The sequence below is a fragment of the Lampris incognitus genome, chromosome 1 (assembly GCF_029633865.1).
Source record: "Lampris incognitus isolate fLamInc1 chromosome 1, fLamInc1.hap2, whole genome shotgun sequence".
Classification (NCBI taxonomy): Eukaryota; Metazoa; Chordata; class Actinopteri; order Lampriformes; family Lampridae; genus Lampris; species Lampris incognitus.
Window position 1 is genome coordinate 131,478,549 of NC_079211.1, and position 61,314 is coordinate 131,539,862.

Consider the following 61,314-nt stretch of genomic DNA (forward strand, 5'->3'; position numbering starts at 1 on the left):
CATATTTGGGCATTAAAGCTAACTCTGATTTTCTGAATATAAATGACGAACATGTTGCATTAGCTGCACTTTCTTGGACTTGTGCAAACAAGGGACGATAGTAAAAAGAAAACCAGTCGCTGAGCGCAGACAGGGCCAATGCTGTGGTTGCTCCTCGTCGGGTAGAGGTGATGCTGCTGAGCTGCAGTGACGTGACCGGCCACAGGAGGGAGAATATCTCGCTGTATGGCCGCTGCCCACCCAGGCTGACTTAAACACCCGAAGATAACTAGTCAACGCTGTCAATGAAGTGGTGGGATTAGCTACCGTTTTGGGGAGCTGTTTGACGACCGCAGAGCAAATTTCGTCCTATCTGTATTAACCTACCAAACTGGAAAAATAACTAAGGTAAGGCAGTTTTACTCACTAGAATGCATCTTTCTCTGAGTATACATATATTTTTTGCCGGCTAGGCTAACGCAGCGGTGTTAGCGCTAGCAAATTCATGATGGCTTTACGCTTGCTATCTTTAACTATAACCGTTTTATTGACAACCAAATACACTGGCGGAAAAGGAACTCAAAGCTAACATATTGGTCAGATATTCATACAATAAACAGTTGCGTGTGTACTTTAAACTGCCTTTCGCCAGTTGTTTTTTTTCTTTTTACCTTCAAAACCAGCGTTTGGTACAGTTGTCAAACTCGCAGCAGAATTGTTTAGGGTGCTGCTGCGGCTTCTTTTTTTCTTCCAAAATAAAAGTCCTCGGAGTACGGGTCGCAAACGAGGAAGTAAACATTGCTTATAACAAAACCCCATCTAATTGTCAAGTCAAGTTGCATTTTATGTAGCGCTTTTCTAGCTGCAACAGCCACTCAAAGCGCATTACAAGAGCTAGACGATTACATATGAATGAAGGAACACTAAAAGATAGCACGACTCTTAGACTAGGAGTGTTTGTGCTGGTTCATCAACTCTAGTTGAAATGGTATTTGATAAGATATAAGTTGAACAGTTACAAACCTCACGAAATTATTCGAACGCCACATCACAGTTCTAATCCCCAAACATTTGATAGTTGCTGTTGCGCTGTCCACTTCATGATCGTTTTAATGTATTGTAGCGAATTCGGGGGACAACGTGTCTTCTTATCCATGCACGTTACAGTATGATGACGAAAATAGTCCAAAGTGCAGCGAAAAGAGGTTCTCTTGTAAGACTGCTGTAAGATTGTTAACCCATATGAGTGGTGGGAAACATAAATATTGCTCTAGAGAGAAATATGCAGAAATTACTGTGTATCGCCAGTAAAAAGAGCCATATAAAAGTTAAGTTAAATAGTTAAAAGTTAAAATCCTACATGCAATCACACAATATTTCAATTATCTTCACCATTTTCTTTTTGAGCTTCAATTTCCATATATGAATTTCAGTATTAAACCTGCATTTGGGCCTTTAGCCGCGGCTGAGGTTCTACTACGCTGTCCATTTCGGTGCATTCATTTTGAAGGAGAAATTGCCCAGCCGGAAGTACAATTCATGCAACGTCCTGTTCGCTTCATGGAACCGTGTGAGATGACTAGCTAAACTAGCTGTTAGCTGGGTTATTCAGCCGTTGGCTATCCACAATAACTGTCTGAGAATGTGAAATAGACGTTTATTAACGAAAGTAGATAGCATCTTTTTTGGATTAATAAGTATATATGTTGAGAATGTTTCAATTAGATGTTTTTGGTAGTGTTAACGTTAACAGTGATGCTGCTGGCGAGCTTTGTTGCCAAGAATGTCAGTTTTTGCAGTACATTTTTAAAGGAAAGTCAGCATTTGGTAAATATAAAGACATGCCACTTATTCGACTCATGAGATTTGTTGGGTTTCAATAGGGACAAAATGCTTTCTTTGTTGTTTTTCCATTTCTCTATCTGTTTGACTTTCCCTCTGACACACCCACAGTCACCAAATTTTTATCCTTTTTTTATGAGACCATATATTTCCTCATTTTACCAGGAACATCTTTAAAAAGCACCACTTTACTGATGTTAAACTTGATTACCTGGAAATATGACTTATGCAATAGTTCCCTTTGTCTCAGACTATTTTTATATTGCCTTTGGAAAAATGTCCAAGGATGAAAAAATATCCTGTTCTTGGAAACTTTGTTTTATTGTGATAAAGGAACAACCGGGAGGAAAGTAATTCCAAGATAACCCCATGATGCAACATTTTGAACAGGGTGTGTTTTGATGAGGCTTGACATAAAACACACTTTATCAAATCAGGAAAATTCAACTAGAACCTTGGCAGCATTTATTGCGCAGTGTGTTTAGATTTCATTTAGTTTTTTTTTCTTTTTCAAAACAGCACATGATGCACTCATTCCTTTTTAAATGTTTAGCGGATAGTACAAACCAATGAGCTTCTTTGGAAAGTGCTATAGCCCACCACATACAAAGCTGATAGAATGAAAGCTTCTACCGCTTTTCTGAAGGTTCACTGTCAGGTTGGTTGAACAGCTTGTTAACAAAAAGTTGATGTTTCTCTTTAAAGTGCGGCAAACAGCCCATCTATTGCTGTTTTGATTGCTACAAACCACCGGTCGCTCAAATGTTGGACATTACAGATCCGTCAGGGCTTATGATATATTGATTTTTAAGTTTTATTGGTGCCGGAAACACCAAAATTGGTTGGTGTAAATACTAACATACCGTTGAGTAAGATATACCATCAGCAGATATCTTAGGCTTCGTTTCTTGAAAATTATACATGGCCATAGTTGTTTACATGGAGGTTTCACTGAAGGTTATTTTATAAAAGATGGATCGAATGGTTTCTTTGTTAGCTGGTGTTTTGGTATGCGGGAATATTTCACAAAATTGAAATTTTAAGGTTAACGGTATGTTCTGTGTCAAATGCACTAGTACCCTCTTTTTTTCCCCTTTTTCTTTTTTCCCCCCCACTGGAGACTCCACCACAGGAAGTTGATGTTATGGCACGGAAGTGCCTCCCTGCAGTTAAAGCAGCTAGAAGGAAAGAGAACTTGGAGGGGGCATTTATGAGTGAGTAGACCCCTGCCCCGCCTCTTTCCAGGCCTCACTAGGTTATTTCTTGCTCGTGTTCTTTCTCAGTCTTGTGCTTATGTTCAAATGACAGTAAAGGAACTATATGCATACTTAAACTTTTGGCCAGCATTGGATCACATCTATTGAATTAACACTGAAATTTAATACTGTAGCTCTATTCAATGTGAATCTGGACAAGTGGTGTTGGCATCTGGCCTGGTCTGGAACAGCTCTCATGATGCAGCGTAGTACATTTACATTTTTCTCTTAGCTCCTACAGAGGTGTCTTAGCTTTTTCATCAAATTTGACATTTTGTTGATATGTTACACAATCCAAAATGTGCAAACTGGCAAAGGAATTTTGGTTTGAGTTTAATTAATTAAATTGGACAATACTAATACAGCAGAGGTAAAAAGCCTAAATTTGGTTAGCTGTATTGAATGTTTATTTGCAAAATTTGAGGAAATATAAACCATTGTTTAATTAACCCTCAGCATTAAAATATTTTCATAAATGAAATGTTTTCTCTGTGCTTTTTAAATGTACAGCGAAATATTGAAAGTAAAGGTAATTGTGGCAGCTATTCATAAATTTCATACAATGCTGAAAGTTTAATCACAAGTGATGTTTAGTTGTTATCTATTTTAACAGAGCTCTTGTTTAACAGCTCAGAAAAAAATAGGCATTGATGAAGTCAGTATGGTTAAAAAAAAGCAATATTTGGACTAAATCTTCAAATTTAACAATCTTGTTGAGAATGGCAAGATGATAGATATCCAAGAGTCATATTGGTTGTGGAGGTTTCATTAATTTATTCGGGAGTACGCATGAAATGTTGCTTAAAAGGTGCCTTGATTGGCACATTGATGATAGAAATGTATGTGTGAGTCAAAGCAATCTCAGCACACAAGGTTGGCCTCAACAGTAAAGTATATTGTCAGAAAGAATGGGGTTAAAGGCTGCTGACTGTGCTCCACTTAGCTGCACAGTTGGTCCCTATTGCATAGTTCCATGCCTGTGGAGAGTCAGTGAAAAGGCCCGGCCCCAAGCTAGCTGCTCTGTCTAAGAGCATTCCTAAAAGCTCCACCCAGGCTATGTGTTTAATGCTTATGACAGTACTTGGCGACATGTTTTACACAGTTAATAATGTTTATGTTGGCAATATCTGTATGTATGTGCGCATACAGACACAAAATACAGGATGTGATTAGCGTAACTTTGCTAGGACCTCTGCGCTGCATTAGACAGTTGGGTGGCTATAGAGAGATAAGGTGGGGTGTAAAATGAACAGGCGTTATGTTGAGCCAAATGTCCAAGTGTTCTGTCATCAGTACATTGTATGAACATAAGCTCATTGAACCACTGATGTCCCTGAACTCTAGAAAATGTAGATGTAATTTGTTGAAAAATATTCACATTTTTATACAGTGAAATGCAAAGTCTTAATTACATGTCACATTGCCTCAGCTGGAGAAATTGTTGGCTACATAGCATACATTATGTTATTAGCAATTACAATGCTACTGTTACACATTTTTTGCAAAATTCCCCTCTCTTTCTCCATCCATTATCCAAACCGCTTATCCTGCTCTCAAGTTCGCGGGGATGCTGGCTGGAGCCTATCCCAGCAGTCATTGGGCGGCAGGCAGGGAGACACCCTGGACTGGCCGCCAGGCCTATTTATGCTTAAAGTTTCCATCTTTGTGCTTAACCTTTTGGCTATGAGGGAAAGTCTAAGCTTTTACTATGGGCATTTTTCAGTAGAGGCTCTGAATTAGCAATACCTCCCAGTCACTAGAGCCACAGGGCTGCGGGCACTTAACCCCTATATGCCCAAGTGGCCCAGGCAGCTCCTAGGTATGAATTCAACCTCCATCCCTGTGCAACCCATTCTCCAGACTGTTATAATAAATTTAATTAAGTGTAATATTATTATATATAAACGTGTTTATGAATATGCTGATAGTCAATATGCCTAGTTAATAAATGTGTAAAATAAAACTTGTGTGATCTGTTCCTAACAATACTTAAACTGAAAGGATCACACCATTACCTCAGTTTTTATCCAGGTATTCAGATAATTTTTCTCTTCCAGCAACCATTTCTCCCAGTTTAAGTTGGGAAAAAAAATCAGACATATGCATGCGTATTGATGACTTCTTTCTCTGTAGTCAGATTAGGGGTGATGAAGGTCACCTCCATTTAATCACTTTACTATGTTACCACCTGTTGAGACAGTGTTACCCCACCACTGCCACTGGCTTTAACAATTGGGGATTTCATTTTTTTTGTTTAGGGGGTTGATGTTTGGAGAAACTGAAGTAAATGTGTATTTCAGAGCTACAGTTCTGAAGGTCATCATTTGTGTTTAGCAAACTGACACATATGAGGGTACAGGGTAATTGCAGTGGTGTTTGAACAAACCTCAGATGTCCGTTCAAAATGAAACGGTCACCAGTGCTATCAGGTCAGCACCGTCCCCACCGCAAGACAAATAAAACACGGTTGAACTAGGGTTTTAGCTACTGATGTTTTGTAGTATCTGTTGGTAAAGGTATTTTAGAAGCTTGCTCTGCTATATCTGCTTTTTAGCTACAAAAACTTAACTGTTACCTGACTTTTTATTTCGCATTTGGCTGTCGTGCTGAAGATGTAAAACACTGTGCTGCATAATTGTTCCCTGGGAAATTCCTATCCAACAGTAACCATAAAATGAGCAACTACAAATGTATTCATGATTTGGATATTCCTCGAATAACTATTGTTTTATATATACACTCACTGGCCACTTTATTAGGTACACCTTGCTAGTACGGGGTTGGACCCCCTTTTGCCTTCAGAACTGCCTTAATCCTTTGTGGCATAGATTCAACAAGGTACTGGAAACATTCCTCAGAGAGTTTGGTCCATATTGACATGATAGCATCACGCAGTTGCTGCAGATTTGTTGGCTGCACATCCGTGATGCGAATCTCCCGGTCCACCACATCCCAAAGGTGCTCTATTGGATTGAGATCTGGTGACTGTGGAGGCCATTTGAGTACAGTGAACTCATTGTCATGTTCAAGAAACCAGTCTGAGATGATTCGAGCATTATGACATGGCGCGTTATCCTGCTGGAAGTAGCCATCAGAAGATGGGAACACTGTGGTCATAAAGGGATGGACATGGTCAGCAACAGTACTCAGGTAGGCTGTGGCGTTGACACGATGCTCAATTGGTACTAAGGGGCCCAAAGTGTGCCAAGAAAATATCCCCCAATCCATTACACCACCACCACCAGCCTGAACCGTTGATACAAGGCAGGATGGATCCATGTTTTCATGTTGTTGACGCCAAATTCTGACCCTACCATCCGAATGTCGCAGCAGAAATCGAGACTCATAAGACCAGGCAACGTTTTTCCAATCTTCTATTGTCCAATTTTGGTGAGTTTGTGCGAATTGTAGCCTCAGATTCCTGTTCTTAGCTGACAGGAGTGGCACCCGGTGTGGTCTTCTGCTGCTGTAGCCCATCTGCCTCAAGGTTCGACGTGTTGTGCGTTCAGAGATGCTCTTCTGCATACCTAGGTTGTAATGAGTGGTTATTTGAGTTACTGTTGCCTTTCTGTCAGCTCGAACCAGTCTGGCCATTCTCCTCTGACCTCTGGCATCAACAAGGCATTTTCGCCCACAGAACTGCCGCTCACTGGATATTTTCTCTTTTTCGTACCATTCTCTGTAAACCCTAGAGATGGTTGTGCGTGAAAATCCCAGTAGATCAGCAGTTTCTGAAATACTCAGACCAGCCCATCTGGCACCAACAACCATGCCACGTTCAAAGTCACTTAAATGACCTTTCTTCCCCATTCTGATGCTCGGTTTGAACTGCAGCAGATTGTCTTGACCATGTCTACATGCCTAAATGCATTGAGTTGCTGCCATGTGATTGGCTGATTAGAAATTTGAGTTAACGAGCAGTTGGACAGGTGTGCCTAATAAAGTGGCCGGTGAGTGTATGTCAGTGATAGAAAGTATCATAATGGACATTTGTTTGCATCTTCCAAATTGTCGCCTTAAGTAATGCAAGTTCAAAAATGTGCTTTTTCAGTTTTCAAGACAAACTCTTCAAGAGGCCACTTAAATTTCATTTGACTAATTCAATATTTCATTGAGACCTTAAAGGCAGGAATTATGCTAAATACTTATTCTCTGGAGGCTTGGCACCCTATACCCAGGTTGTCATGAAAGAAATAACTGCATACTACTTATTGCTATGAATTAGACCAGGGCTCCAGACTAACGTTTTTCACCACCATCCCAAAAAATAATTTCAACCATCCCAGAGTCAGCATAAACTGTCCCAAATTCTAAATGTTGGTTTTTTTTATCTTTGTTATTGTCATGTATAGTAGTTATTAGCATAAAAACATAGGAAAGAAATGATTGTATTTTTATTTAAATAATTGTGCTGATTAAAAAAATTCTCGACATCAGTAGTTTAAATTATGATTTATAAGCTGCTTAGAATTATTGTTAGGAAGTTAAACAGGTTAGAATTCCCTCTCTAATATCTATTTCATATTGCTATGAAAACATTGATAAATTTCTCCCTCAAACAGCTCTGTGTATATCATGTTCCTTACCAAAAACAAAATTTTACTCAAACATTTGAACACATCATGATAAGGTAATAATTTACCTTCACCCAGTACTAATTTTTACTAAACAGTGGATCATAATGTAATGCAATGCATTTCAGATCTCGCGCAGAGTAGCCAGTCAGTAATACAGTAACTATAGTAACAGCATGAGAAGATGCGCCCCATTGTTGTCAGTGCTCGGTTCAGTTTGTCATTTGCTAAACGATAGTTTAAAATAAAGAAATAATTACATATAAAATCCATTTTGTCCCGGAGGCATCCTGGGGAAGCTCTCTGTTCGTCCCAAACACATTTTCTAGCATCCCCAGGGCGATGGGATGCCATTAGTCTTGAGCCCAGAGTTAGCCTTCACATACTCTGTTTGCTTGCAGTGAAAGATTGCATGCATGAGGCTGGTGATTTGCACGATAACAGATTTTGGGTAACACCTGCACGTAGTTTAAAAGCAAACCACATATGAGAGCTGTTAGAAAGGTATTTCACTCTCCATGAAATGCAGTTATGGATTCACTGGGACTATTGGCAGAGTATGAGCTGTAAATATGATGCACAGGGGATTGCTATTATGCTGATCTCCTGCTGTTCCTCCAATATAGAAGTCAATATTCAAGCCTCTTCCTTGATTATCTCAAAATGGATGAGGGTATTTCTCGGGTTGAGCTCAATAAAAGGTCTGTTAATTGTCTCAGCTCTTTAGTTCCTGTATTAGTTGGCTTCTGCAAGTGTTCATAAGTCTGATAAACTGTTGACATTTGATTACATTTGCAAACCAAAAATAGCCCAAATTGCTCCATAGAAAAACAAACAAAAAAACAGACCAAAGACTCAGAGATTGAGTGCAGCTAGATTTCCTGTGCACTGTAAATCTTTTCAACTCCCTTTTTCCCCTTAAGAGTCAATGCCATGACATCCAAGTCTATGCTAAAGCACTTATTCTTTCTCCACAGTTCTGTCCCAAATCACTTTTCCTGCTCCGTAGCTATCATGGCATAAAGTCAGGTTCTCTGAGACCTTAACCAAACATGTGAGTCTCATTAAACAGTGATTCTTGTTTTTGGGGGGTTTTTTTGGTGTTTTTTTTTTCATGTATTAATAAGGTGGGTCTTTAGCCTGAGTGTAGTCCTTTAGTTTGGTCCTGTGGTTTTGTGTAGGTCAGTCATACAACATGCAACTAATGCTGCCAGGGTTAAAAATTTTAATGCTCATCTTGGGTTCAGTGCGCCGGATTTTGGGTTCAATGTTTATCTCAGTGTTCATCGTCACCTAGGGTTGGGATTTAATAGTATTCTGTCAACTCTGAATCCAGTATCGAGTCTCGTTGTCGAACCTTTTTGGTAAATTGTAAAAAAAGAAACCTATTCTTCTGGATTCACAGATGGTTGGGCCCATTTCTGCCAATAAACCATGAAGTCAAAAGTAAATAAAGTTAAGCCTACTGCCTGTGTGGGCATAGACGTACCCGCACAACATCATCACCTGTTAAATTCACAGTAAAGATTTAATGACCTTCTTACTATAATACTGTTTGTGGTTTTATTATGCCATAGCAACTGATGGCAGTTGTGGTATAAAGGTCTGGATTTTGAGGGAAGAAAAGATTGGTTTAATTCAGAGTTTATTGAATCTGGATATTTGATCAACTCAGAACCCCAACCATTTTCAAGAATCAGGAACACTTTATTTGTCATTTCACTTCATGCACTTGCGTACATGAAATGAAACGAAATGCCGTCTCCCCCAGCCCAAAGCAGTACAACACAAAGACAACACTTACAAAAACTACAAGATGTTGTTGCCTCTCATAAAAGTTTATGCCAGTAAAATGGCTTCTTGCCCATTAAATGCATAGGTTATGTTATAGTGAGAGATAGGAATGAATGCATGATATAGTTTGTTAATTGTCCGTCTTACACTAAATAAGTGGGAGTGGTGAGGCAAAAAGGATAATTCCAATAAAGCTCCTCACAATTCATTTTTTTCCATAAACGGTTTTCTTATTAAAGCATCCACTACTGTTAAATACTAATTTTTGAATTGTAAGCCAGATAATGTCCACAAGTTTCCTTTGTTAAATGCTTGTTGTTGGTCTTTGAAAGGATTCTTTCTGGCCAAGTTGTAGTGTTGTTTTGAACAGAAAAATGCTTACTGTGAATTGGTATGAGCACATTGCACTTCAGTATATGGCACTGACTGTAGAGCTTTTTGCCAATAGACAGTGGAATGCAATTAAACACACTACTTGCTCACAAAGAGACTCATGGGCCTTCCGTAATTTACTGCATCACGGAAAAAGATTAGAGTATTTTACCAATCCTTGGTAGGCTGATCATCCACCACACTGAGAGAAATGTCTGTCTTCAGCTGGGAGCAGATCAACTGGAGCATCCTTAAACGATGGCTTGGAACTGTGCAAGAGTCATGTTCCATAATTTTGAAACCATCCTGCATGTTATTCCTCACAGTCTGGCCAGAGGAAGGCTTTCTTTTCTGTTTGTCTATTCTATATGGAATGGTAAACAGATGGGTAATCTTGTGATCTCATAGCTTAGACTTACCTGAGCTCCACTTCTTCACATGGTCATATAAGGAAATGAGTGAGTATAAAAAATGAAAATGAGGAACGTGGATCCAAATATGCAGCTGCTCATGTTTTTTACATGGATTTTCCAACTATGGTCAATTCCATCTTAGTTGAGCAAAATCTTTAACTCTGCCAGTGTGAGATACAGCTGGGGAAGGAAACTTAACTGTTGTGTTGCTGGACTGCACCATTACCAGGCCAGTGAGAGCCATCTAGTGGATTCAAAGGTTTCCTATTTCTGGTGCAGTGTTTTTTGGCTGTAGTGAACGTTCCCACAGCTGGAAAATTTTCTAATGATAAAAACAATTCTTTATTAATAAAAATTAATCCACCACCAACATCCACAAAAAATATATACAGGAGCCACTGCTTTAACTAATCTATGAGAGATGGAGAAAGAACCGCTACAGGATTTCCAGTGTTATGGAAGTGGTGTCTGGAAAGAATTCCTCCTTCATGGAAAACTGGAGCTATCATTCAGAGTGCTGACATAGGTTACCTTTCCCATCCCTCCCTGTGCACAGATTGAGCTGTAAATGTATCTGCACCAGAGAGCGCAGTATGAAGAAGACAGTCCGGCCAACAGTTAGTAAGGCCAGTGGAGAACGAGGGAAGACGGAACCCACAGCTACAGCTGGCACTGGAAAGGCTACAGCCAAGACCACCACAACAGCTCCTCTCTCTAAGGTAAACTAAGAGAATCTATGGAATGTACTGCACAGCAGCTGTTTAAAGGCGCTCTTGTTTTTTTACTGTCTTTGATTTTTCTTGCTTCCCTTTTCAAGTGAATCAAATAAATGTGTTTTTTCAGGTTAAAAGTAATGATGATCTGTTAGCAGCAATGGCTGGAGGGAATCCTACACCCAGCAATGCTGTTACTAAGACGAAGAGAACCACCTCCACAGGGACCACTGTTGGTAACCTAGATGGCAAGCCAAAGACCTCATCAGGTATGCCTAATTATTCAAATTTAAACTGCAATTTTATCCAGAAAACCTGTTTTTGCAAGAAATATCACATTAGCTTTTCTTTCCCCACCAGGTAACTTAGCAAAGCGCACAACATCTACAACCTCCAAAGAGCCAAATTCATCAAAAGATCGTTTACGGACAGCCAGGACCTCCGCCAGTAAGAAGCTTTCAGTGTCTGGGCCTGTGCAGGGAGATGTGGCCCAGACGAAACGTGCTCGCAGCCAGATCCTGGCTGAGTCTGAGAGCCGTATGAGCAAATCAAAATCCGACGGACAAATCAGTGACAAGGTGGCTCTTGAGGCCAAGGTGAAAGATCTGCTGGGTCTGGCTAAGAACAAGGATGTGGAGATCTTGCACCTCCGCAGTGAGCTGAGGGACATGAGGGCCCAGCTCGGCCTTGGGGGGGAGGAGTCAGTCTCACAGGAGGGAATGGCAGAGGAAGAGAAGCCTCAGGTGTCAGCCATCACAGTAGCAGATGTGGAGTCCACCTTGCTTCTCCTGCAGGAGCAAAACCATGCCATCAGGGAGGAACTCAACCTGCTGAAGAGTGAGAATCGCATGCTGAAAGATCGGCTAAATGCCCTGGGCTTCTCTTTGGAGCAGAGATTGGATGGCTCTGACAAACTTTTCAGCTACCCCTCCATGAGCCCAGACATGGCAACTGGTAGCGGGCAAAGTGATGGAGGGGGCACAGGCACCCTGACCTCTTCTGTGGAAGGCTCTGCCCCAGGCTCTTTGGAGGATCTGCTTACAGGCCATCAGCATGGAGGCTCAGCAGATAACTTGGACAGCGAATCCAGTGAAGTCTACCAGACTGTCACCTCAAGCGATGATGCTCTGGATGCCCCTTCTGGAGCTTCCTCTTCCTCTGAGTCAGAGAGTGCACCCAGCAGAGAGCGCTCGCGGAGGGGTAGCAGTGGCAATGCCAGCGAGGTGTCCGTGGCCTGCCTGACAGAGCGCATCCACCAGATGGAAGAGAACCAGCACAGCACAGCTGAGGAGCTCCAGGCCACTCTACAGGAACTGGCTGACCTGCAGCAAATCACTCAGGAGCTGAATGGGGAGAATGAGCGACTTGGCGAGGAGAAGGTCATCCTAATGGACTCACTGTGTCAGCAGAGTGACAAACTGGAGCTTTATGGCCGACAAATCGAGTACCTCCGGTCTCTGCTGGACGAGCACCACGTGTCCTACGTGCTGGAGGAGGACATCAAGAGTGGTCGCTATATGGAGTTAGAGCAGCGCTACGCAGACCTGGCAGACAATGCCCGCTTTGAAAGAGAGCAGCTTCTAGGGGTACAACAGCACCTCTCCAACACACTGAAGATGGCTGAGCAGGATAATGCTGAGGCCCAGGAGATGATTGGAGCACTGAAGGAGAGGAACCATCACATGGAACGCATCATGGAGTCAGAGAGACAAGACCGGGCAGCCATGGTGGCTGCCCTTGAAGAGTACAAGGTGGCAGTGAGCAATGACCAAGCAGAGCTGAGCCGCTGCAGGGCCCAGCTGGACCAAGAGAGGCAGAAGGTAGCTGAATTGTACTCAATTCACAGCTCTGGAGACAAAAATGACATTTGTCAGCTCCTGGAGGGTTTGCGGCTTAACAAAGAAGAGGCTGAGGCCAAGGCTGCTAAGCTGGAGGAAGAGCTTGGACATGCCCATAATGATGTCACACGACTACAGGACACTCTTAGTAAGGTCAGTCCATTCTACTGCCACATTAAGGCCCAGTACCCTCAAGATCCCTCTGCTCTATTATTGTTCAATGGAAAGGTTGACGCGCTGTAAATTCATGATGGCTGAGGATGCATAGTATGTTTTTATCACATAGGTTGTTGAGGCTAAAAGTAAAAAAAAAAAAAAACCCTAGCAAAGGGTGTGGTGCTTCAGATGACATTTCAGTTTTTTCTCATAACAGCAAAAACCATAAGTGCTTCCCACATGCATCTACTGTATTAAACTTCACTAGCTGAAACACTCTATCGTTGTATGCAAAAATTGCATTGTATTTTCTTTTGTACATTTGACATTTCCCATTTTATTTTCCATACATCAGGAATCAGGAACCCTTTGTCATTTCATTTCATGCACTTGCACACACGAAGTGAAATGAAACATCGTTTCCCCCAGCCCACAGTTATTCAACACAAAGACAAAAACACATCCAAAAACTAAAGAACACATATGTCCAAATTAACACATATGTCCAAACTAACACACATATCCAAACTAAAAAAAAAATAATCATGATACAGCATGATGTAGATTGGGAAAACATATTTCTGTTAGGCAGCTAAACACCCCATCTAAGTCTTGTTGATAATTTGATGAAGGATAGCGCTTTCCCCCGTGCAGTTGGACAGAGAATACAGAGATTTCCAAGAGCAGGCGCGGCAGCAGATTGCAGAGCAGGAGCGGGGCCTGGAAAAGCAACGGGTGGAGCTACAGGAGAAGGAGACTGAAATGGTTGACATGAAGGAGACCATCTTTGAGCTGGAGGATGAGGTGGAGCAGCACAGAGCTGTCAAACTCCATGACAACCTCATCATCACTGACCTAGAGAGTAAGTAGGATGCACTCATACTGTGCATCCAGGGTGGGAAACTAATTTGTTTGACCATGGCTGCTAAGTTCGCCCATTCTTGCCATATCACAGACGGTGTAGGTTTGTAAAGATCATATTTGGTAGAGTACATTAAAGTGGCTAGTGAATTTTCCTACCTTGTATACACAGCAATTTGTAATACACCATAGGTTTTTTTTATGTTTTGCTATGTAATGTCTGCATGTTATTCCTTTTTGTGGAGCTAAAAAGTGGCAAAGACCCTGCCTACAGAATTAAGGATATGAGACAAAGAGCTAAATAGTATGATGCATTTAGTGCAGTAGTTATCCTTTAATGTAGACTCCATATTGGCAAAACAATAGGTAGTCTCTTATGTCTTTACTAATGTTAAGCTATTATTTACTGATGTACAAGTCATTTTCATAAATGAGGCATAGGGGGGCTGTAAGCTGTTGCTTTATAAAAACTTTGCTCCAATGTGGACCTTTGAGCTCTGTGTTAATAAAAACTGCACCATGTGTGTTTTTCCTCTTCCAGACTCTGTCAAGAAGTTACAAGACCAGAAGCATGACATGGAGAGGGAGATAAAGATTCTCCACCGGAGACTCAGGGTGAGGACCATTATCCCACTATTGCTACTGTGTGGAACAAACTTGGGTTAAAATAGCATCCACAAATACATCTTGGTTGTAACTTGATTTTAGTAGCAGACAAGTACAAATTGCCACAGAAGATGGTTCACCAAAACATAAGCACAATAATTTTGAAGTCAAAATAATAACTTTAAATAATAATGTAATTTTAAAAATAATACATTTTAATAATTTTAGTCAAGTCAAATAAGACAATTCACCAAAACATACGCCTAGACAATCACAACAAAATAATTTTAAAGTCAAAGTGTGTTTGTTTGTTTTTTAATTCATACCTTAATATGACAGTCTGAATTGTCTTGAAACCAACATTCCTTTATTCCAGACAAGTTAAAGCAAAGGTTAAGAATTATTTGTGAATATCCCTTGACCCAGGTGTGGAGTAGCTGAAATTGCTGCAAGATAACATAGTTCTTGTTTCACGTTGTTTTGAGCTTTATTTTAATTGTATGTTATTATCTTGTGTATGTGTGTGTGTGTGTGTGTGTGTGTGTGTGTACACACACAGGAAGAGTCACTGGAATGGCGTCAGTTCCAGGCTGACCTGCAGACAGCTGTTGTCATTGCTAATGACATCAAGTCGGAAGCACAGGAGGAGATTGGAGACTTGAGGCGCCGGCTGCAAGAGGCCCAGGAGAAGAACGACAAGCTTAGCAAGGAACTGGACGAGGTCAAAAGCCGCAAGTAAGGCTCACAGAGGGGAATGGGTCTGGACAAGCTCCAGGAGTCACGTTGACCCAGGCTGTTTTGTGTTTGTTTCCAGACAGAATGAGACACGAAGACTCTAAGCAGTATCTGAGAGAATCATCTAAACACTTTTGTTTGTTGTTATAGGCTAATTTAAGCCTGTGTAATGATTTATTTCTAGATATCAACAATTGTGCATTTTTTTTGTAAGGTTTTTTTTTATTATTTTTTTTTACTTCGTTTTATATCAAGTCAAACTGAGCAGAATGTTAATGGTTTAGATTGCATGTGAGGAAAATACTATTTAGGGATGTCCCTCTTGAAAGACTGCTTGTAACTTAAGAGATACTTTTATGGAATCTGATCCAAGTATAAGGATCGAATATGTTTTCTGTGGTTACCTAGGCAAGAAGAGGAGCGGGGAAGGGTTTATAACTACATGAATGCAGTGGAGAGGGACCTGGCAGCTCTGAGACAAGGGATGGGTCTTAGCCGTCGCTCCTCTACCTCCTCTGAGCCCTCACCCACTGTCAAAACCCTCATCAAGAGCTTTGACAGTGCTTCACAAGGTACCCCACAATGCGAGTGTAAGATGGTCCACTTAATTTTGCTTCTCTTAAATACTAACTGGCCTTAAATCAATGTTAACTATTAAATTGCCCTCTAACTCTGAGTTATTTTGAATCCCTAGACACAACAGAAATGTCATGATGAAAAATGTTACGATTATTTACTTTTTAATGCTCTATTTGCTGATATGACTTGAATGAGTACAAACTCCTGGCTGCATACTTATCTTAGATTCCATCTTTTTTTTTCCTTTACAGTCCTTTTAGCATACATGACAAACCATAGACAATTTATATTGATGAAATTTATGGATTATATAGATTTGTTTTGGTTTATTGCACATTTTTGGGCATGCCTTCCTATTAACAGAATATACCTCATTTTGTTTGTGACAGCCCTATGCCATATGTGACTGACCATTCTAGTAACTCTGCTATAGGTCCAACCTCCAATGGTGCTGCTGTTGCTTCAACAGCAGCAGCCACTACGCTGCCACGCACGCCGCTGAGCCCCAGCCCCATGAAGACCCCTCCTGCAGCTGCTGTTTCTCCTATTCAGGTACGGGGAGAATGTGTTCGCATGTCTCAGGTTGTATCAATCCAGTAGTTTTTAACAGTGTGTTCCGCATTGATTATGTTATGAGCACACAGCCTGCTCACGTATATATTGCCAATATATTTTCTTAAATTACAAGTAATTACTAAATATCAAAGTTATTATTTTACTTTTATTTATTATCTGAGTAATAGCTTTGGGCAATCTTCAGTTTATAAATGTGTCAAATTCAATTTCTTAATTTTCCATAGAACATGTCAGCAGACATTTGTGCTTTCTGCTTCAGTAAGCTTTTTACAATGTAAAAGATCCTTTCAGTGTCTTGGAAGTGCTGTGAATGGCTGAGTAAGACAGCATTCCAAACACAGGGAGTGAGGGAAGTCCCTCGAGATTAAGTAAACAATAACTCGATGACCATGGAACCAAAAACTACAGCAGTTTAAAAAAATACTGCATGAAACAAGTTACTTTCCATACTGTATTCCCCATGTTGGTGTCCTATGTTGCTTGTTGGGGGAAACTAATAATTCTTTTACTATTGTTATAGAGCTCACATGTATCATATGTACATATTTTTACATGGAAACTTGATGTTCCCAATGAAAGGATTTGTAAGTGTTGATGTACATGTTTCTGTGCTGGTCTTTTTCAGAGACACTCCATTACTGGGTCTATCTCAGTGGCCAAGCCACTCTCCTCTCTAAGTGACAAGAGGCCCAGCTACACAGACATTACCATGCCAGGTGAGATAGCTTTTCAAGTGACTGTCCAAATACACTTCAGCTAAATATCTGAAGATGTGTGTTTGACTTCCAAACTACCACTCAAAGAAATCCAGCTACTCTTGATGTGTTGCCTTTTTAAAAGAGCAAAGGGATGGCATCCCAACTAAAGTCCCTACCATACAAAACCAACCGAAATGGTCCTAGCATTCAGCAGGGCCTTTTCTTCTATGTCTTACTTTCCTTGTCCCTTTTCAGATAGAGATCTAGATACATTGAGACAGAGATATATCTCTCCCTCATCTAAATAAAGAAGAAATATAAATGGAAGTGGACTGCCCACTCTCTTCCAAAGAAAATGAAATGTAGGAAAAATACTTGTGTTATAGGATTGATAGTGAGAAACATGTTTCCCTGTGCCGGAAGGTTGGAGTCAGCAGAGTTGGGTTCGACATTAATTAGATGTCAGTTTACCCAAGCCCTAGACAGAGGCCACAGGGAAGTAATGAACTGCCATGTAGAATCTTCCTCTGTCCATTCTCACCAGTAACAAGTTTAAGTGCTTCGTGTGAACGTGCTGCATTGGCCATCGCCCTCCTATGATTAGTTTATTTTTCTCTGATTTATTATTTTCTTGTTGGGGGAGTCTCAAGGGGTTGGAATGTGCCTCTCTCCTGACCTTGTTACATGTATTTCAGACAAAATTCTCATAGACAACACTTGTACTCTACGTGACATAAATACCCTTCTGTATCCACAGCTGAGCACCTCCTCAGGGGAACCTCGGCCAGTCGCCCCCCATCTGTCCTCCAGAGAGTCTCCAACGTGGATTCCTCGAAGGCAATCGCAGGTCAGACCTAGCAGTTCACACACTTGCGGAAACCAACTCATTCACTGTTCATCCATTTAGATTTTACTGAAAAATCAAGACCTGTTGATGAGTAGAGTTTTTTCTTTTTAAATGTCAGCAAGCAATCACTCAGTTTCATAACTTACAAGACTTCACAAGTAATTCCTTAACTTTGGTCTATTATAAAGTTAATTCTGCCTCACCTTGGCAACATGATTGCTCAAAACTGTAGTTCATGGGGCCATCCAGGTAGCGTAGCGGTCTATTCTGTTGCCTACCAACCGGGGATCCGGATTCAAATCCCTGTGTTGCCTCCGACTTGGTCGGGCGTACCTAAAGATGCAATGGCCGTGTCTGCGGGTGGGAAGTCGGATGTGGGTATGTGTCCTGATTGCTGCACTAGCGCCTCCTCTGGTCGGTTGGGGCGCCTGTTCGGGGGGGAGGGGGAACTGGGGGGAATAGCGTGATCCTCTCATGCGCTATATCCCCCTGGCGAAACTCCTCACTGTCAGGTGAAAAGAAGCTGCTGATGACTCCACATGTGTTGGAGGAGGCATGTGCTAGTCTGCAGCCCTCCCCGAATTGGCAGAGGGGGTGGAACAGTGACCAGAAGTCTCGGAAGAGTGGGGTAATTGGCTGGATACAATTGGGGAGAAATATTAGGGCGGGGGGGGGGGAACTGTAGTTCATGGGCGTCGGGGTAGCGTAGCGGTCTATTCCGTTGCCTACCAACCAGGGATACTGGTTCGAATCCCCGTGTTACCTCTGGCTTGGTCGGGTGTCCCTACAGACGCAATTGGCTGTGTCTGCGGGTGGGAAGCCGGATGTGGTTATGTGTCCTAGTCGCTGCACTAGTGCCTCCTCTGGTCGGTTGGGGCGCCTGTTCAGGGGGGTGGGGGAACTGGGGGGAATAGCGTGATCCTCCCACGCGCTACGTTCCCCTGGCGAAACTCCTCACTGTCAAGTGAAAAGAAGTGGCTGGCGACTCGACATGTATCAGAGGAAGCATGTAGTAGTCTGCAGCCCTCTCCAGCTCGGTAGAGGGGGGGAGCAGCGACCAAGATGGCTCAGAAGAGGGGTAATTGGCCGGGGTACAATTGGGGAGAAAATAAAACTGTAGTTCATCTCCTCTTTCCTCACCAGTGTCCCGAAGGAGCAGTGAGGAGATAAAAAGGGACATGTCCGCTGCTGATGGGGCCTCCTCCAACTCTCTGATGGCAATGGGCCCTGCGTCCTCCCAACTTTCCCTATCTTCCTCCTCTCCCACCGCCTCTGTCACCCCCACAGCACGGAGCCGCCTTAGGTACAGCCTTTACTGTTGTTATATCCTATGTGTTCAACTCAAAGGATTTTTACATTGTCTGAGATGACCCAGTGGGCCAATGGTACCACCTTGTTGTCTACATTATTAGTTACTTCAGGTTTATGCAGACATTACATTTGTCACACTGTGTTTCCTACTTCTCATTTTCCCCTCTTTCTACAACACACAGTATATTATCTACTGAAGCAGGTATACTGGAAGAATGTTCCTAAAACCAATCTTCAAAGAGTAACTAAATCCTAGACGATTTTGAATGAGCTTGGTGACATCTACACGTTAAAAACCATGTAAAACATGGCAGGCTGGTCTTGTTACTCTGTGATGTTAGCATAGCAGGATAAACACAGCTGAAGCTAATAAAATTGATAATCACTCTGTTTGATTTAGGTTTACCAGCACACCCGTCAGACATGGACTGACAGACAGACAGAAAAAGCACTAACAACTGCCAGTCGTACTGTCAATGCTAGTTCTTTGGCACAGCTACATCCAGCAGAGCCATTATTAATGTTAGCTGCAGCTGCTGTGTTCATCTTGCTATGCTAACAGGCCTGGTTCCAGAACAAAATGACTTAGGGTGCATCTGAAGCTAGTGGGGGTTCACTAGGTTCACTAGTGGGGGTTCACTTTTTCTTGCCCTTTTGTATGTGTTTAAGTGGGAGAGTACTGCTGGCGTCGTGTGTGGCTGCCGCTTCTCCCTCTCGTAGCCCCCCTTCCCATCCACCCCTGTATGTTTGTGTTATGTTTATCTGTTTTCTTGTTTTGCCGCTGTTTATTGTGAAGTGACTTTGAGTGTTAGAAAAGCGCTATATAAGTTTAATTTATTATTATTATTAGTAGTAGTAGTAGCTATAGTGTGGGCCAGCAACAGCAATTAAAAAGTGGTGTAGGTGTTATGCATTGCCATTTGACCTGAAATTTTTACAAGCGTAGCAAAATATGGCATCGTTTTTGAATACAAATGAAAAGAAGACACTTTATTGTCATTGTACATTTATACAATGAAATCCATTCTCTGCATTTAACCCATCTTATGCTAGTAGCAGTGGGCAGCCACAGCGCAGCACCCAGGGACCAACTCCAGTTCTTTCTTCCATTGCATTGGTCAGGGGCACAGTCAGGAGTAGTAACCCTATCATACATGTCTTTGATGGAATATTCTAGCCATTCTCTCTTTCTTTTCTTTTTTTTTTAACCATGAACTACAAAACGAACTTCTTACCCCACTGTATACTAGATAAGTTGGGTATTTATTTAGACACACCTGCACAGACTCTTCTTTATTGAGCTCGTCTGGCACTTTTTGAAGTTGCAGGCCAAGGGGTGGGGGCGAGTCAGGTAGAGGGAGTGAGCTGGTGGTAGATGCTAAATTTGAAATGGCTAGGCTAACTTTGGTTGGAGTCTTTATAACTACTGCTGCTGGTAACATAACTGTTGTGTGTAGCTGTGAAGGCAGTGTTGCTGGTGTTTGACTTCAGCCTCCCTAATAGGCTTGGGCGATTGGACAAATATGTCCTCAATCAGCGATGGGCTGAGTCTAGTCGATGGTTGCCCCCCCCCCCCGTGATTTCTGTGCTTTTATTTTAATGGCCCGCCTCCTCAAAAACTCAACTTGGTAAGTAATTAACAGGTACAGCGCAATTCAAAGTGTGCGCGAATAGGAACTGGCAGTTGGCGTTGGGCCATATGTGCATTGTCATTGCACTGATTTCCGATGAGTTTTTCCACTAAACGGTAGTGACTAAATGACAGTTAAGCAGTCTTTAGTGGTTGCTGTCCGATCGATTGGTGCTGAAAAGCAAAGTCAATTCATAAATCATTTGAGAACTAGTTATGTTATCCCCACCTTTTTTTTTATTTGGAGGCTGCAAGTGGAGGTCTGACACCATTTTTGTCGGATCAGTCTTTACAGCTTGTTGCTTAGCAAAGATCTCAAGGTGATTTATTTTGCTTGATTGAAGAAGAGTAAACAATAGGCTGTGTGTGTGTGGGGGGGGGCAGTGAATATATTGGTAATCGCTGATAGTTGGGCTGACAGTAACTGGTAGGAAAATTTTTACATATTGCTCAACTCTACTCCCAACTATTTTCGAATATCTATGTTACGAACTAGTACACTGAAGTTTTCTGGCCATGGTTAGAGGCACCCAAGTGCAGACCAACGCAGTCGCTGATCTGTGCAATTTTGATCATGGTCTTGAGTGGTTAAACTAACCATCATGCAATGTACTCAGCACGAGTTCCCACTCACCAGTCACAGTTAAATGATGACACATTTATTATTCAACTTTCAACCAAGGGTGCAAAATATTACTGAGGGTGCAATGCATTGCTTTTGCATCCTCGTAGAACTGGGCCCGTGTGCTAACATTACAGTACCGAGACCAACCTGCAGTGTTTTTAACCGTTTGCATAGTTGTTAACCTGTAGATGTCAGCAAACTCACTAAAATGGTCTAGGGTTTAGTTACTCTTTAAGACCAGTGTTTCAACCTTCACACGTTACCTTGGCTTGTGTTACCCAGACAGAAAAGCGATGAAATGGAGTATAATTTTGTCAATAATTGTGTGTGTGTGTGTGTGTGTTTCAGAGAAGAGAGGAAGGACCCTCTATCGGCGCTGGCCAGAGAGTATGGAGGCTCCAAGAGAAATGCTCTGCTGAAGTGGTGCCAGAAGAAAACTGAAGGCTACCAGGTAGGCAACCAGACAGGCTGTCTGCTCAGCAATGGCAATTTTATGTGAAAAGGTAGACCAAGTAATTTGATTTTCTTTTTTCACCTTATATTAACTCACAGCCGTCTCAACAGGGCAACAGATATAGTGGCATTAATCTTGAATCTATTCATGTTTCCTTAGATTTGTGGTTGTTCAGTGTTTTTGTCACTGGAGAAAAAGACTCCTTTCCTATTACTGGAGTTCTTCCCACCACATATTGTAAAATAAAACTGAGCAGCCAGTCTTTGTACAGATACATAGTGTGGCTATGAGGAAGTCTGCCTGTTATGTGTAGCTGCAGCATATAGATATGGTTATTACTTTATTTACATACTTGTAGTCCTTTATGCACAGTGTTATGCTAGAATTAGTAGACCACTTAAAACAAACTAGCTGTTAATCTTTTATAAGGAAGAGGGAGAGACCCATCTATGTACTCATGATGTTTGCTGCTGCCCATTTAGAGCTATAGCTAACCTGTCGGGCTGTGTGGACATGTAGTGCCACTACACTTCATTCCTTGAGTGATATATTTTTATTTTTACTTTTACTCTGGTGCTGTAAACTGATGAGTAGCCATAGTGGTGACCATCTCCTCTGTTCGACCCTTTTTTCAATCAAATATTAGAGAATAAGTGTTATTTTTCATTGTCTACCAATTATGGTAGTATTAATTTTTCCCGTGGCTCTAGTGTTACATCTTGCAAATTGAACTTCTCTTCACTCAGAGGCTGTTTGCAGCACTGTTTTTGAAAGGGGGAGTGGTAGAGGTCTGAACATGATGGGTAAGGACAGGGTCCAATTTAGTTTTGATATTTTACTGTAGAAGGGAAGTGGTCTTAAATAGTACACGCTAGTCTTCCATCTCTCATGGTGGGCTGACCTAATTGTCAAAAAACTAACCCCCCCCCCCAATAACCCCGAGCTGAGAACATCTTTCCAAACACTTTGGAGAGGGAACAAACATAACGCTGACCTAGAAAGGGCTCGTTTGAATTGACATTCAATGGCTCATGTATCTATCTAGAGTCACTCACCATACTGAGGGGATGTTTTTCTCTTTAGATTAGCATAGAGAGTGAGTGGTTACCATAGCTCCGATTTGACTCGGACCTCTACAGGAAGTTTGCAACATTTAACTCATCCCTTCCGTTACTAATACAAACGGTGGTTTTCCCTAGACTGCAGCCTACTATCTAAATAATAGTTTGTATAAAGATGTTTTTGGGGACCAGCTTTTTTCTAGGCATCTGGTTAGTCAAGATTTATTCCTTTTGGAGCTTGATTTCTTTTTCCAGTATTGGCCAATCATTTTTCCAGAACCTTTTATCTGAGACATTTTGAAAATCTTTAAAGCATGTGCTATAAAACAAACCTATTGATTTCAAATAGAAAAATGAGCAGATTTAATGTAAAATCTGATGTTGAAGAATAATGCTTTTAATCTATACACAAAATCTAATAATTGTTCCCTGCAAAACCTTGAGTTTTCTATGCCTGAATCATTTTAGTTCAGTGGCAATTCAATTTATTGTGTCCATCATGTTTCTGGGACATGTTCCAGGACAAATTATTTTTTTCTTTAAATCAGATCAAGTCCTAAATAGGTCACACGACTGTTCCTGGGGGGTCAGTGATAGTATAGTTCATATCATTCTGTATAATTTTATGCGTGGTCCTTGAATGGAATACAACATTTCTTCAGTTTGGGAAGAAAAGGCAGTCTCCATGTAAAGTTGGGTTACTGTTCTCCTTTTCAGAATATTGATATTACAAACTTCAGCAGCAGCTGGAATGATGGTCTTGCATTTTGCGCTTTGCTCCACACCTACTTACCTGCCCATATCCCCTACCATGAGCTGACCAGCCAAGAGAAGGCAAGTGTCATTTCCTCTGTACCTGTGATCTGTAAACAAAGAATCATTAGTTTCTACTGACTGCTTTACAATATGACTTTGTGTTTTTCTCCTTTTCTTTAGAGGAGGAACTTTACCTTAGCTTTCCAGGCTGCAGAAAGTGTGGGGATCAAATCTACTTTGGTAAGATTCATAATGAACTGACTTAAAAGTATGAAGATGTCAGTGCAGTAATACCATATAGTATGCACCTTCTATTGTATTTTTGCATTTCTATATATAGAAAGAAAATCTTTTCATGTTTTAAATCTAATCGTGTTTAGAAAACAAGTGGTTGGTTCCACATGTAAATAAGACCAGGCTTTGCCTATTAACAACTGGACCAAAGTGAGTGCAAAGTGGTTGTGTGGATACTAGGTGTGGGAATCGCAGAGTAACTCACGATATAATATGATACTATCACTATACGTTTCTCACGATAACGATGGTATCACGATACAGCAATTCTGTGATAATCAATACATTACAAGACAATACATCACAATATCTGTGTAACTGAAGAAGAAGAAAATATACCCCTAAAAAGACAAAAAGCAGGAATTATGTATTTATTCAACGCATTGTGGTGTCAGTTTCACAAAATTTGACAACTGAGATGAAATAAAGGCCAACAAAGTGCATAGAGTCTTAGCTTAGTGCCTCTTGGCTGTTATCAATTGGGTTGGGAAAAAAAATTATCACGGGGGAAAAAAATGTTTTAATAAAAATATTGATATTTGGTGCCAGTGTCTTGATAACATCTCTCAAGAGGAAGTATTACGATATATTCCAGTATCGATATTTTGTCCCACCCCTAGTGGCTACCTCAATGGGACTGCTAGAAAATAAACTGTTTTAAAGAAAACCAGTATTCTAATGAATACAACACTATAAGTTGTACCACAATGAATGAAGCAAACAGAAATGCAAAGCCATCTTGTTCAAATTTGGCAGTACAAGAAAGACATGCGCTTGCAGGGACAGACAGGTTATGTCATTTGACTGTTTGACCTTGTGGTTTGTTTGTTTGTTTGTTTATTTATTTATTTATTTTGAGCGACATGCTGTCTGTGTACCACAATATCTCGGTTGTGCCAAGACTCACTACCCAGCTAACAACCATTTGTCCAGTGTGATTATGAGGAGTCAGTGACTGTTGTAGAATGTGGTCCTCAAACTCTTTCATAAAAAAACTGTGCATGAACTTGAGCATATTACACACTACAGAGGACTGACAACCTCTTTGCCAGTTCTACCGTGGACCTGACTTTTCAGTGAACATAGTATGCCAATTGGTTACATTGCTTGCACCGTCACTGCTCCCTGGCTAATCATCGTGGCCTGAGTGGAGGATTGGGGTGCAGCCACACCTGTCTCAGACTAGCGTAATTGGCTCAGGGCACGTGTGATTGCACCCCATGCCCCCCACAGCTTGCTCTTAGCTTTTACAAATGTTCATGTCATTAAGCATTAAATATACTTTTATTTACAACTAACATCACACTCACCAACAATCAAACTTCATCAACTCTGGTATTTGAAGAAATGATGACAGATATTCTTATAGATCACCAACAAAAAGAATAGCAAGTACATAGAATAGCAGGTCAAGTCAATTTTATTTGTTTAGCCCATTATCACAAATTACAGATTTGTCTCAGTGGGCTTAAAGAACAAGAGATAGAACTCATGCCCTTGGTTGACAAAACGGTACAGTTTCACTGGCTAGATATTTACTTAAGAGCGATTAAATGATAAGCTGCAGATGTCTGTTCTTATAAAACAAACATGCAGCTTTGTAAAAACCAATCAGTGTTCCATTTAGGTTTATTTTTACTTCTTATTCATAACTGTCACATTGTTTCATTTTCTTTTGCAGGATATTAATGAGATGGTGCACACGGAGAGGCCAGATTGGCAAAGTGTCATGACCTACGTCACAGCAATCTACAAGTACTTTGAAACCTGACACCAAGGTCTTAACAGCCTGCTCTTTTAGCGCAATCTCCAGATCCAAGCCAGCCCTCCTGAGCTTTCAGCCTCTCAGAACGCTTCAGCCCCACTTTCAACTGTTATACCTCGTTTGGCACACTCGCCCCCAAACTCCAGCAACACCCAGTCACCTTGCATGCCAGCTCTCTGGCGCAGGGGTCAACTTTTCTCTATTCAGCTCAAGTAACACTAAGGCAGGCCACTATCTCGCTGGACCCAACAATGCTACTTCAACCTTGGGGCAGTTTTAGGAGCTGCTTCATGTATTGCCGTCTTATTATTTAAGAGCTTGCCATACCATCTGTCCACACTATTATCTCACATGAAGTGACTCAACAGCCAGTGTCTCTGTTGAAAATCGTATAATGTGACCTGCAGTTAAAACATTTAGATCATCAAAGCTTCATGATGTGTCTTTAGGAGTGAAACATTGAAGACAAGCTTAGTCTCAGTGCCTTCTACCTGGCCTTTCCCTCCCTGAGAATCTCCTAGATGTCCCTCCAATGTTCCTTGTCAGTTAAAAGGGATTCCTGTCTTAACTTTCTTTTAAGATTGCTATGCTCCAAGAGTCAACATTTACCTAAATATATTGTGAGTTAACTCACATGATAGATTTGTTTTCCTCATCACGGATTCTAGGGGAAAAGACAACTTTTGTAAAATAACCAGCAGTAACGGTCAACTGAGATGGAATCCCCTCTTTACCCTGGCAATAATGAAATTCCTTTTGAATGGAATTCAGACATACACAGCCTTTTTGCTCCAAGTCTTCCTGACCTATCATTATACAGCTGCCTCTGATTTAATGGATGAAGTGCCTGTCTGAATTACATTGCAGGAGATTGGGAGATGGGGCTTTTTATATGGGCCAAGTCTACCAACAAACAGTGTCTTTTTGCTATAGTTTGTGAAATTGAAGGATTGAGCAGTTGCCAAATATGTCCGTGGTTGAATTCTGGCTTGGTCATCAGAACAGACTGAGGGTTAACTTTCCATATGCTCACTATTTATGCCTCTGTTGATTGGATAACTGTTTTTATAGCACAGACACAGATTTTATTTGATAACACTAACACATCTTGTTGGATTGTCTTGTCAAACAACACTACAACATCATTACTGTTAGGATTTTTTTTCCCAAGCACAGATCCTGAAGCGTGGACAGAAATACTATAGTTAACACTAATCTGGAGTGTTGATCAGAGATGCATAACCATAGTCAACTTGTATTCATATAGGTCTGCAGTTTATCGACTAGCCCCTAGTGTGACATGTTTTGCATTCACTAGTATCATAGTATCGCTCAATGTCAGTCATATTATCTTAGCCTGAAGATGGGGCTTTTAATTGAATTAGTTTCTGTAAGATGCCAAGATAAAACGTGCACCATGTCTTTATGAACATATGTTCTTACATTAGTGAAGTGCTTTTTCTTTCCAGATTAGAGGTGTTGAAGCGTTTTCAGTCTGGGAGCCCACGTGAAAAATGTAGAGTCTACCCCGAGCACACAAGGTGATTCTAACATAAAATAAGAAGATGGTAGGAAAAACCTTGATCATAGATCATTGCAATGCCACAGTTTAGAACAATAAACGATACAGAACAAAACCATTTAAGTTTGCACATCCTACACTATAAACTACAAGAAATGCAAGTGACTTGAAATTCACCGTGCTATTGAAATATTTTTGTTTTAACTGCTTTTTGCTGTGTTAGAGTTTTAGTATTTGAAATTTTCAGTTCTAAGTGTAATTAACAATTACAATATGAATGTGTTCCATGTTTTTTTTTTTTAACTGGGCAACGTTATCTTGAAGGCAGATTACTGCCACATGCTCTTTTTTTTTTGTGCCTATGCGTACTAATTTCAGTGTATTTATTTGCATGGTTTTCAGGTCACTATAGTGAGGTTATTGCTTTGTAATGTCTCTGAAGCCTATATAGATCAATCCCAGATAGTTGCACTGATATAAGCTATTTGTGTGCCACATTTTTGCCCCGCCTTAACAGTTAAGCTCAAATTTCCATGAAGTGATACCCTGACATTTCACATTTTAGTGATCTTTCTCCCCAGACACTTTGTAAAGCTATACATTGAAGGGTTTTCTATTTGCCGCACATTTTTCCCGATAACAGCCTACAGGTAATAGCATTCTTTTTGTTTTACTTGAGAAAACTAACTAGTTAAGAAATCTAAAGTGAAGATTGTCAGGTTATCTCTTCAACATCTACTGCAGTTTCAGTTAAAGTTAAACACTGAGGCCATTGACATTACAATAAAACCTTTGGAGGAACAAACTTTCTCCCAGATGTAAAAGCACATTCACATCTTATTTGGTTAGCCTCACTTTATATAGCTGAGACATTTAGTGAGCTAAATCTAGCGTAAGAAGTTGCCTTTTATATTGATTTCTTTTGTTTTTTGTTCATGCAAGAAATAAATTGCAAGAATTGGAGTGGGTTGTCATGGTGTTGACAGTTAAAAGTATTGTTTCTCCATTAATAGGCCATGTCATGCCATGATGGCATGTTTTATCAGCCTCTGTGTTCCTGGAGTCACTGGCTGACTTCATTATTCAGCTCATATATTTCTTGCACCCGATGCTAACGTCAGCTGTACAATCTATCAAAACATCTCCACTATAAAAGTGGGATGTCTTATGATCACGTTCCAGTATTAGGTTTTTTTTTTTTTTTTTTTTACTCTAAATCCCAGCCTGCTGTTGTGCTGTGGACAAAATGGGGAGTTGGCCAAATGCAAAGCACATTTGGCCAAACTCAAAGCACATTCCACCTTGACATGCTGCCTGCTGAAGGCTCAGGAACGTGTCACATCGATATCAGGAACTGGGACCTGAATTACCAAGTATAATGCCCCACAGCATTTTGGGCTTTTCTACAATGAGCAAATCAAATGTGAAAAAAAAATGTTTATTATTCATGGTTCCACTTCATTATGCTATGCCATGTTTCGTTTACTTGAAAATGCTCTGAGAATTCCACTGAACCTACTTCCTTTTGTCATGTTTTTTCCCCATGTTGCCTACAAATCCATTACTGCAATCCATGCCACATTGGATGGTCTGATAAACGGGATTAGGGTATGGATGTCTTTTCTGTTTTGTGGGAGTCATGATCACCACTACATGAAGTGCTGAAGAAGTTTCTAGACAAAAGCTCAAATCGGATGGTAGACATATACACGTTTGTGTGAGAGATGGGACTAAGCTAATATGTGCACACCATTATGATAATCAAATGTAAAATAAGTTGTCTGTATTTATATGGCTTTATTTTTCTGGTAATAGTAATAAAAAATAATTGAAACAAAGTTTATTTTTACATGACTTTCCTTAAGAGATTAGATCAGTGGGTTCTTTATTTAACTTAAGGTCAGATGTTCTCCTTCCCAACAACAACACCGGCGACTGTTTGTCACAGGATTAACGCTAATAAATTGGATTTTCAATCTAATGAAATCATTTGACAATGAGTAGTGTGTTTCTTTGAGCCAGTGACTCTTTGTGACCACATGGCACTGAGTAGGCTTTGTTCAAGAATAGATTTTGTTAGGCAATGTGGTGTAGCAACAACTCGTAAAGAGTCCTCCGTTTTAACTGACCTGGCACCGCAGTTCCTTACTGCCTTTGTCCGACACAAGCATCAGTAAATTCCCCAATATTCCCACATTTAATGCTGTCTTAAATAACAAGCCAAGACACTAGATTTTTAAAAAAAAACTTGATTCGGTTGATCCCATCCACACTAGAGGATAACGAGGGCTGTTGAAGGTACAGATGTCATGGCTGTTGCCCCTGCTCTTCTTGCACCATGTAAACGCTACTATGTCGCTACGCACCAGTATTATACGTGGTGGCGTTAGCAGCACATAATGCCTCGCTGCATTTGTTTTCCACTGACGAGACCATAAAGTGCGTGCTATCCTGAAAGCATACGATTCCATGTTTTGTTGTTTGTGTACGTGTACTTCGAACAGTGACAATAAACTTTAGTGATAATTAAGAGTGCAGCTCTCCACCAGCGCACGCGCCTCCCCTTCTACATACACACATATGGACAGAAAATAAAAAACAATGTTCCTGCCATTGTAAGACTTTTGCGCAGCGCCCAAGTCGATTGAACGGGAAATATGGGGGGGGGGGTTAATATGCAGAACTCAAACTAAAAATCTACCTAATAAAAAAACGTTTTGCCTGTAGTCTGCGGATGTGCAGCCTCCTAGGCGGACCCTCGCACAAAAGCGACCGAGTCTGACACGAAATGACAAGAGATCAGGTTATCATCATTTCAAAGCGGTTTTCATGATATAAAATGATTGAAGGCGAACGGCTGCTCTGCTGATTGACGCTCATTCAGAAAACAAGGCAAGAAAACAGCTCAGCCATGAGAAATGGTTTATCGTAGTTACTGAGATGATTTCCCGCCATGACTGTAATTAATCATACTCTTGAATTTGTATTTTTACAGCGGACTTTTGACATTGGAGACTTCCTCGAGGCGGCGAGGTGAATAAGATGAATTGCCGAGATCAGCAGTAAATGTTTTGCTTGGCTTGCGAAACACGATCGACTTCTCATTTACTTTCAAGACTCATACCCGAATACATAATGGTTTGGTGTTGACACTACCGCTGTCCGAGCTGACTCAACCGTAAATGCGAGTCGCGCATGCGCACGGTTGACTCAGATCGGGCAGCGACGGAGAGTATTGTAGCGACTTCGGGGGGCAACGCAACCACAGGAGCTGCCGCGGCCGGGAAGCGAACCCGTATCGCCCGCACCGCAGGAGACATCGCGAACCGCTTGACTAAAGGGTCAGACCCACCAGTCAGCGGCCAGTGTGTCTACTTATCCATGCACGTTACACTATCATTGATCGAGCGAGCTGGAGAGTGAATGGAGAGAGGGAGTGGTGGTAGCGAGAACAAACATTATTCAAAGGTTTTTAATCACCGCAACCACGAGAGGTTCTTCATCATATAACTACACACATTTGCACAAACAAATTTAGGCTGATAGGTCCAGTAGTTTGCGAAATTAGACACACACACACGCACACACTTGCCAAAACGCATAATACCCTCCAGGGTACTTCCTGCCTGCCTGGCGGTGGTAACAATAAGAGAAAGAACAGTTTAATTTGCCACATCTGTCTACCGTGCCGCAGTACAAGATGGTCGTACTTTGTTTCGTCGTGCGGCGGATCGTGTGAGGGCCGCGGACCGTGGATTGGACACCGGAGTGATCGCGTCCTGTTTCCCCTGAAGGAGACCACCGCTGCCGCCGTGTCACGTGTGTTAAACCTGAGTCAGTGTGAAGCGGCTTAGAAATAAGAAGTGAAACTCCGTGCACCACGAAATAACCTGCTTGCCTTTTAATTAACGTCGGACAAGATTTTTTTTTTTACCACCGAGGTTTCTGTTTTTATTGGAAACCCTACCGTATGGCGACAAAAGCCCCCCCCCAAAAAATACGTTATTTTACCTGAAACACGTCTGATGGTGGTCAAAATCAGGTAGGCTGTCTCTTTATTTACTCGTAATACTGTATTTTGTTTCACAATATAAGTTAATTGCTAGTTTTGTTTCCTTCCGTTATCATTACCTGCTTTTTATCTGTGCCCATGTGCGCTAGAGCGCATTGCGTTTTAACGTGTGAGATGTGCCACATCAATAAAGATAAATTGATTGATTGATTGATGGGTTGGTTGACTGATAAATGTAGCCAATCGAACTCATAAAACCAAGCGTAGTGATGTTTGTAATAAACTATACAGTTCATCGTTCTTTTTGAATATTGAATTTTCTCGAGACTTCTCTAAATCTTTATTTGTCGCATCCTTCTTTTTGTTAGATTACAGTGAGGACAATGGGAATAAGTTTAATGTGAAATGAGCCACACAGCCTCCAACCATGTGTCATCATCTCATGTGAAGGCTGATCTTGGGCGTTAGTTTTTTCACCTGTTGGAACAAGTTGGATCGCCTTCACGGCACAGCAAGGCTTTAAACAGGGTGAGCCACTGAATCTTTAGCACATGGACTTTTATTTCCAAACGTTGCTCCAAGTGTAATTTCCTTTCATGTCCAACTAAAAGTACTATTCATCGCCCCGGTGTTCCACCTGATCGTTCAGGCCCATTCAATTGAATGTAACATACTAACCACCAGGGGTCACCACTGAGCATTCAACAATGACTTGAACTTATTATCCTGCTATTGTTGTGCCTCGAACTATGCAGTCATATTCTCTATTTGTTCAGTTATCTACTTTTTTTTCTACTAACAGTAACTATTGCAGGTCGCCTAATGTTTTGTTAAGCATATAATAGTGGTCGGTCCTCATTGCCACTGCTGAAACATCACCGTCGGTTCCTCACATTCCTTAGATTTGATAAAAGGTCCCTATGGCCAGTGCATTGGGACGAGCGGAGTTATAAATATGCATATCGTTTGCACGGAGCCCCCCCCCCCTGTCGTGAGAATACTTGTTATTGTAGTAGGCATGGCTGTCATATGAGGACATCTACTGCTGTGGCCTTGTAAATATTCAACATTCAATGTTTTTTCGTCGTCCCCAGTGGGGAGTTTGGTTTGGACACAACGCTGCTGCAGAAATCATTATGATACAACACTGTGTAGCACAGAGCATCCCGGTTTAATCCAGTACATAACTCCCAAAACAAAAAATATATTGAGTCCAAACTTTTCAGAGTAATAAAATAATCATACGAAAGAAGACTAAAAGACAAAAACTTATAACGCTGCTCATATGAACAATCAGTCAGAACTTATCTAGTACTTCCCAAATGGAAGCAATTTCTTATCTAGGTTCCAGTTTTCTGGATGGACATGACTTGGGTGGGATTTTTTTTTCCAACAAGTGTTTGGTATTGAAGAAAGGTCTTGTCTTATCCAAAGGGAAAGGACCTTTGTGTTCCAGCACAGCTGTTATCTCCTAAAAAACTTCATGTAACCTCAGAAAACATTTCCTCTGTGGGAATACTCCTGCACAAATACAAGAGATGCTCCATGTAGCTCTCAGATTCCAGAGGGATGTAACTGTATTGTAATTCACCAATAAAGTATAGATCTGGTCACAACAATCAGCATCAATCAAAGCGAATGTATTTTCCTTCCAAGGGCCCCCTCAATGTCACGTATTCATATTTACGTTGGTATAAATGTTTTTACTATTTTACTACAGGATGATTGTCTTTTCTAAGCCTAACTCTCGTGTCGAGACAATTTTTAAGGGACGGTTCACTCCAAAATCAAAAATGCATGTTTTTTTCTCTTACCTGTAGTGCTGTGTATCCATCTAGATCGTTTTGGTGTGAGTTACTGAGTTTTGGAGATATCGGCTGTAGAGATGTCTGGCTTCTGTCAAATACAATGGAAACGGACTGCGCTCGGCTTTTGTTGCTCAAAGCAGCAAAAAAAAAACAACAACATTTGAACAACTCAACAGCAATGTCTCTTCCCAGAAATCATGACCCGGTTACTCAAGATAATCCACAGACCTTGTTGTAAGCAGTTTCATGTAGGAACTATTTTTCCTAGATCGAACTACACCTACTTGAAAAATGACTCATTAGCCAAAGTCAGACGGTTGTAGACCAGCAGTGTACGTGCTCTCAGAAGCATCCCAGATATTTGTTCTTGGTTTGTGCAGCTGATATTTTCTGACACTTATGATATAGCACCAGACCAGGGAGACTCTGCTAAATGTGCTGAATGTTTAACATGGATGTTATCTTTTTGCATCATTCCTGCATTTCTTCTTCTGTGTTGAGGCCAAGAGGGGTTGACAGCATTTGAAAGTTGAGAGCTGGGAGCTGAGAGGGGTTTCAAAGTGTTTTCTGTCAGGAATATGATAATCTTGTCATTTTACTAAAAAGAATATTTTTAAGATCTTTAACATTGATTGTTTTAGAAACAATAGGGCTCTATATTAGTGATTGTGGTAGTGTGGTCATATTTGACAGCTCTTATATCATTGTAGTTTAAGACTTGCCGTGACACATATCTGATGGAAAGCCTATTTTTAAATGCAATTTCATTTCCTGTTTTAAGTGAGCGTTTCCTCTTTATTTCAATACTTTGCCTCTTTATCTTCGGCTACATGACACTCATGCAGTGTATGTTCCTGGCATGGTCTCAGCCCCTTTAGATATCCATGGGAAAGAATCTTGCATCCTGAAGTGCAGAGGGGAAGGACCTGAAGGGAGAAGACATAAGACTTTTACAAGCACAGAATGGAGGCAGTCATGTCCTTTCTGCAAGATGAGAAGTCTTTCCCTGAGGGTTTCATCTGCACAAACCACTGAACGGCACCTCTGAGAGGGATTACCGACCGTTTGAACTGAGGAATTGCAGCATCTGATCGGGGCAACTCCACGTGAGGCTGAGGTCAGGGCTGCTGAGCCGCAGCTATGTTTGTTGAGGAGAGATTTCCTCCCTCCTTGTCAGTGACCTCGCCGTTTGTATCACCATGCCAGACGACTTCGCCGCCTCCATCATCTACATCGTTCTGGAGCTGCTGATCGCCGCCTTCTCCGTGCTGGGCAATGTGTTGGTCTGCTGGGCCGTCTGCCTCAACAGCAACCTGCAGAGCATCACCAACTTCTTTGTAGTGTCGCTGGCGGCTGCCGACATTGCCGTGGGCGTCCTGGCCATCCCCTTTGCCATTATCATCAGCACAGGCTTCTGCTCTAACTTCTATGGATGCCTCTTCATCGCCTGCTTTGTGCTGGTGCTCACCCAGAGCTCCATTTTCAGCCTGCTGGCCATAGCAATAGACCGCTACATCGCCATCAAGATACCTCTCAGGTCAGTGGCCCAGGGTGCAAAACTTGGCTGTTGGCTCTGGTGAGCATGGACAACAGCTTTTCTTGCCATTAGAAGTATATTGACACATCCACTGGCTATACAGTCTCTTAAAACTTTAAAACTGAATTCATGTGCAAGAGTTCACCTAGCTGTAAAACACAGAGGGTGCAGTCAGTGAAAGTGTTGTCTTTGTGATAAATGATTTGGGTTTAATTCCATTCAGTTAAACGTTCTGTCATTTGCTTTAATTTTGTACATGCAGTCATTTGATAAGGAAAGATGTCATTTTTCAAATGATGGATGTGCTATTCAAGTACAACACTCTGCATTAACAGAAAGCATGTCAAAAGCAATAAAAAAGTGTTGGGTCAGGCCATTTTACCCATTCATTGCCCTTCATTTATATCTATTAGTAAGCATAAGACATTTGGACCAGAAAGTCTTGGCCAGATTAGTGTATCCAGATTTAGAGTCTCTCCCATTAGGCCACGTTTCCCAGGGGCAGTCAAATGAATTTTACTCTGGCTAATTGCTTATGCAGACTGGAACCTCTAATCTAAGCTGCACAGTGATAGCGCTATCAGTTTGTCAGACATTGTGTTTATATTCATGCAAATCAATCTAGATTAAACAGTTAGGCTTCCAAGGAAAGCATGCCTGCAAAATGTTGAACATGTCACATAAGGACAGTTTAAGCACATCGCTGCATAACAACTGATACCAAGGCCTTTGCTCGTTCAATTGCCTTAATGTGCCATAAATGTTGCACTACAGAGCCACATCACGACAAGTGCATCCATTTAACTGACCCCAAACACACTGTTTTCACATAGCTCCCACCCCCAGGGTTTCCTGAGCTAGTTTGTGTGTCTGTCTGCATCCCTGAGGTGGAGCTTGTTTTTGCAGCATTAACCTTTGCACTTTAACATCTGAAGAATGTGATAGAAACAGTCCAATATCTCAGCTGCTCTCCCACAGTGTGCAATAGATGGGACTCAAAATAGCCTCTTCTACAGAAGAGTCCTGACAATATCCTTGTTTATCCTCTGCTCCAGTCCTCAGATGAAAAGTGTTTCTGCCAGGTCATCTCCTGAAACAGTAAAGTGGCTCTGTTCATTGAAAAAATATAGAAGAAGTTACACTCCTACACCCTACATCTAACATTATATTAGCCATTTTGGTGTTTAACTTTCATCCTAGTCTTACATGACCTTACATGACTGTGAGTGCATCATTTTTTGGCATGCACTGTTGGCCTGATGGGAAAACCCCCAATACTAGCAGTTATTAGCATCCTCTACTTCTAAGCTACACAGGAATGTGACAGACACAGCTAATTTTTGTATTCTCCCCCTCTTTAGGTACAACAGTTTGGTAACAGGGCAACGGGCCAAGGGTATCATTGCCATCTGCTGGGTGCTATCCATCATCATTGGTTTGACACCCATGATGGGCTGGCACAAAGTCTCTGATAAAACTAATAGCACGTGTCCCGCTGGCTTGATGAAGTGCCTGTTTGAGGAAGTCGTGGTCATGGAGTACATGGTTTACTTTAACTTCTTTGCATGTGTGCTGATTCCCCTGCTGCTGATGCTGGCCATCTACCTGTGCATCTTCATGGCAGCTCGCCACCAGCTGAAGCTGATAGAACTGAAGGCTGTTCATGGTGAAAAGTCCCGCTCCACACTGCAGAAGGAGGTCCAGGCTGCCAAGTCTCTGGCTATCATAGTCGGTTTGTTCGCTGTCTGCTGGCTGCCCTTACACATTATCAACTGCTTTACTCTGTTCTGTCCAGAGTGTGCGCGCCCCCCACCCTGGATCATGTATGTCGCCATCATCCTCTCCCATGCCAACTCCGTGATCAACCCCTTCATCTATGCCTACCGCATCCGGGAGTTTCGCCAAACCTTCCGCAAGATAATCCGGCGCCACATCCTGGGCCGTCAGGAACTATTGCAGGGCAGGGGTGGCAGCACGCGGACCTCCACCCACAACAGCATCACCGACTCAATCAGACTCGAGGCCGGCCGCCTCAGCTTTGATCTCTTCACCGAGCACAGCAGCAGCAGCAGCAGCTGTGAGAGCTCCTACCCCGGACCCGGTCCCATCAGTCAGCCAGGCAACAGTCTAGTGGCGGTACCCCACCTGCCCCTGTCTGTCATCATCCCCCACAGTCCTAGGGTTGGCCCATGTCCGCAACAGGCCCCTACACACACACAAATCCCCACTGACCAGCACGAACAGTACAGTGAACAGCAGCATGCCTGCCGAGGGCCGCAGGTGGCAGAGGAAAAGGACAGGCAGAGTCTCTACTCCACCCGAGTCGCATTATTATTCAACAAGCGCAACAGAAACACCTGTTTGAATGAGCTAGCCAAAGGGTCCTGATGCATAGAGAGGAAGTGTAATGCCCCAGTATTTGTCAGCACCTTGTCCTCAGACTGAAATATTAATGGACGATATGGTTTGTGTCAGCTCAATGGCTTGATATTGACAGCAGCGCTAGAGATCAGTTATTATTGATCAGTGCTCATGCCATGGATTGAGGGTTAAATGAAATGTGACACAGATAACTCAGTTCCATTTGCAAGAGTCCATGCTATTTTGCAGATTTAAAAAAAGAAAGAATTTCACCTTAGCCGGTCAAGTCAAGATTTATCACACATCTATTATGTCAAAAAATGCAACACAATGCGCCTTACATTAGAAAAAGGACCAACACAAGGGCAGCCCTTTCCACCAGTGAACCATTGCTTTCTTTTTGCTTACCAACAATAATGTGGTGTTTCCTTTTCTTTTTTCTAAAGCCTCAAAATCTGGTTATGTAATGTTGAAATGTAATAGTCTGTGTATGTTTGCTCAATGTGATTATGTAGCTTGACTGTGTGCTGTTAAAATTGATGTCAGTGTTGACTTTTTGGGTAATTCGAGAAATGATTTGGCCAAACGTTAAATGCCAATGATATATCAATGTCTTAGTATATTTTAGAAATATAATTCCAGCCAACACCTATAAACTAATATGGAGGAGTCTTGTCGATGGAGTGCAGCTATCATATATATACTGTGTGTTCCCATTGTCAGAATGCATATAGGTTGGCAGAGTGTCTTGTCTGAAAATAATAAACCCCTTTACATTTTCCTTGCCAAGTGTATGTGTTTACATTGCCCCACGGCACTAACCATTCATTCCAATTGCTGCTCATTGTTAAAGTCGTCATGTATTAGCTGAAGTTAAAAAGCTCCAGGGCTCTCATGAGCGCCACCAAGAGCCTCAGAGAGGAAAGCCGGATCCTGTTGGGACCACAGGGCCGAGCTAGAGAAATGGGTTGCTTACTCTGGGGAGGCTTTTAGTTATGCAGGGAAACCATCTTTGGATCGCTTCATTTTCCCAGCTTTTATCCCAATTCCCCCATGAGTTCAGGTTACAGGGCTCAGGACCTACTCCTTTTTGATAGCGTTCCCAGGGGTCTTTATTTGCTTTTTAAAGATTCACCACAGAGACCTCCCAGTCCCCGTTCTCTGCTGCTAGCCTGTGTGGCAAAGCTTTGAATATTTTACCCTCTCACACTGTTTCAAGTTCCTGCAAGCTATCTATTTGCCTGTGTGTCTGTCTATCTGTCTGTCTGTCTGTCTGTCTATCTCTCTCTCTCTCTCTCTCTCTCTCTCTCTCTCTCTCTCTCTCTCTCTCTCTCTCTCTCTCTCTCTCTCTCTCTCTCTCTCTCTCTCTCTCTCTCTCTCTCTCTCTCTCTCTCTCTCTCTCTGTCTGTCTGTCTGTTTGTCTGTCTGTCATTATTTTTGTGTTGTGGTTAGTTTTATAAGAATACATGTTCCCTTTGTAAACAGTGGGTATCTAATTTTTTGGAAGAAATAGCCACATTTGTACTACAGCAGATGAATAACAGCATACAAAAAGCAACAACAGAAAAAGATGCTGCCTGCTTATTATTCCCAGTAAGTAGCTGAGATGACTTTATTCTTCTGCAAGATGTTGTAAAGACTAGAAGGACCGTCTGTCTGTCTGTGTGTACGGACTCCATGGAAACAAACAAGAATAGACCTCTATCTGAGTGAAAAGACCAAGATGAGGATGATGCACACCAGAGATGTGTCAACAAGAAGATCAACACTTTTGCCATCAGTACTTTGCATGTTGTGTGCTTGTGCAGAGTAGCTACAGGGGTTGGTTCATACATGCAGTAGCCTCTCCCTGCAATCCTATGAACTCTGTCACTACAGAGTAGTCAACAACACCGACATAACACCCCCCCTCCCCCATTGTTGTTCTGTACTGTCGTATTGACCTCAGCTCATTATTACTCCCTTTACGGAGGAGACGGGCACTTAAGGACTATTTGGCGTTGCACTGACGAGTAGGATTGTACACAAGGGCAACGTACGCTTACCGTTAAGAGGAGGGATGTTTGTCACAGTGCTGTTTGGAGGTTAGTGAAGTTGGGTTGAAAGTACAAGGGACATTTAAGTGGATTAATTCTGTGTACATATACACCATAGGATTATTCAGGAGGGATTAAAGCTGGCATGTGACATTTGAAAGTTTTAGTTGTACGTAATGGAAAAACTCTATCAGTGCAATGCAGTGACATATCATATTAATAGTTTCTTTTACTATTTAACATTAACATGCCTTTCCAATATGATCTGCTTAATTTATATTTACCAATCCAACAGCTGAATACCTTCAAGGTGTTAAGATGACTGACTAAATGTTGTTCTTCTTGGCAGACAACAGAATGGCATTATTCAATCTCAACTGCAGGTTGATAAACTTCATCCATAGTTTGAAGATGAGGTGTGGTCTGCACAGTGAAGGTATTCAGCATCTTTCAGCCAATAAGAAATGTGTGGGTGTGGGTGTGTGTGAGGGGGTGCATGAATTGCTATATGAATAGAGTGAATTATGATTATTATTTGTCATGACAATCTATCAGACATCATAAACACGACATTGATCCCAGCCGCCAGGGGGCAATTACTTCAACTAATCTGATTTGATAAGAAAAAAAACCATAAATAAAACACAAACAGTAAGAGATACATTTGTATTATTCATACGTGGATTAAAATAAAGTCAATGTCTGCACCGGAGATATCACTGACATTTTGACTCAAACACGATATTTTACAAGTTATAGTTTTAGTGTGGGTTTGGTTGTAGGACAAAAAAATATTTTTGCCATAGAAGGTTCGAGGAAAAGCGTCCTTGTGAAAACGTGTCATAAGCAGTTTCTCCTGCAGACTGTGTGGACTTGATGGACAGATCCGGCACAGTGATGAGCCTGGTGGAGAAGGAGCAAAGTGTGGAGCCGGCCAGCCTTTTGTTGGTGGAGAGGAGCATCTACGTCCTCCTACGAGTCTGCCGTGAGTCCCTCTTCATTAACTACATCAACAATGGCTACAGTGATCAGACCCATTTTCAGTTCTCCATTTCTTTTTAACCCCCCCCCCCCTTTTCTCCCCAATTGTACTTGACCAAATATACCCCACGTTTCCGAGCCATCGTCGCTGCTCCACCTCCTCTGCCGATCCGGTGAGGGCTGCAGACTAACACATGCCTCCTCCAATACATGTGGAGTCGCCAGCCGCTTCTTTTCACCTGACAGTGAGGAGTTTCACCAGGGGGGCGTAGCATGTGGGAGGATCCCGCTATTCCCCCAGTACCCGCTCCCCCGCCCCCCTGAACAGGCACCCCGACCGACCAGAGGAGGCGCTAGCGCAGCGACCAGGACACATACCCACATTCAGCTTCCCACCCGCAGACGCCCGACCACGCCGGAGGTAACACGGGGATTCGCCCCGCCGATCCCCGTGTTGGTAGGCAACGGAATAGACCGCTACGCTACCCGGACCCCCATGCCAGACCAATACTTCTGATAGTTGATCTACTACTACAACTACTACTATTACTACTACTACTGCTACTGCTACTGCTACTACTACTACTAGTAGTAGTACTACTGCTACTGCTACTGCTACTGCTACTACTACTAGTACTACTGCTACTGCTACTGCTACTACTACTACTACTACTACTACTACTTTCGGCTGCTCCCGTTAGGGATCCGTTTGCATTTCTTACTTCTGATACTTAATCGATAACTTAATTATCTTAGTAATCTTGATACTTAATGTCACTAACCAGCTGTGCTCCTTCCTGTTGCTCCAAAAATAATGAGAGAGCTTAAAAAATCCCACTACACCTCTCTCTACACACACACACACACACACACACACACACACACACACACACACACACACACCATATACAGCATAGCTACATAAAAACTGCATTTAAGTGTATCCTGATAACACTATGCAGTTTATTCAAGTTTGTTTTTTCTTCTTCTTCCTCAGGAAGTGAGGACAGTGAAGGCCAGAAACACGTGCCTCTCTTAAACAACCTCAGCAAGAACCATCCCGAGTTATCAGGTAATAGAAGACTTCCACATCAGCAGTGTCATGATTCATTGCAACCGAGTTGTGTGTCGAATGGAAGTTGCAGTATTGGCTCTGTGCTGCCCCCCACTGTTCAAATACAGCATACCTCTTAAATGGACAAACAATAAATGTCAAGTCAATTTTCTTTAACGCATCATTATCAGGCTATACAGGGCAGTTAAATGTGGTTGTGAATGTAGCTGCTTCATAGACAATACAGAAGGTAAAATAGGTGATAGAAAATATGCATGTATAAAGCCATACGATCTATTCGATAAACACAAATGAAATTAAATTAAAACATCAGGTCTTCAGATTACATTATATTGTACGATGTAATCCGATAATATAGTTGCATTAAAACTCCTAACAACTCCTCGGCAGGTTTCATTTTCATTACTTTCAGGAACTTGTAGTTCGTCTGCGAAACATAAAGTCCTTTAAAAGCAAGCAGAGTTGTCAACTCAAGTCAATTTATTTATATTTGTATAGCCCAATATCACAAATTACAAATTTGCCTCAAGGGGCCTTACAGCAGCACAACATCCTGTCCATAGACCCTTGTATCAGATAAGGAACAACTCCCTAAAAAAAAAAACCTTTAAGATTTTGTTTGTCATCAAATTTTCATTTTTCTTCTTCAGTATTGTTCCATACATGACATCTGCACACAACCGCATATAAACATAATATGACAAGAGCTGAATTAAGACAAAGATGCTTTGTTGTCATCTTAACTGGTTCATATAAGCTGTTATAGAATGACAAAATCGTGCTTAATTATCTTCGCCTCTATTTCTTTGAAACGTTTCTTTTCTGTCTGTTGCAGATATGCTGAAGAAAATGTCAAATCCGAATAAGAAACGAGGGGGAAGGAATGGTTCCTTTAGAAAAGGCTGGACCCAGAAGGACAGCTCTGTCACACAGAGCCGGAACAAAAACACCTCTGCAAATAAGAGCCATCTAAACAAATAAGGGCTCTGCAGCTCACAGCCAAGAGGACAAAGGTTCGAGGCTGTGAGGGGAAGTCCTGTGCACGTTATGAACTGGCTGTTTCAGTCGAATAGTTATTCAAGCATTTTGCCTCATCTGCAGAATAGCTTAGTGCAGGACGTCCCTTGCATTGTAATGCATACATTTATAATGAATGTAACTACAATAAATTCAGAATTTCCTCATTATATCTCTGTAGATTGATTGCACTTTTAGGTTGCAATAAGGCCAAACTTAGTTACCTGCCAACTTCAAATCAAATTGCACATTTTGAAGTCAAGCTACCCTCCATTTCTTTATCTTCCGCTGCATCCCCATTTCCCAACATTTTTGGATTCCCCGGAAAATGTTTGCTGAAATGTAAAACGCAGCTATCATCTATGGGATTTTTCTCTCCTCGTTAGGTTTGTTTGTTTGACGTTACAGCATAGGAACGGCATCCCAGACGAGGCCCCTGTGCACAAATCGAGGTCCACACAGAAATGGAAGGTTTGTTGAGATCAGCATGAAGAATGTGACTGGCCTACAGGGAGCCCTGACTTCAACCGCATCAAACACCGCTGGGATGAATTCACACATGCATTGTAAGCCAGGCCCGATCACCCAACATCAATGCCCGACATGACCAATGCTTTCCTGGCTGAGTTGATGCAAATACCTGCAGTGACTTTTCAAAATCTGATGGAAACCTCTTCTCGAAGAGGGAAAATTGTCACACAGCACTAAATAGGGAGCCACCTCCATGTTAATGCCCATGATTTTGGAATGGCATGTTGGATGAATGCTTCTGGCCACAGGGTGTACTTGCAGTACATGCACAAAGAAACATTCATTTACTGATATTTTCATTCACTTATACTGATGACAGGGCGCTGTGGACTGTATTGACAACACACTAATGGTATATCGAATTGATGTGGACATTTTTAAAGCTTGCGTGGTACACCAACATAAAACTGGGCCCTACATTCAGACACACACTCCTTTCTGAGTTGCAAAAGTTTAACACTTAAAAGTCTCAGAAACAAAGGTCTGAAGAGTCAACAATCAAATAATTTTAATTGATTTTTTTCTGTTACCTCATAAACAGGCAAGAGTGACGTGACGTTGACCTGCTTCTCTGCCCGCCTGCTGAAACACACATGCATGAATGCAGAGAGTTTAATGACACACACCATATGGATACTACTTATTCTACCTGTGTCCAAAATCAATACACAATGCCTGGCTCGTTGCATCAGTCTGGACATGTTTTTATTCCCATAAATTTTCATGTAGTTCTTCTTCATTGCATGCAGCATGCCTCAGATGATGATGGTGTGATTAGTTTTGTTCAAATGGTCAAACCTTTCATGTAAACAATATCTACTACTACTTTCGGGTGCTCCCGTTAGGGGTTGCCACAGCGGATCATCTGTTTCCATTTCTTCCTGTCCTCTGCATCCTCCTCTGTCACACCAGCCATGTGATGCATGAGGAGGTTTATGGATGTACTTCCTCACCACATCCATAAACCTCCTGTTTGGCCTTCCTCTTTCCCTCTTCCCTGGCAGCTCCATATTCAGCATCCTTCGCCCAATATACCCAGCATCTCTCCTCCACACATGTCCAAGCCATCTCAATCTCGCCTCTCTTGCTTTGTCTCCAAACCGTCCGACCTGAGCTGTCCCTATGATATAATCATTCCTAATCCTGTCTTTCTTCGTCACTCCTAATGAAATCTTAGCATCTTCAACTCTGCCACCTCCAGCTCCCCCTCCTGTCTTTTCGTCGGTGCCACTGTCTCCAAACCACATAACATAGCTGGTCTCAAAACCATCTTGTAAACCTTCCCTTTAACTCTCGCTGGTACCCTTCTGTCACAAATCACTCCTGACACTCTTCTCCATCCACTCCACCCTGCCTTCACCTCTCTTCTGCACTCCCTGTTACTTTGGACAGTTGACCCCAAGCATTTAAACTCATATGTCTTTGTCACCTCTAGTCCTTGCATCCTCACAATTCCACTTTCATCCCTTTCATTCACACATAGTTATTCCATCTTGCTCCTACTGACTTTCATTCTTTTTCTCTCCAGTGCATACCTTGTCCTCTCCAGGCTCTCCTCAACCTGCACCCTACTCTCGCTACACATCACAATGTCATCCGCAAACATCATAGTCCATGGAGACTCCTGCCTGATCTCATTCGTCAACCTGTCCATCACCATTGCAAGCAAGAAAGAGCTCAGAGACGATCCTTGAACTAATCTGTCATTCCAACTGCACACCTCACCATTGTCACACTTCCCTCATACATATCCTGCACCACTCCTACATACTTCTCTGCAACTCCTGACTTCCTCATACAATACCACACCTCCTCTCTCGGCACTCTGTCATATGCTTTTTCTAAATCCACAAAGACACAATGTAACTCCTTCTGGCCTTCTCTATACTTCTCCATCAACATTCTCAAAGCAAACATCGCATCTGTGGTGCTCTTTCATGGCATGAAACCATACTGCTGCTCACCGATCATCACCTCTCCTCTTAACCTAGCTTCTATTACTCTTTCCCATATCTTCATGCTGTGGCTGATCAACTTTATACCTCTGTAGTTGCTACAGTTCTGCACATCACCCTTATTCTTGAAAATCGGTACCAGTATGCTTCTTCTCCACTCCTCAGGCATCCTCTCACTTTCCAAGATTGTGTTAAACAATCTAGTTGAAAACTCAACTGCCATCTCTCCTAAACATCTCCATGCTTCCACAGGTATGTCATCAGGACCAACTGCCTTTCCACTCTTCGTCCTCTTCATAGCTGCCCTCACTTCCTCCTTGTTAATCCACTGCACTTCCTGATTCACTATCCCCACATCATCCAACCTTCTCTCTCTCTCATTTTCTTCATTCATCAGCCCCTCAAAGTACTCCTTCCACCTTCTCAGCACACTCTCCTCACTTGTCAGCACATTTCCATCTGTATCCTTGATCGCCCTAACCTGCTGCACATTCTTTGCAGCTTGGTCCCTCTGTCTAGCCAATCGGTACAAGTCATTTTCTCCTTCCTTAGTGTCTAACCTCTCACACAACTCACCACACGCCTTTTCCTTTGCCACCTCTGTCTTCGCTTTACGCTGCATCTCCTTGTACTCGTCTACTTTCTTCATCTCTCTGACTATCCCGCTTCTTCGCCAACCTCTTCCTCTGTATACTTTGCTGTACTTCTTCATTCCACCACCAAGTCTCCTTGTCCTCCTTCTTCTGTCCAGATGACACACCAAGTACCTTCCTAGCTGTCCCCCTCACTATTTCTGCAGTGCTTGTCCAGCCATCCGGCAACTCTTCACTACCACCCAGTGCTTGTCTTAACTCCTCCCTGGACTCCACACAACAGTCTTCCTTAATTCAACTTCCACCATTTGGTGGAAGTTTCCTCTTCTTGGTCTCCAAAGTCATCCTACAGACCACCATCCAATGCTGCCTAGCTACGTTCTCCCCTGTCACCACCTTGCAGTCTCCAATCCATTTCAGATTGCACCTCCTACATAAGATATAGTCCTCCTGTGTGCACTTTCCTCCACTCTTGTACATCACCCTGTGTTCCTCCCTCTTCTTGAAATATGTATTCATCACAGCCATTTCCATCCTTTTCACAAAATCCACCACCCTCTGTCCTTCCACATTTTTCTCCTTGACACCATACCTACCCATCACCTCCTCATCGCCTCTGTTTCCTTCACCAACATGCCCATTGAAGTCTGCTCCAATCACCACTCTCTCCTCGGATACACTCTCCACCACTTCATCCAACTCACTCCAGAATTCCTCTTTCTCTTCCATCTCACACCCAACTTGCAGGGCATATGTACTGAAAGCATTCAACAATACACCTTCGATTTCCAGCTTCATACTCATCACTCTGTCCGACACTCTCTTCACCTCCAACACACTCTTGACATACTCTTCCTTCAGAATTACCCCTACCCCATTTCTCCTCCCATTCACACCATGGTAAGAAGAGTTTGAACCCACCTCCGATGCTCCTGGCCTTCCACCTAGTGTCTTGCACACACAGTATGCCTACCTTTCTTCTTTCCATCATATCAGCCAGCTCTCTCCCTTTACCAGCCATAGTGCCAACATTCAAAGTTCCGACCCTCACCTCCGCACTCCTACCCTTCCTCCTCTCTCACTGCCTCTGGACATGCCTTCCCCCTCTCCTTCTCCTTCGCCTAACAGTAGCATAGTTTCCATCGGCACCCTGCTGGCCAACAGTACTGGTGGCGGTAGTTGGTAACCCGGGCCTCGACTGATCCGGTATGGAAATCTGACTTATGATCCGCATATTTGATTTGGCAAAGATTTTATGCCAGATGCCCTTCCTGACGCAACCCTCCCCATTTATCTGGGCTAAGAATGCACCAAGAATGCACTGGCTTGTGCATCCTCAGTGACTGGGTTTTTCATGTAAACAGTATGCTTACGAAATTACTTTATATTCATTTGGAGCCTGTAGATGGCACACCAAAATTGGATGAGTACATTTCGACACAACTGAAATGCACAATGTCCTTTGATATGCAATCCATCTTTAGACAGACACAGATTTCTGAATTCAACACCCCATCTGTAATTTTCTACATTGCCAAAAATGTAGAACATTTGCTTATCAATAATTTTTTTACATTTTTTATTTTGATATACTCTGTTGATCACTGTAGGGAAATTATGCTCTGCATTTAACCCATCCTAGCTGTGTAGCTAGGACCAGTGGGCAGCCGCCGTGCAGTGCGCAGGGACCAACTCCAGTTCATCTTGCCATACCTCAGTCAGGGGCACAGACAGGAGTATTAACCCTAACATGCATGTCTTTTTTTTATGGTGGGGGAAACTGGAGTACCCGGAGAAAACCCACCGCCATGCAAACTCCACACAGAGGATGACCTGGGATGAGCCCCAAGGTTCAAACCCATGACCTTCTTGCTGTGACGCGACAGCGCTAACCACTGGGCCACCGTGCCGCCCAATTGAATTCATTGAATAACTGAATAAACATCTGCAATTTGTACACACACACACACACACACACACACACGGTCACTTGCAAAGCAATAACTGAATTTTAAATGAGAATATCCTGCGCATCTTGTGTTTACTGTCATTTGTACAGGTCAAGTGTTAATTCTGTTTCTTAACAGCCAGGATCAAAACTGCAGAGTGCAGAAGGCGAAAACATATGTAATAAATAATGTAGGATCTTCTTCTTTCGGCTTGTTCCCTGTTTCTCAGGGGTCGCCACAGCAGATTTTACAGATTCCATTGGTACCCTGTGAGGGCACAGCACCAATGGCGGCTGCTGTTAACCTGGGCCTCGACCGAGCCGGTATGATCTTGTTAATCCGGCTAATGATTTGGCAAAATTTTACATCGAATGCCCTTGCTGACACAACCACTAACCCTATAGATGGGGGCACAGGTAAAGCGCTGGATGCCCAGTAGTCATGGACTTGCGCCCATGCCTGTCACCATTAGTGAATAATGTAGGATAATGCCCATAATCCAAACAGAAAGGAGAAATTGACAATTCACAGGTCTTGTTCTACTGCTGAATATGGTGATACTCTCTATAGTCTTAAGGCTGGAGCTTATCAAAGCACACCAGTAAACAGGATGGACACGGGGTGCTTTTACATGTTGAATAGGAGAAGAGATGGTCCAGCTTCCAGCCAATCAGAGGCAAGTATTCGCCAAGACCTCTGTTTATAGTGCTTTATCCAGGTGAGATGGAGAGATGGGTGCAGTACCTCACGGAGTCCTGTATTCTGCACAATAGGCTATGAGGGCCAAAAGAAAGCCCCCCCCCCCCACACACACACACACACAATACAGATAATATGCACCGTGCAAAGAAAGTGCGATTGCATAATCTCGGAAGTAGGTAAAGAGTGAACATGGTCTGTCCACTCGTCACTCATTGACCCGTGGCGTGAAACTCACCGCAGGCTCAGCGACGGAGCAGAACCCACCGGCACGGCAGTACGTAGCTACGTAAGGGACAAGCGCTGCAAAATGTCGGCGCCCGAGTTGGAGTCCCTGGAGAAAACCTTGGAGACTCATATTCCGAAGGATGAGCTGAGAGAGGTTAAACGCATTTTATTCGGAAAGGAAACTGAGTGAGTTGTTAAAGATAATAGTAATGATGATAATGTTGCATGTCATTGCTGCAGAAATACAGCCACGTCATGATGGTGAGGAACAGGTTTGCCTGAACATACCGCTTGGTCAAGAGAGTTTACCACCGGGTTCTGGTCCAGCTGCTCAGGTGGTGAACGAGGTCTCTGTAAAGTGAACGGCGCTGTGTGGACTTTGCTCCGCTCATTTTACCTGGTGCAACAACGGCACGACTAACTCATTCAGACTTCTCTCTCCGAACGGCCTGATCAATATTGATTTAGTAAAGCCACAAAGTAAAAACAAATTAAATAAGTAAATAAAATCGGATGTACGTTCAGTCTCACGTCTTCGAAACTCAGTGCAAGAAAACGTCTCGTCTCAGCAAAGTAATGCTTGCTTGCTTGCTGGTTGTCCATCGTGCCCGATGATGACCATCTTCTTCTATTTGTGGGTCCTTTGAGGACTCAGATAGCAGAAGATACCTGCGCAGAGATGGTTTTTAAAGTGGCATGGTGGGTGCGCTTCTCCCAACGCCACATGACTTGATTGTAGAGGAGATGGTTCCGATGGCAAGGGGGATCCCTAGACGACCGGCACCTCCACACAACTGCAGGGGGCTGCCGGAAATCCAGTTTTTCGGAAACCGCCTCGAAGCGTGCCGCCACAGCTTGCTTTTCTGTTGGGGTAAGCTCCCTTAGCCTTATGTCTTCCCAGACTCACCCACAAGGCAGCGGGGCAGTGGTTGATAGGTGCCAGGGCATGTCCACCAGGGTGGGCCTGCACACCATATCTCTGGGGTCCACTGCTGCTCCGAGATCCCCTGCCAAGTTAGCCTGGGGCCGCAAGACCCCAGTTACCAGGTGTGGCCACGGGGAGGCCTGGCAGGAGTCTTGGTGAAGGAGAGGCTATGTACTGGCAAGGGAAGGCTTACACGCTAGGATGCTTCCCTATTCGCCACAAAGGCTAGCCAGCGGCAGCAAGCTAAGGATAGGAAGGACACAAGCGGGTTGGAAGAACACATGCACCTTCCCTCCAACTACACACTGCTGCACTAGACGCATCACAACACCCTGTGTGTATGTACACACACACACACACACAGCAAAGTAATACTAGGGTTGGGAAGGGCACATCTCCAATACACACGAGGTAGAAACATGAGAAAAATATTCAGCCTGCCCCATAATCTGTAGTTGTATTATGATGCACATTACAGTTTAGATGAGAACACACCTTAATTTTTTTTTTTTACACTGTGCCCCCTAATAGGCCTACAGTGGTGCTTGAAAGTTTGTCAACCCTTTAGAATTTTCTATATTCTGCATAAATTTTACCTAAAAAATCATCAGTTTTTCACACAAGTCCTAAAAGTAGAGAAAGAGAACCCAATTAAACAAATGAGACATAAATATTATAATTGGTCATTTATTTATTGAGGAAAATGAGCCAATATTACATATCTGTGAGTAGCAAAAGTATGTGAACCTCTAGGATTAGCAGTTAATTTGAAGGGGAAATTAGAGTCAGGTGTTTTCAATCAATGGGATGACAAGCAGGTGTGAGTGGGCACCCTGTTTTATTTAAAGAACAGGGCTCTATCAAACTCTGGTCTTCACAACACATGTTTGTGGAGGTGTATCATGGCAAGAACAGTGGAGATTTCTGAGGACCTCAGAAAAAGCGTTGTTGATGGTCATCAGGCTGGAAAAGGTTACAAAACCATCTCTAAAGAGTTTGGACTCCACCAATCCACAGTCAGACAGATTGTGTACAAATGGAGGAAATTCAAGACCACTGTTACCCTCCCCAGGAGTGGTTGACCATCGAAGATCACTCCAAGAGCAAGGCGTGTAAGAGTCGGCTAGGTCACAAAGGGACCCGGGGTAACTTCTAAGCAACTAAAGGCCTTGCTCACATTGGCTAGTGGTAATGTTCATGAGTCCACCATCAGGAGAACACTGAACAACAATGGTGTGCATGGCAGGGTTGCAAGGACAAAGCCACTGCTCTCCAAAAAGAACATCGCTGCCCGTCTGCAGTTAGCTAAAGATCATGTGGATAAGCCAGAAGGCTATTGGAAAAATGTTTTGTGGATGGATGAGACCAAAATAAAACTTTTTGGTATAAATGAGAAATGTTATGTTTGGGGAAAGGGAAAACACTGCATTCCAGCGTAAGAACCTTATCCCATCTGTGAAACATGGTGGTGGTAGTATCATCGTTTGGGCCTGTTTTGCTGCATCTGGGCCAGGATGGCTTGCCATCATTGATGGATCAATGAATTCTGAATTATACAAGCGAATTCTTAAGGAAAATGTCAGGACTGAATCTCAAGAGAGCATGGGTCATGCAGCAAGACAACGACCCTAAGCACACAAGTCGTTCTACCAAAGAATGGTTAAAGAAGAATGAAATTACTGTTTTGGAATGGCCAAGTCAAAGTCCTGACCTTAATCCAAACGAAATGTTGTGGAAGGACCTGAAGCGAGCAGTCCATGTGAGGAAACCCACCAACATCTGAGTTGAAGCTGTTCTGTACGGAGGAATGGGCTAAAATTCCTCCAAGCCGATGTACAGAACTGATCAATAGTTACCAGAAACGTTTAGTTGCAGTTATGCTGCACAGGGGGTGTCACACCAGATACTGAAAGCAAAGGTTCACCTACTTTTGCCACCCATAGATATATTAGATCATTTTCCTCAATAAATAAATGACCAAGTATAATATTATTGTCTCATTTTTTTTAATTGGGTTCTCTTTATCTACTTTTAGGACTTGTGTGAAAATCTGATGATGTTTTAGGTCATATTTATGCAGAAATATACAACATTCTAAAGGGTTCACAAATGTTCGAGCACCACTGTATGTGTAAATGCATGCACAGACTGAATGTGGGTGTTAAAGTCAACCATAACAAGCATTGTATCACACTGGGACATATAACAGATAACAGTTCAAATCCTTTTTCAGCTTTGGTTGTTGGTAGAAAGCAAAGTCTTTGTATGGTTCTTAATTATCACAGAGGTTGTCACCAACAGTTCATACATTCTTTACTTTGTTGTAGAAAGTTGGACCTCCCGGCATATGCTGTGGCTGCTGCCTCAGAGAAGAACTTTGAGTTGCAGGGTTATGTGTTTGAAGCTGCCGAGGAGCAGCTCAGGCCCCCTAGGAAGATCCGGGTCGGACTCATTCAGAACCACATTGTACTGCCAACCGATGCCCCTGTCCTTGACCAGGTCAGAAGGAGCTAATTGCTTAAACGAGTGTCCAAAACACCCTTATTTAACGATATGGTGACTATATGTAATGAAACTTGTCTTGGTGCTATTGATGTAGAGCACAAATCACACTTAGACAAAACTATATACACCGATAATTGTTAGACATAATTATATGCAAATTAGATTTTTCAAAGTGGTTAATACTGCATGATCACCATGTAATTCCTCTGTTCATCATCCTCCACAGGTCACTGCCATCCATAGCCGGATCGGTGAAATTGTTGACGTAGCAGCCATGTGTGGCGTTAACATCATCTGCTTTCAAGAGACATGGAGTATGTGGTATACTAACTCACATGTACAATAATTGAAACATGGAAGCGCATGCTGACTTAATGTGATGCATGGGAATTTCATGATGTGCTGCGCATTGATGTGAGAATATGACCTGCTTTTTGTTGTCGACAGCCATGCCCTTTGCTTTCTGTACCCGTGAGAAGGAACCCTGGACAGAGTTTGCAGAGTCTGTCAAAGGAGGAAACACCACTCGCTTCTGCCAAGAGGTGAGAACATACTGTCAGATGGTGTTGCACAGACATGCTTTGCTATCATTCAGAAAGCCCATGCAACACAAACAGAGGCTCAAGAGTAACAGCATTCTTTCTAATCGTTTACTCTCCTCTTAGTTGTGAGTAATATTGATCATTTCAAATACTGTTGCTACTGTTTCTACTTCTAGTATTACTACCACTACTGGTACTACTACTACTAGTACTGCAACTACTACTGCTACTACAATAACTTATACAACAACTATGACTTTCACTACTATTACAACTACTACCACCACTACTACTACTACTACTACTACTACTACTATGGCTAATAGTAACATATATTAATAGATGGATCGAGATATAAAACAAGATAAAAGGTAAAACATGATTTACAACTTTGAAGAAACATGCATTTTAAAGGTAAAAGAATTATGAAATAGGCAAAAATGAATTATGTTACAACCTTTTTCCAAAAACGTGTTTCAAGATATAACTGCATGCACGTGTATGACCAAAGATTACTCTGACATTGCCAAGCCTCGATCAATCCTGTGGTTATAGCTGTGAAGCTGTGCACTCCTCTGAAACATCCATTCTCCTCCATCCTATCAGCTGGCCAAAAAATACAACATGGTGGTTGTGTCCCCCATCTTGGAGCGGGAAGAGCTGCACAGCACTCTGTGGAACACGGCGGTGGTGATCTCCAACTCAGGAAATGTGCTGGGAAAGACCAGGAAGAATCACATTCCCAGGATCGGAGACTTCAACGAGGTTGTGTTTGTGATCCCTCCCTTTTTTGTCGACATACACATACATATGACGTATATATTTCAGTTTTGGCTCTGGCTTTAAATTAAGGGGCCCTACTCTCCAGTGTCTCTTTCTTCGTCTGTGTGCCACTGTGTCATATCATGAAAAATATATGCCTGCCAAACAATTCATAAAGAGCATTGGGAAGACTTCACATGGTGCCATTAATCCACAGGAATGCGATTTCATTTTGAGATAAGTAACTGTAATTGAGACTCAAAAGTCTGTCCCAGCACAGAAATCTATCAAACCAGAATCATCCCATTTGTTATCATGCTAGTTAACACTCTCACTCACTCAAGTCACTCATTTCCCACTTCCCAGCCTAACCCTTAGGTCAGAGGTCACACGTGATTGTACGCAGAAAGAAAGGACATGGCACCACACTCATTGATAAGAAACACCGACACAAATGTCAGGTTATGTTGTGGTGCTAAACTGCTAAACTGCAGTGGCGGTGCACCGCTACATCCCCCATCCACATCAGAGCCAGATAAGTGCTTTTCAGTGCAGGTACATTTGCTGTTGCATAATTGATTGTATTTATATTTTGTTGTCATCATCTCATACTGTATGACTCATCGAACATATAAAATGACCTGATTCAGAAAAAAAGGATCATATCAAAACACTTACGATTAGGATGAATGTTTTTGCACTTTGAATTAGTCCACATATTACATGGAGGGCAATACTGGCCACACCGTGTTCCAGACCCAGTTTGGAAAGATAGCTGTGAACATCTGCTATGGTCGTCATCATCCTCTCAACTGGTTCATGTACAGTATGAATGGAGCTGAGATCATATTCAACCCTTCGGCTACGGTTGGTGCCCTCAGGTGGGTGGGAAAAATGGTTTATTACAAAGTCATTTAACCGGAGAAACCCACCCACTTAGACAGCTTATTCTTTTTTTTCCCTTCAGTTCTCTTTGCACCTTTCCACTCCTCTGTAAACTTGTTTTCGACGAATGTATGGGATGTTTGATTCCATTCTGTCTTCTTTATACAGTGAGCCCATGTGGTCTGTCGAGGCCAGGAATGCTGCAATAGCAAATCACTGCTTTACCTGTGCAATCAACCGTGTAGGGGTGGTAAGTCTATCTATAGCTCAAAATTACTGCATAAACAAGACATTTTCAGTGCAAACGACAGCTTGAAACAAAAGTTAGACAAAAAGGCACCTTTAGTGCTTATGTTTTGGCTTTCTGTTCATATTTCCAAGTATTCTCTTAAATTAGAAATTTACACAGAGGGCCTCTGTATCTCTGATTAGCTTGATAACTGGAAATTTACATGTCATCATGATTTCTTTCTTTTTTTTGGGTTTGGTTTTGGTTTACTTGCATCTTCTCTTGTATGTTTCAGGAACACTTCAAAAACGAGTTCACTTCTGGTGATGGAAATAAAGGTTTGAGATTTATTTTCTCTCGTAATGTTGTTTGGTGAATTATATGAATTATCTTAAATCATATACACTCACTGGCCACTTTATTAGGTACACCTTGCTAGTACCGGGTTGGACCCCCTTTTGCCTTCAGAACTGCCTTAATCCTTCGTGGCATAGATTCAACAAGGTACTGGAAACATTCCTCAGAGAGTTTGGTCTATATTGACATGATAGCATCACGCAGTTGCTGCAGATTTGTCGGCTGCACATCCATGATGCGAGTCTCCCGGTCCACCACATCCCAAAGGTGCTCTATTGGATTGAGATCTGGTGACTGTGGAGGCCATTTGAGTACAGTGAACTCATTGTCATGTTCAAGAAACCAGTCTGAGATGATTCGAGCTTTATGACATGGCGCGTTATCCTGCTGGAAGTAGCCATCAGAAGATGGGAACACTGTGGTCATAAAGGGATGGACATGGTCAGCAACAATACTCAGGTAGGCTGTGGCATTGACACGATGCTCAATTGGTACTAAGGGGCCCAAAGTGTGCCAAGAAAATATCCCCCACACCATTACACCACCACCACCAGCCTGAACCATTGATAGAAGGCAGGATGGATCCATGCTTTCATGTTGTTCATGCCAGATTCTGACCCTACCATCCGAATGTCGTAGCAGAAATCGAGACTCATCAGACCAGGCAACGTTTTTCCAATCTTCTATTGTCCAATTTTGGTGAGCCTGTGCGAATTGTAGCCTCAGTTTCCTGTTCTTAGCTGAAAGGAGTGGCACCCGGTGTGGTCTTCTGCTGCTGTAGCCCATCTGCCTTAAGGTTCGACGTGTTGTGCGTTCAGAGATGCTCTTCTGCATACCTCGGTTGTAATGAGTGGTTATTTGAGTTACTGTTGCCTTTCTATCAGCTCGAACCAGTCTGGGCTTCTCCTCTGACCTCTAGCATCAACAAGGCATTTTCGCCCACAGAACTGCCGCTCACCGGATATTTTCTCTTTTTCGGACCATTCTCTGTAAACCCTAGAGATGGTTGTGCATGAAAATCCCTGTAGATCAGCAGTTTCTGAAATACTCAGACCAGCCCGTCTGGCACCAACAACCATGCCACGTTCAAAGTCACTTAAATGACCTTTCTTCCCCATTCTGATGCTCGGTTTGAACTGCAGCAGATCGTCTTGACCATGTCTACATGCCTAAATGCATTGAGTTGCTGCCATGTGATTGGCTGATTAGAAATTTGCATTAGCGAGCAGTTGGACAGGTGTGCCTAATAAAGTGGCCGGTGAGTGTATATGTATGTATGTATCCTAAATCATATGTATGTATGTATGTGGAAGAACCACAAAACAGCACTCCATATGTTTGCTGTACCAAGTCAGTAGTTAGCTTAGGTCCATATCAAAAATTCAAGCAAACAAAGCGCTGTTAAATGTTAGCCATGCAAAACACTAACGCCCATAGAGTCCAGCCCATTGTCCCCATATCAGGCTGCATCACACAGTATAAATGGTATTCTATATTCGTGAAATTGTGCATCTGAATACATTTTGGGGTTTTGTGTGATGCAGCAGACAGCAAAATCCAATTATGGGTAAAAGATGGGGTGCCTGGTAACCAAGGAGGACAAAATATTTATTTATTCCTTGGTCATTAGATTGTATCATTATTTTCATTGTTTGCATTTCTTAGAGCACCAGTGTACTTGGTGGTTACCACCAGAGTATATTTGATGCCAATTATAGAGAGTTTGCTTTTTACATCTGCAGCCCATCACAAGTTTGGACATTTCTATGGATCAAGTTATGTGGCTGCTCCTGATGGCAGCCGTACCCCTGGGCTCTCCAGAACCCGTGATGGACTACTGGTGGTAGAACTGGATCTGAACATGAACCGGCAAATCAGTGACAGATGGAGTTTCAAGGTAAATTTAAGGTAGATTCAACCAGGTATAACATTTGCCTGGTCTGGGCTCCCTAAGATATCAGTTTTGACCTACTACTCCGGAGGATGGATGAGCATAATATGAGGTGGACGAAGTAGGAACCAAAGGCTCTTTAGTGCCGATGCAGTGGAGTGAAGTCTGCCTTTGGTCACACTTAAAGGTTGTGCTGAAACATCCATGTTGGACTGCAGCTATGACTTGAGCAGACGAAAACTTTATGTATAGGTAGACTTCCATCCATCCATCCATCCATTATCCAAACTGCTTATCCTGCTGTCAAGAGTATAGGTAGACTTGTCGGGGCTTATTCTTTCCACTGGAGGGACAAATGATTGTAGGGGCTTTGTTTTTAGGGTTCAGTGCTGCTATTAAAGCAATTAGAATGCTAAAACTGGCTTTGGTCTGAGATTATGATATTCCACTCTCTTTGTGTTTATTTGCAGATGACTGGGCGGTATGCTGAATATGCAGAAGAACTTGCCAAGGCTGTCAAACATGACTTCAAACCCAACATAGTCAAAGAGTAGAACATACTGTACCTCATTCCCTTCTGGGTCCATGTCAGTACAACAGACCAAGGTTAATTAATAATTGATGCAATGAAGCAATTTAAGTCTTGCTGTTTGCATGCCTTAAAACACCAAACTGGGTTGTTTTCCTTTTCTAAGGCAGTCTAATTTGGTTCCATTGTGTCAGCAAGTAACAGAAAATATCCACCAAATAATCAATAAAACCAGATCTGATGTGGCTGCACACACAATATACTGTTGTTGTGTTTAAAATGGAAGGAATGTAGTTATAGCCCTAAATCACATCTTAGAAGGCTTTACATTCCCAGTTAGAAACAGGTGGAAGCAATGAATGATGGTAGATGGGATGAACACCACTGCATGTGACAGTGACAAGAGAAAAATGGATCATGTGTTCAAAATCCTTTATTGATTACATTACATAATAAATGCAGTTTTCTCTTTAAAAAAGTTCTGTTCCAAATGTGCCATTTGTTCATACCAAACACACAAACAAGAAGAGATCAGGCTTTTCTTAAAGATTTAGGTCAGCCATTTCATGGTAAAATAGATCATTTAAATAATACATAATTATGTCTGTATGAAAAGCAGTAGTGCAAAAACCTTCATCCATCATAGCGAAATAAAAAACTACAACTGGGTGACAATAATGTCATTTTGTGTAGTCTACAATAATATAAACTATTTTCAAGACGAGTCTGTGCCAAAAATGTCCATTCTGTTATGTCACAAGATCGAAAAACCCTGCAAGGCATCCATCTGTACACCATTCTACCAGGTTCACATTAACTTGATCCATCTGATGTTGAGCTCTTCTTCCAATGAGGTGAAAACAAAAACAGATGAATTCACATTTAAACACAGTCAGCACATCAAAGCAGCAGAGCCTGGCTGATGATGTTGTCCATGTTGCTCTGCAGGGCAGATTTGGTTCCATAGACAGGCTATTATGTATTGCATTGAATTAGCACATGAAATGCTCTGTCATTTCACACAAACATAGCACATTAATTACCTGAGACTTTCCAAACACAATGACTCCTTCCATTCCCTGTTGATAGAACATACTGAGCAAGACTGACAGGGCACCAACAAAGGTGTCTAAGTACTCAGCTAGAAATAATTAAGAGGCAAGTGAGGGTGTTGCTATTTGAGTTAAGACTTTAACAAAGAGCAAAACTCTTCTAAAATTATGCTAAATGATGCGATCAGCCCTTATCTAAGTGTCCACTGACTGCTTTCCACTCCTATTCTGATGTTCTGAACAACATTTCATCCACTCAATTCTTAAGTCACAAACAGTCTGCTCACAGTTTCAGGTGTCAATGGGTCAAATTGATGAGCTACTTCACAAAAAAAAAAACAGGACGCAGTAAAAGTCATTAAAAGTGACTGCTTGTCTTGTAGTACATTTAAAAAAAATAAGGAAAAAAAACAAAATAAGCTTTAACTCGTTGAACTTTCCAGTTGTGAATCCTTTAGTGTTAAGGGGGAGGGGAGCATTGGCAACATGACAGCGAGGGAAAGGAATTACAGAATTGGTGACTGTTTTTCTGTGAGCAGGCAGCCATTTTAGCACCGAAGAGGGTGGCTGAGGGAAACCTATGACAATTGGCCAGAGCTGGGGTGAATGATCCTTGCATGGGTATCTATAGCACCACAATGTCACTATAATGTAGATGGGGTGGGAGATGCGGAACCCATATCCATCACTGTTGTCCTTACTAAGAGCATCAGCTCTCCTTGAAGATGAACAGGATGTCTTCGTCTGTCCCATAGCTCCGCCGAGCCTCCTCAAAGTTACTGATGCTGGTGCAACACACTCCTGAAATGCACATGCGCGCACGCATGCACGCACGCGCGCGCGCACACACACACACACACACACACACACACACACACACACACACACACAGGTGACAATGAAACTGCCCATCCTCACAGCCATAACAATTCCCAAATAGGTGTACTTGTTTAACAACAATTGCCAATCTTCTTCTATGGAAATGAATGAAACAACAAACTGACAAAGTTTTTCAGATTTAACACATTTTTTATGAAGTCTGTGACTTTCTCCCCATATTTTGTGACCTTAAAGGCCAGAATACTACCTGATATAGGTATCAGTCCAAGCCCCCCCAAAGGCATGCCCCAGTCTGCTAGGTTGTAGGATGACTCACGGTCTGAATATGCAGGGTTATTGTAGAATATGCAGCCAGTGCTCCGGTTGAAGCCACATACAACCACAAAGTGACCCTGGTACTCTGGCTTCCTGCAGAAACACTTCTGGCCCACTGGGAGGAAGCAGCAGTATTTGACAGGTGAAGAGCAGAGTTCACATGTCAAGATCACAGCGTTGACCAGGACTATGGCAACATGGCCCTGGTCCAGATGAGCCTGGATTTCCTGAATTGTCACAGAGCTATAGCGGAGATCCACAAGGAGAGTTTCTGTTGTTAGTTTTGCATGGGTTTAGTTTTAAAAGGTGTGGATTGCTTATGTAAATAGCAATGACAATACTCACCATTTCTTCACCACCACACCCTTGCTCTCTGCCTTAAGGAAGAGCTCGTTCACACGGTCTTCTTCTGTATCAAAATGCTTTTTATAAAAGGACTATAGGCCAGAAAGAGAACAAAGAGATGGTGTCAAACGACGGCACTTTCAAATCCGCTGAAGAAATAACATGTCAGTCAAGCAGCCTTTGCATCAGCAAGTACCTGATTCTTAAAACCCTTGTCTACACCAAGTGTCTGAGTGCAAAACCGGTGTTTGATCCCCAGTTGGCACATGAGGTAGGCCAAGTCAATAGTCCACACACTTTCTGTCAATTTCAGCTCCCAGCAAGCACTCTGGAACTCTTCATCACTGACAGGGTGGAGGTATCTAAAAGGTGTGGCAGTGAGAGACTATTAAGCCTAATCGTCGGCGATCTGGAAAAGCCATAAGTGAACAAAGTGAACCGTGCAGAGCCCTTAAATGACTCTTTACAGGCTACGGACATGATGGTATAACTTCATTGTTTGCGTAGCAATGTGAATGTTCACTTACTTCAAAACCATTCTGGAGCAGGCTAAACCACAGTCCCAGTGGTACAGCTGCCGGATGGCAGGTACATTTAACAGAACGGCGTCATCTACGAAAAGACATTACATTGTAACTACAAAGTGACCATGCTTCGTTGTATTGTTCCCGTTAGTTGAAGGGAACACATGATCGGATAACACTGGCTATTAGCTCAACTGAGATAATGTTGACAGCAGAACATGTTTCACTCACCTGTCATTCTGAGGTATTCTTCTTAGTTTGTTTACAGAGGTGGCCAACCAACTGCTGAGACTGATTTCAAGTTAGTCAGCCTGTTTTACAGTGGATAACGCACGACTAGACTGCCTCATCGATGCCATCTAGAAGAAACGGGCAGTAATGTTTACTTGTACCGCTAGCTAGCTAGTGAATGTTAGCCTCCTCTCCGGTTCACTTTCTATAGGGTCAGGGTAGCACGCTAATGCCAGCTCAGTTTATAACTGAAACCATCGCTAATACAATACCGATTCGTTGATCAAACTAACTTATGAGAGGAAACAAAAAAAAACAACAACCTCACTTTAAACTAGCTTACACGCCCGAATATAACTAAAACCGTCACTTCGTACAACCAACTGATTCCCATTTGGTTGTTAGCTTAGCATGCTGTAAGGCGCTTCTTCTTCTACTTCTTCAGCTTTATTGGCGGTTCGCATCCGAAATGTTGCATTACCGCCACCTATTGTAGATAAATGTAAGAACGTCACACATTACTGGTTGTCTTTACGCATGCTCAATAATCCAGGTAAACGTTTTACAAAAAAAAATGAGTTGAGTACAAAAAGTTCATCTGGACACAACGTTTATTGAGAAAAGCCTTTCATCACTCATCTAAGTGACCTCTTCAGTCTCAACTGACTGCAGGTATCCCCACCCTTATAAACAGGTTGCCAATACAGTGGCATTATACGACCGATCCACCGATCGGTTTCATATGCACATTGCCGTGAGCACCACCTTGCCATTGGTTGACATTAAAATCTCAGAACGTACCACATTTCACCGACCACATTAACCGTGTGGACAACCACATCAAGTTCACCAGGAAGGACGTGAAAAATGACAGATTAGCCTTCTTAGACTATGAAATTGCAATTGGTGATGGGGAAATTTGGTTGTTCATGTTTACTGTAAACCAACACATATGATGGTTTCAGTTTGACTCTCATCATCCACTGGAGCACAAACTAGGAGTCATCAGGATGATGTACCACCGAGTTGACAACGTCCCACCGACACAGCGGCCGAGGGAGGGGAGAAACCCCACATTAAACAGGCTCTAGGTTAAGTGTGGTTATTCTAACTGGGCGTTTGTCAAAGCCAGTAAGACGCCCAAACAGTGCACCAACTAATCGAAGGGAGGACAACAGCTGTCTTAAGCGTAAATCGGTGGTGATTCCGTATGTGGCGGGAGTGTCGGAGAAGTTGAGACGCGTATTTTCCAAACACCGTGTCTCAGTTGCTTTCAAACACGCTGCGCCAGAAATTGGTCCACCCCACGGATCGGGTCCCCCGGCACAAACAGCAATATAGTG

General features: G+C 42.3%; 5 protein-coding genes across 6 annotated transcripts; 4 read left to right on the forward strand and 1 right to left on the reverse strand.

The window, feature by feature from the left end:
- Positions 1 to 295: 295 nt before the first annotated feature.
- On the forward strand, positions 296 to 26,232 carry specc1la (sperm antigen with calponin homology and coiled-coil domains 1-like a). The gene is made up of 16 exons (XM_056287359.1): positions 296 to 387; positions 10,787 to 10,949; positions 11,074 to 11,212; positions 11,304 to 12,934; positions 13,592 to 13,799; positions 14,340 to 14,413; positions 14,964 to 15,139; positions 15,548 to 15,711; positions 16,152 to 16,270; positions 16,920 to 17,010; positions 17,750 to 17,839; positions 18,983 to 19,142; positions 21,754 to 21,856; positions 23,638 to 23,754; positions 23,857 to 23,916; positions 25,652 to 26,232. The coding sequence occupies exons 2-16, from the start codon at positions 10,824 to 10,826 to the stop codon at positions 25,739 to 25,741; spliced, it is 3,348 nt and encodes a 1,115-aa protein (XP_056143334.1). The 5' UTR covers positions 296 to 387; positions 10,787 to 10,823; the 3' UTR covers positions 25,742 to 26,232.
- An 8,044-nt stretch (positions 26,233 to 34,276) lies between these two features.
- Positions 34,277 to 37,002, forward strand: adora2aa (adenosine A2a receptor a). Its single transcript, XM_056279706.1, has 2 exons — positions 34,277 to 34,614; positions 35,976 to 37,002. The coding sequence occupies exons 1-2, from the start codon at positions 34,277 to 34,279 to the stop codon at positions 37,000 to 37,002; spliced, it is 1,365 nt and encodes a 454-aa protein (XP_056135681.1).
- Positions 37,003 to 38,903: 1,901 nt separating this feature from the next.
- Positions 38,904 to 42,248, forward strand: LOC130125091 (uncharacterized protein C22orf15). 2 transcript variants are annotated; one of them, XM_056294544.1, is made up of 5 exons: positions 38,904 to 39,059; positions 39,361 to 39,447; positions 39,874 to 39,996; positions 40,990 to 41,064; positions 41,903 to 42,248. In XM_056294544.1, the coding sequence occupies exons 1-5, from the start codon at positions 39,035 to 39,037 to the stop codon at positions 42,046 to 42,048; spliced, it is 456 nt and encodes a 151-aa protein (XP_056150519.1). In that variant the 5' UTR covers positions 38,904 to 39,034; the 3' UTR covers positions 42,049 to 42,248. The 2 variants fall into 2 exon arrangements, with proteins under 2 accessions (XP_056150519.1, XP_056150526.1); XM_056294551.1 differs by lacking the exon at positions 39,361 to 39,447 and having other exon boundaries at positions 38,908 to 39,059.
- A 5,768-nt stretch (positions 42,249 to 48,016) lies between these two features.
- upb1 (ureidopropionase, beta) lies at positions 48,017 to 57,841 on the forward strand. The gene is made up of 10 exons (XM_056283116.1): positions 48,017 to 48,225; positions 51,292 to 51,463; positions 51,696 to 51,783; positions 51,917 to 52,011; positions 52,618 to 52,776; positions 53,485 to 53,654; positions 53,827 to 53,908; positions 54,183 to 54,225; positions 55,987 to 56,141; positions 56,606 to 57,841. Exons 1-10 carry the CDS (start codon positions 48,122 to 48,124, stop codon positions 56,687 to 56,689), a joined length of 1,152 nt encoding a protein of 383 aa, XP_056139091.1. The 5' UTR covers positions 48,017 to 48,121; the 3' UTR covers positions 56,690 to 57,841.
- A 476-nt stretch (positions 57,842 to 58,317) lies between these two features.
- On the reverse strand, positions 58,318 to 60,375 carry gucd1 (guanylyl cyclase domain containing 1). Its single transcript, XM_056283130.1, has 6 exons — positions 59,972 to 60,375; positions 59,744 to 59,828; positions 59,413 to 59,578; positions 59,217 to 59,308; positions 58,873 to 59,114; positions 58,318 to 58,517 (listed from the first exon to the last, which is right to left on the reverse strand). Exons 1-6 carry the CDS (start codon positions 59,976 to 59,978, stop codon positions 58,426 to 58,428), a joined length of 684 nt encoding a protein of 227 aa, XP_056139105.1. The 5' UTR covers positions 59,979 to 60,375; the 3' UTR covers positions 58,318 to 58,425.
- Positions 60,376 to 61,314: the final 939 nt, after the last annotated feature.

What these genes read in the sequence shown, in the direction of transcription:
- upb1 (XM_056283116.1), top strand. Translation starts at nt 48,122, where the DNA reads ATGTCGGCGCCCGAGTTGGAGTCCCTGGAGAAAACCTTGGAGACTCAT. An exon ending in TTATTCGGAAAGGAAACTGA is followed by an intron (nt 48,226 to 51,291) that starts GTGAGTTGTTAA and finishes ACTTTGTTGTAG; the next exon opens with AAAGTTGGACCTCCCGGCAT. An exon ending in GTGACAGATGGAGTTTCAAG is followed by an intron (nt 56,142 to 56,605) that starts GTAAATTTAAGG and finishes GTTTATTTGCAG; the next exon opens with ATGACTGGGCGGTATGCTGA.
- gucd1 (XM_056283130.1), bottom strand. An exon ending in TGCTCCAGAATGGTTTTGAA is followed by an intron (nt 59,579 to 59,743) that starts GTAAGTGAACAT and finishes CACACCTTTTAG; the next exon opens with ATACCTCCACCCTGTCAGTG. An exon ending in TAACCCTGCATATTCAGACC is followed by an intron (nt 58,518 to 58,872) that starts GTGAGTCATCCT and finishes TGTGCATTTCAG; the next exon opens with GAGTGTGTTGCACCAGCATC.
- specc1la (XM_056287359.1), top strand. Translation starts at nt 10,824, where the DNA reads ATGAAGAAGACAGTCCGGCCAACAGTTAGTAAGGCCAGTGGAGAACGA. An exon ending in TTCCTCGAAGGCAATCGCAG is followed by an intron (nt 17,840 to 18,982) that starts GTCAGACCTAGC and finishes TTTCCTCACCAG; the next exon opens with TGTCCCGAAGGAGCAGTGAG. An exon ending in AGCTGACCAGCCAAGAGAAG is followed by an intron (nt 23,755 to 23,856) that starts GCAAGTGTCATT and finishes CCTTTTCTTTAG; the next exon opens with AGGAGGAACTTTACCTTAGC.
- adora2aa (XM_056279706.1), top strand. Translation starts at nt 34,277, where the DNA reads ATGCCAGACGACTTCGCCGCCTCCATCATCTACATCGTTCTGGAGCTG. An exon ending in GCCATCAAGATACCTCTCAG is followed by an intron (nt 34,615 to 35,975) that starts GTCAGTGGCCCA and finishes CCCCCTCTTTAG; the next exon opens with GTACAACAGTTTGGTAACAG.
- LOC130125091 (XM_056294544.1), top strand. Translation starts at nt 39,035, where the DNA reads ATGTTTGTCACAGTGCTGTTTGGAG. An exon ending in TGTCACAGTGCTGTTTGGAG is followed by an intron (nt 39,060 to 39,360) that starts GTTAGTGAAGTT and finishes TCTTCTTGGCAG; the next exon opens with ACAACAGAATGGCATTATTC. An exon ending in GAACCATCCCGAGTTATCAG is followed by an intron (nt 41,065 to 41,902) that starts GTAATAGAAGAC and finishes TGTCTGTTGCAG; the next exon opens with ATATGCTGAAGAAAATGTCA.